At 43.8% G+C, this 59,269-nt stretch overlaps 8 protein-coding genes across 8 annotated transcripts; 4 read left to right on the top strand and 4 right to left on the bottom strand.

Annotated features, from left to right (window-relative positions):
* The first annotated feature begins 3,030 nt into the window (after positions 1-3,030).
* On the top strand, positions 3,031-5,861 carry zgc:55558 (GTPase KRas). Its single transcript, XM_067230853.1, has 5 exons — positions 3,031-3,318; positions 3,631-3,743; positions 4,013-4,191; positions 4,294-4,453; positions 4,661-5,861. Exons 2-5 carry the CDS (start codon positions 3,633-3,635, stop codon positions 4,772-4,774), a joined length of 564 nt encoding a protein of 187 aa, XP_067086954.1. The 5' UTR covers positions 3,031-3,318; positions 3,631-3,632; the 3' UTR covers positions 4,775-5,861.
* A 237-nt stretch (positions 5,862-6,098) lies between these two features.
* pold1 (polymerase (DNA directed), delta 1, catalytic subunit) lies at positions 6,099-19,250 on the bottom strand. Its single transcript, XM_067230852.1, has 27 exons — positions 19,189-19,250; positions 18,245-18,435; positions 18,020-18,133; positions 17,108-17,248; positions 16,550-16,675; positions 16,234-16,402; positions 15,953-16,067; positions 15,410-15,539; positions 14,976-15,142; positions 14,652-14,756; positions 14,421-14,561; positions 13,951-14,061; positions 12,900-13,091; positions 12,723-12,811; positions 12,514-12,630; positions 12,049-12,162; positions 11,474-11,621; positions 11,303-11,398; positions 11,053-11,190; positions 10,456-10,631; positions 9,759-9,911; positions 9,406-9,508; positions 9,169-9,301; positions 8,090-8,203; positions 7,917-7,969; positions 7,514-7,611; positions 6,099-6,497 (listed from the first exon to the last, which is right to left on the bottom strand). The coding sequence occupies exons 2-27, from the start codon at positions 18,429-18,431 to the stop codon at positions 6,410-6,412; spliced, it is 3,318 nt and encodes a 1,105-aa protein (XP_067086953.1). The 5' UTR covers positions 18,432-18,435; positions 19,189-19,250; the 3' UTR covers positions 6,099-6,409.
* A 682-nt stretch (positions 19,251-19,932) lies between these two features.
* gys1 (glycogen synthase 1 (muscle)) lies at positions 19,933-30,005 on the top strand. Its single transcript, XM_067232249.1, has 16 exons — positions 19,933-19,989; positions 22,411-22,529; positions 22,756-22,937; positions 23,708-23,899; positions 24,304-24,489; positions 24,721-24,865; positions 25,021-25,138; positions 25,421-25,541; positions 25,801-25,907; positions 26,786-26,845; positions 27,238-27,430; positions 27,686-27,812; positions 27,918-28,013; positions 28,242-28,405; positions 28,690-28,770; positions 28,859-30,005. Exons 2-16 carry the CDS (start codon positions 22,412-22,414, stop codon positions 29,117-29,119), a joined length of 2,151 nt encoding a protein of 716 aa, XP_067088350.1. The 5' UTR covers positions 19,933-19,989; position 22,411; the 3' UTR covers positions 29,120-30,005.
* Positions 30,006-30,014: 9 nt separating this feature from the next.
* aspdh (aspartate dehydrogenase domain containing) lies at positions 30,015-32,969 on the bottom strand. Its single transcript, XM_067232289.1, has 9 exons — positions 32,942-32,969; positions 32,767-32,839; positions 32,502-32,556; positions 32,005-32,149; positions 31,763-31,847; positions 31,504-31,653; positions 30,940-31,163; positions 30,581-30,720; positions 30,015-30,266 (listed from the first exon to the last, which is right to left on the bottom strand). The coding sequence occupies exons 3-9, from the start codon at positions 32,536-32,538 to the stop codon at positions 30,229-30,231; spliced, it is 819 nt and encodes a 272-aa protein (XP_067088390.1). The 5' UTR covers positions 32,539-32,556; positions 32,767-32,839; positions 32,942-32,969; the 3' UTR covers positions 30,015-30,228.
* Positions 32,970-34,377: 1,408 nt separating this feature from the next.
* Positions 34,378-37,054, top strand: tmem86b (transmembrane protein 86B). Its single transcript, XM_067232285.1, has 3 exons — positions 34,378-34,539; positions 34,786-35,029; positions 36,472-37,054. The coding sequence occupies exons 1-3, from the start codon at positions 34,489-34,491 to the stop codon at positions 36,924-36,926; spliced, it is 750 nt and encodes a 249-aa protein (XP_067088386.1). The 5' UTR covers positions 34,378-34,488; the 3' UTR covers positions 36,927-37,054.
* A 139-nt stretch (positions 37,055-37,193) lies between these two features.
* Positions 37,194-40,724, bottom strand: hspbp1 (HSPA (heat shock 70kDa) binding protein, cytoplasmic cochaperone 1). The gene is made up of 8 exons (XM_067232264.1): positions 40,527-40,724; positions 39,552-39,667; positions 39,107-39,320; positions 38,705-38,929; positions 38,143-38,298; positions 37,969-38,065; positions 37,770-37,881; positions 37,194-37,551 (listed from the first exon to the last, which is right to left on the bottom strand). Exons 2-8 carry the CDS (start codon positions 39,663-39,665, stop codon positions 37,471-37,473), a joined length of 999 nt encoding a protein of 332 aa, XP_067088365.1. The 5' UTR covers positions 39,666-39,667; positions 40,527-40,724; the 3' UTR covers positions 37,194-37,470.
* Positions 40,725-40,750: 26 nt separating this feature from the next.
* On the top strand, positions 40,751-45,906 carry tufm (Tu translation elongation factor, mitochondrial). The gene is made up of 10 exons (XM_067232250.1): positions 40,751-40,808; positions 41,245-41,291; positions 41,415-41,553; positions 42,159-42,325; positions 42,484-42,753; positions 43,083-43,215; positions 43,478-43,582; positions 44,127-44,278; positions 44,449-44,568; positions 45,705-45,906. Exons 1-10 carry the CDS (start codon positions 40,772-40,774, stop codon positions 45,873-45,875), a joined length of 1,341 nt encoding a protein of 446 aa, XP_067088351.1. The 5' UTR covers positions 40,751-40,771; the 3' UTR covers positions 45,876-45,906.
* Positions 45,907-47,691: 1,785 nt separating this feature from the next.
* Positions 47,692-55,728, bottom strand: kcnj12b (potassium inwardly rectifying channel subfamily J member 12b). Its single transcript, XM_067232252.1, has 2 exons — positions 55,303-55,728; positions 47,692-51,305 (listed from the first exon to the last, which is right to left on the bottom strand). The coding sequence occupies exon 2, from the start codon at positions 51,208-51,210 to the stop codon at positions 49,936-49,938; it is 1,275 nt and encodes a 424-aa protein (XP_067088353.1). The 5' UTR covers positions 51,211-51,305; positions 55,303-55,728; the 3' UTR covers positions 47,692-49,935.
* Between the last annotated feature and the right edge of the window lie 3,541 nt (positions 55,729-59,269).

The raw sequence follows: 59,269 nt of genomic DNA, 5'->3' as shown, positions 1-59,269 counted from the left end.
TAATCCCTGATTGTCAGTGATGTATGAGTTGGTTGGTCAGAGGTTAGAGATTGTGAGCATGTGTGTGATTATGTGTGTGGTTATGTGTGTGAATATATGTGTGTGTGTGATAGTATGTGTGCTAGTTGGGTGCAGGTGCAGAAATGCTAAGCAATGAGCATGGTGCAACGATTAGTCTGGGAGCACATGCAGTAAGCTCTACATCCTCCCTCTCTCTCTCTCTCTCTCTCTCTCTCTCTCTCTCTCTCAAACACACACTCATAAGACACACACACACAAACACACACACACTCATAAGACACATATCACTATCACAAAAAGTAGGTTTCCAATATGGGCCCATTGATCAGGGGAATAGCCATCTATATGTGTCTATGTGAAAAACAACTTTGACTGATTGCTGTACTATTTCATGAAAAAAAGGTGAATGTCCTGATATTGAATGAGTATGTACAATAACCTTTTGTGCACTGAAACATGTTCCATTGTATCCCAGTTTGTGAGATGTGTAAACAGAAACATCAACTTATCTTCCATATTTAGTTTTGCTGATAAATATATATTAAACCAGACAAAGGTATTTGTCACATGAAAACTAAGAGAACATTTTCATATACGGCTTAGAGTTAGCTAGGGTATACGTTTGACGTCTAAGGCAATTTTGAGCAACCATTTAACACCAGGATATAGTTTACTCATGTTGTATTGGTGTTGTTATTCCAATTTCTGTCTTAGTTTACTACAATCCTGTGTTACATTTTCCTGCTCTTCTGACTTTGTCTTGATGAATTATTCAATCACCTAAGGGTGAACCAAAATATGATAAAAACGATATATATACGTATATATATATATATTGTTTTTAATTACATGTATAACATATGTATATGTGTATAAGTGGACAATCCTTGTGTAAAATAAAATTCTGGAAAATGTGCACATACATTTTTTATCAGTACTTTTATCAATATATATCAGTTGGTTGTTATTGCCTAATCTTCATTACTCTGACTTTGATGTATCCTTATGAAAGGAGCCTGACTGATGGTGTTATGATATTCAGAATAGAGTAGCCATCACACGACCAATGGCAGAAAGAATAATCAATAGATTTTTATGTATTACACTTTCATATATGGAATTCAACTCTCTCACTTTGTCTCTCTCTCTACCATCCTCTCTCCGCCATGACAGATGGATGCGGGATTAACAGTGATTTTAGGCAAAGATTAGAGAGGAGAGCAGATGCACTCAGTGGGAGAGAGTGAAACGTCACAAATGCAGGAGGAGTAAACACAGGGAGAGGTCATAGGAGGAGGAGGCACTTCTGGTGGGAGACCCTAGTCTGCATGATTGTATTATCGACTTCTTAGTGTGTGTGTGCTTGTGTTTTATGCACTATTACTCAGGGTTAGGCTTAGGGTTAGGGCGGTGATGCTGACCTAGAAATCAAGACCAACAACATGATCAAATTTCCATATTTGAACTTTTTTGTTTTTACGGTTTCAATATTTTTCACACTTATTTTCATTAAATATTTGTATAGCCCAGGGAGGTTTGTGTTTCAAGGTGCTCACGTGCCTGACCACGGCCTCACAGGGTAGGGAGGGGTAGAGTTAGGGAGGGGTAGAGTTAGGGAGGGTTAGAGTTAGGGAGGGTTAGGGGGGGTTAGACTTATGGTTAGGGAGGGGAGAGACATCGTCCATGATGGCGAGTCTGCACAACATACATCTTTCCACTATCACCTTCACTGAGGACAGAGCCTGCCTTTCTGGCCAGCTTGTCTAACCTATTAAAATCCACTGCCCCAGCTTACAGACCATGACACAGTGACTACTGACAGAACACGGTCAGTAACTATCCTGCACACCTCACAGAACCGTGTTCTCCTGGGTCAGCTGTGTTGGGTTAGGGTGGGATGTGGCTGCTTGTGTGTGTGTTTGTAGCACAGAGAGAGAGAGAGAGAGAGAGAGAGAGAGAGAGAGAGAGAGAGAGAGAGAGAGAGAGAGAGAGAGATTGGGTTAGGGTGGGTTAGACCTGAGCAGACCTGGCCTCCTGCTGTGTGTAGTTAATACTGAAAACCTTTTAGGCTCTTCAGAATTCAGATCCTTAGACAGGTCACTTAAGATCACGTCTGTACCATCAGACAATTGCTTTATTTTCATTTTAAGTTTTTCTTTATTGCAGTTCCATCTAGTGGTTAAAACATGCCATCTCTGGATTACTCATATTCATTATCAGGGCTCTCAAGTATTTGGAATACTCACGTATTCCAACCATTTCTCACGCAACACCTTGTATTTCTCACGCTGAGAAAAGGGATAGCTTGTCCCGCTATTAATAGACGAGGCGCAGGGATACGGAGGTAAGTTTCATGGCTAATTGACAGCTGTCTCGAGTTATACAGTTAAACGCCACCCACCACCATCAGAAACACCCCCGGCTCCAGGATTTTAATACCCAAACGTTGACAGGTAGACTATGGTAATCTCACGCCCAAAAATATATACTTGAGAGCCATGTAATTAAATAACGTTAGGTAATGATTTTACATATGACACGACAGATAAAAACAGGAAATATAGTAGGGTATAACATTTGCTTTTTTATGGTTACCATGATATTTTAAAAGATAGGTAACGTCTCATTAGCACTATATATAGCGATGTTACTAGCCTTTAACGAAATTAAATATCGACAAAATGCATTAGTAAGCGCTCTCCTCCCGTCTAAAGACAGGTCTTGGTCTGCATATTTTGGGCGGAATGCAGACGTTCTAAAACGCTCGCCATGCCTCTGGATTTCCTGCTTCCTCTGTGAATCATTGGTTGCGTTAAGACACGCCCAACGAGGTTTAGTCAGTTTGTTATTGGAGAGTTTGGACCAAAGGATGGAATTAAATGGACGGATCTCTGAAAATCATTTCTGATTGCTTTACTGAGACGTCTGTTAAGTTTACAAGAACCGTATTGGCCGCTTAGTAAATACTGTGTTTTATTCTTAGCTATGAAAGCCCTGCCTTTTTGAACCACAATGGATTCCAAAGATTTAGCTATAGCCATATCCCTACTTCTTCCTTAAATAAATGTGGGAGTTTTGCAGTTATTTTATGAGTTTTAGTACATACTAATTTGGAAACGGTGTACATCAAATGCTCTCAGTAGTGCAAGTGCTGTCTCTCCATTCAAATATTTTTCTGAAGTAATTTCTATAAGGAAATAGACCATGGCTATATTGCCAGCTAGCTATTAATTTTGTCTCCAAAATCCTATTCCAAGCAACAATACTGTACATGAACAACAAACGACCCAAACAGAGGTAAGCTATTTTACTTCACCTCGTAAAATCTTTTTTTATGTTGGTCGAGACATGCTGTGGTATTTCTGGGGATCTACAGTCGTTTTTATGCTATTTTGTTAGCTCAAATCTGGGTCACATTAGCTCCTGCCTCTTCAGTGAACCCACAGCATAAGCTGCGTGCAATCTTGCCAACTAAGTGCGCAGCCTAATGCTTTTTGTTATGATACTCCTATAGATACTTAACGAGCAAAACAACGTATTAGTATGTCATTTACTTGTTATATGTAGTCTATAATTATTCATATGGACCATATATTCTCTCTCCCTCAGGCATGACAGAGTATAAACTTGTGGTAGTCGGGGCTGGTGGCGTGGGAAAGAGTGCTTTGACAATACAGCTCATCCAAAACCATTTTGTGGATGAATATGACCCCACTATTGAGGTGAGTTACAGTGATTGTATGTAGATAGTGTGTACACAAAAAGATGAGTGATTTCTTACTGTATACGCTCAGAAGATTTTTCTGCGTATCGAATTCATAATTAGTCATGGTAGCGCAGAAATGAACGCCCCACGTAAAAAAACCCATTGAATAATATTTTTTTTTTGAATGAATTCGCTTTCGTTTGGAAACTAATTATATATATATAATCTTTACACTGTGCAACTTAGAGGAAGCAGGTGGTGATTGACATGTCTGTCCTAATACAGGACTCCTACAGGAAGCAGGTGGTGATTGATGGGGAGACATGCCTGCTGGACATCCTGGACACGGCAGGCCAGGAGGAGTACAGCGCCATGAGGGACCAGTACATGAGGACAGGGGAGGGCTTCCTGTGTGTCTTCGCCATCAACAACAGCAAGTCTTTTGAGGACGTTCACCTCTACAGGTACATTCCTACTTACAGTAGCTACCTTACTAATCTGCTATTAAAAAATATTTAATGCCCTGCTGTACATTTTTACCACAAAAATATCCTGGAAATCCCTAGAGAGCAGATCAACCGTGTGAAGGACAGTGACAGCGTTCCCATGGTGCTGGTGGGAAACAAGAGCGACCTGGGTTCCCGGAGCGTGGAGAGCAGGCAGGCCCAGGAGCTGGCCAGGGGGTTAGGGGTCCCCTTTGTAGAGACCTCTGCCAAAACCAGACAGGTAGGAGGGCTGCTTCATCTAACTCAGGAACAGGTGTTGACCCTGGAGATTACACTGTACGCTTGAAAATGTAGGGTCTGCTTATGAATAAGAAGTGCACATTGATTTTCTCTTTACAATCTAGGCTCCTCTTGTGCTACTTAAAACATGGTTTCTGCCTGTCTCATTGTGTGATGCCTGTCTCACTGTGGGCTGTCTTCCTTTCAGGGGGTGGAGGAAGCCTTTTACTCTTTGGTGCGGGAAATCAGGCGATACAAGGAAACTAACCGCAGCAACAAGAAGAGCAAGAAAAGTACTCAGAGACGTTGCACTTTACTATAACACAGACCAAGCCTGTCCCCTTACTGCCCTATACTATAACACAGACCAAGCCTGTCCGCTCACTGCCCTATACTATAACACAGACCAAGCCTGTCCGCTCACTGCCCTATACTATAACACAGACCAAGCCTGTCCGCTCACTGCCCTATACTATAACACAGACCAAGCCTGTCCGCTCACTGCCCTATACTATAACACAGACCAAGCCTGTCCCCTTACTCTGCACTTCCTGTAATCCCATCAGAGATCCAAGCCCTTGTCTGACAGGAAGGGTGTACATACGCCCCATCAGATTCCTGTTCTGAAAGTTTATTGGTCACATTACTTACCAATGTTAATCATTGGCTGTCTGTCCATGTCATTACTTGTTCCATTTGGTTTTCGACAGTTGTACAATGAACAAAAGTTGTAGTGTATTGTTTTCTTTCATAAGGCAACAGTATTACATTACTAGGAATATTCATATATTAAGGTGTGTACCAAGAAAATACATGGTACAACTTAGACTAACACAGTATAGCATTTAAAGAACACAATGGTTTCATTAACATGTATGCATTGTTAGTTTACTTGCAAATACCAGGTAATCAGGTTTTGGCAACAATCTATACTTAACCTCATTATGTTCTTGAAACATTTTCATACAAGCGTGTCACCATTTATGTTCCATCCCTAACTATTGTCAGTTGTTACTGTGAATCTTTATACAGGACATTTGATCCACCTGCCTCCAGTCTTTAATGGCCAGTCAGTTGTAAGGCTGTGAGCATCTCCATGTTTGTCATGGTATCCTCAACCTGCCTTGGGGATTTGGAAACATTTTAGTAAAGATCACTGTGAGACCAGCACTTCAGATTAAATCTGTTCATTTCTTTGCTGTATCCTACAACAGGCTGAGAGAGCATGCAGCAGATGTACTTGCTGGGGTTAGGACAGGACTAGCATGCAGCAGGTGTACCTGCTGGGTTAGGACAGGACTAGCATGCAGCAGGTGTACCTGCTGGGTTAGGACAGGACTAGCATGCAGCAGGTGTACCTGCTGGGTTAGGACAGGACTAGCATGCAGCAGGTGTACCTGCTGGGTTAGGACAGGACTAGCATGCAGCAGGTGTACCTGCTGGGTTAGGACAGGACTAGCATGCAGCAGCTGTACCTGCTGGGTTAGGACAGGACTAGCATGCAGCAGGTGTACCTGCTGGGTTAGGACAGGACTAGCATGCAGCAGGTGTACCTGCTGGGTTAGGACAGGACTAGCATGCAGCAGGTGTACCTGCTGGGTTAGGACAGGACTAGCATGCAGCAGCTGTACCTGCTGGGTTAGGACAGGACTAGCATGCAGCAGGTGTACCTGCTGGGTTAGGACAGGACTAGCATGCAGCAGCTTTACAGGCTGAACTTTGTAACTGTCACAAGGTGCACTCATCCTCTAGTATATGAAGGAGAGTCGACGTCCTTTAAAAAAAAGATCAGACCCTGATTTACTTCATTCTTATTTCAAGTTCTGTACAAAAAGTTACCATTTATTATTCATTTATGTTTCCAAACACTAATGTGAGACGTGTTCATACATGTGCAGAACTGCCTCATGGAGACAGTCTAGCAGGGTGAGTGTGGAGCACCGTCGTCCTTCATGTTTCACCAACCAAACCGAGAAACCAGCTTCTCCTGGTCATCAAGGTCTTTCTGCACCTTCTTCCTCATGTAGAAGATGGGACAGTCTCGACTGCAGGGGGAGGAGCAAGTGTTAGTGGCTCCATATACATGTGTTTAGTGACAGTGGTTGTTAATGTGTGTGTATAGGTGTGTGTGTTCCACTGTGTTCACATGGAGCATGCCTGTATAGGTGTGTGTGTGTTCACATGGAGCATGCCTGTATAGGTGTGTGTGTTCACATGGAGCATGCCTGTATAGGTGTGTGTGTGTGTGTTCACATGGAGCATGCCTGTATAGGTGTGTGTGTGTGTTCACATGGAGCATGCCTGTATAGGTGTGTGTGTGTTCACATGGAGCATGCCTGTATAGGTGTGTGTGTGTTCACATGGAGCATGCCTGTATAGGTGTGTGTGTGTTCACATGGAGCATGCCTGTATAGGTGTGTGTGTGTGGGGTTAGTGTAAGCGCCAGGACGACATCTCATACGAAGCACATCAGCGTGCTGTGAGGAGATAAACAGTGTGTGTGTGTGTGTGTGTGTACCTGGTGCAGAGCAGGTCATCATGGCAGTGTGTGTGTGTGTGTGTGTGTACCTGGTGCAGAGCACGTCCTCGTGGAGGGTGTGTGTGTGTACCTGGTGCAGAGCAGGTCATCATGGCAGTGTGTGTGTGTGTGTGTACCTGGTGCAGAGCAGGTCATCATGGCAGTGTGTGTGTGTGTGTGTACCTGGTGCAGAGCAGGTCATCATGGCAGTGTGTGTGTGTGTACCTGGTGCAGAGCAGGTCATCATGGCAGTGTGTGTGTGTGTGTACCTGGTGCAGAGCAGGTCATCATGGCAGTGTGTGTGTGTGTGTGTGTGTGTACCTGGTGCAGAGCAGGTCATCATGGCAGTGTGTGTGTGTGTGTGTTTGTACCTGGTGCAGAGCAGGTCATCATGGCAGTGTGTGTGTGTGTGTGTGTGTGTACCTGGTGCAGAGCAGGTCATCATGGCTGTGTGTGTGTGTGTGTGTGTGTGTACCTGGTGCAGAGCAGGTCATCATGGCAGTGTGTGTGTGTGTGTGTGTGTGTGTGTGTGTGTGTGTGTACCTGGTGCAGAGCACATCCTCATGGAGGGAGCCTTGGCAGCGCTGGCACTGAGTCCACAGACGAGAGAAGCGCTCCTCCAGGGTGCTCAGGTGACAGATCTGGTGTCATGGAAACGTGTTAGTCCACAACACACATCACTGTCTACACGTGTTAGTCCACATCACTGTCTACACGTGTTAGTCCACATCACTGTGCATCATAACCTAATATTTCTTTGCCAGGTCCTAGATGTACCGTTTTTATGTCTTAACTATTATTCTACACTGCACAATAAATAAAAAATTATAAAGAAAAAACCTTGAATGATGTGTCCAAACTTTTGACTGGTACTGTATAAGAGAAGTATGAAGCATCAAAGAAACAATATTAGATAGATATCTAGTATATACTTTGTGTGAATTACCTCTTTCTGGTACAACTCTGACTCCTTCCTCTTACAGAAGTCACACACGGCCACTGGAGGAAGCAATTAGACAAACCTGACAACTTCAGGAACATAGACATGCCAATGGAGGTTAAGACCCAATATGTTTTGAAGGTTCAACAGTTGCTGCCCAGAGAAGCATCAGAGCCTACCGTCCGTCTTGAGCACGGCTCTGCAGCCAATACAGGTGCTCCGCTTCTGAGCGAACGCCATGAGCCCGCCCACCCTAGAGGTCAGCACAGTCTTGCAGCGGGTGTGGTCTCCCTCTGGAAACATCAGGTGAGAAGAACACAGCAGTGTCTCAGGATCAAGGCAACATGACTCACCTGTACCATGAGCAAAGGCCAAAACCCAGCATCAGCCGTTTCACGTTTTGGGGGCCAAAAAACATTGTGATTACACAAGTGATTTTGGAACACAATTGTGCAAAAATGATCACAATTCGGCTATGAGGTCTAAATATATATATATTTTTATAAGAACACCAATAATGAAAACATATTGCAGACTGACTGATTCTATCAAATTAGGGCCAATATGAAATGAAGACTCCAGATGAGATGTGAAGTGGTCTGACCATTGATGAGTTAACAACAATTAAAGATAATGATTACTTTATTACTTCTATACTGTTTGAAAAGTTCTGAATACAATAAACAATGTTTGATCTATACTTTGCAATATTAAGCTCATGAGCACATAACCCTTGGTTATGTCCAGGACAGAAATATGCCAAACTATTAATTATGTTTCTTGTATGATTGCTAAATTGTCATTATACTGTTTTATTATGCCTGTATAGCCCTAAGTTGGGTCTTTGTAAGAAGCGACTAGGAAATACCTGTAACACTACGGTAGATCAGAGGTCACAATATTACCAAAGTGTATAATGCCATGCAACTTTGAATGAGGAAAATAGAAGGAACGTCAAGGCCATTTCTATCCAAAGACCTAAACAAAAGCTATCTGGCATTCTGTGTCCTTTTTCAGTGCCTGCGAAGGCAATGTTAATCATATTGTATCCTCCCATATTGTGATACCATATACTCTCTTTTCCTGTATTCATTGTTCAGTCTTCTGTGATACTCAACTTGAGTGTACCAGACACCTGCATCACACATTTGTGTAATAAATACATTGAACTTGTCTTGAACTCATAATTCCTTTCATTGATTTGGAACTTTCAGAGCTATGATGTAATTGCGTGTTCAGACGTGATGTGAGTACTCACTGAGCAGGACGCTCTCAGCCTTGCTCTCTCCCAGGATCGGCTCAAAGATGCGGAGCAGCGGCTTGGACAGCTGTTGCTCCAGATAGTACTGGGAGTCGATAGGAATGTTGTTCTCCAGCACATAGATGGGGTCCTGCCAACACACACACACACACACACGGCTGAGAGAAGGCAACACACACACACACGGCTGAGTGTGTGTGGGGCAGGTAGGACCTCATGACAGCTTCTCCTCACCTCAGACTTCATGTAGGCCGCCACTCCTTTGGCAGCTTTGATGATGACGTAGGGAACTCTGTCTCCTAGGTTGGGGGCGCTGCCAGCGTCTCTCTTCCTCATTCTGCACAAGCACAAAGAGTTGAGAAGGCTCCTTAGCAAAACTATACAGAAACAACATAATATGTTGTATATATTTTACACTAGCAAGACATGTGCTGGGCTCAACAAGGCAGTAAAGACTATGTATGTCTCACCCCCTCTCCCTACCATACTCATCTATCCTCTTCACATCCTCAGTCTTTCCCACCCTCCCTCCATACCTTCTCTGCTCTCCCTGATGTTGTCCCTCTCCTCCCCTCTCCTGCCCCTACCTCTCAGCCAGCTCCACATGAGCCTGCTTGGCAGTGTATTCCTGGGCCGTGCGTGTCAGCTCCTTGGTGATGACCAGCTGGCTGATGTCGATGCGGTTACACAGCAGGTCTGAGATGATCTCTTTGGCGTGGGCAACAGCACCCTGGGGGTCCCTGGGTAGACAAAGCAGGGAGAGACTATCAAACAACAGGTACTGACTGAAAACCCCCCGTCCACCCTTCATCACCAGACCTCGTCCACCCTTCATCACCAGACCTCGTCCACCCTTCATCACCAGACCTCGTCCACCCTTCATCACCAGACCTCGTCCACCCTTCATCACCAGACCTCGTCCATCTAGCAGGGCGGAGACGGAGAGCAGCAGGCCACCAGGACTGATCTGTATCCTGCCGTCTCAGCCCTCCTGCTGTTAGCTTAACAGACAGCACCTGTCTGAGGATGCACCTGTCTGAGGATGCACCTGTCTGAGGATGCACCTGTCTGAGGATGCACCTGTCTGAGGATGCACCTGTCTGAGGATGCACCTGTCTGAGGATGCACCTGTCTGAGGATGCACCTGTCTGAGGATGCACCTGTCTGAGGATGCACCCGTCTATGAGGACGTACCCGTCTATGAGGACGTACCCGTCTATGAGGACGTACCCGTCTATGAGGACGTACCCGTCTATGAGGACGTACCTGTCTATGAGGACGTACCTGTCTATGAGGATGTTCTGCAGGCATGTGTTGATGAGGTTTGCCACTAGAGGACAGTTGTCTCGACGCACTGTCTCAATGCCCTTGCAGTCCATCTTGTCGTGCGTGTCACAGCTGGAGGAGAAGTAGAGGCCAGCGTAGCGTTTCTTGTTGATCAGCAGATATGGGTAGTAAACCTGAGGAGTTTGGAAGGATGGGTTCAACAAGTCCTTCTACTGAAGGAAGCCATTCATAGGAAACACAGCAGGTTAAGAGTACCAGCGTTTCCATGTAGGAATGGAATGAGTGTAAAGTCTAGAGGCCAAGACCGATTCTCTTTCACACATCCCAGCATGATACCTTGATCTCCTCGTTTCATCATCCTTGTGTAAACAGCTCCAATAGCAGGAATAGGGCGAACAATGATCACTTTTCTCAAATCTACAGAGATGGCCTCTCACTGTCTACAGGTAGTTAATAAAGAGATGGCCTCTCACTGTCTACAGGTAGTTAATAAAGAGATGGCCTCTCAGACTGTCACGTCTGGCCATGCCAGCATCCGTCCACAGAGAGCACTTGAAAGCTTTAAGGATCAAATGAGGAGCTGAAGTAGGGAACCTTTTCAAACTCCAGCTTGATGGGAGGAGTGAAGTGGGAGGAGACCCAGTGTGCTGCCTCCCTGCCAAGCTCCATGGCGTCTCGCACGGTCGGCACCCCCAGCTTCACCATCACAGAGTCTGTGTCCCCGTAGATCACCTCACACAAGCACAAACAACAACTCATTAACAACTATTTAAAACACACAGAGACATTTTACAATAGAGACGCATTGTTAGATGGTCTAACAATGGGACGCAACACCCCTCACCTTGGCATCAGCCTGGTAACCATTGGAGATGGTGTACTTAGACTCCACCAGCTGTTTGGTTTTCTCAATCATCTGCCTGCCAAAACCGGTGACGCTCTAAAGGAGAAAGACATTTAGTCAGATGTCCAAGCTGGCGGCGGGTGCGTGGATGTGTAGCTGGGCTGGGCTTACCTGAGAGATCTCCAGGCAGGGCAGCTTGCCCACCTGAGCCCCAGTGAAGCCGTACACAGAGTTGGCGCTGATCTTGAGAGCCAGCTGGCGTCCGTCCAACACCTGCTGCTTAAAAGGATCTGTCTCTTTCTTCAGCTCAGCCTTGGCTCTGCGCAAAAACATGGGGACAAATTAAGGTACAGGACATTTTAAAGATTATTTAAATGTACAGTACTGTGCAAAGGTCTTGGGATTACAATACTTTTTACATGAATATTGTCTTTTTTTTCCATTTGTGCAGCAGTATGAAAATGCAATGCTGTGAACATTTTTGTTTAGTGTTTTCATTTGATTATTTCTTAAAGCATTTTTTTTTACTTCCAAATGTTTTATTTGTGCTTAAGATGTATGTTATCTTTTTTGGAAAAGTTTTTGTCCACTGGTCCTGAGTTCACCAGACTGATCTCTGGCTAAACTGGGAGCTTTTTATCCCAAATCTCACCTCAAGCAACTAACCCTAATGACCTTAACATAACCAACAGCAACATCCCTAACATGAGCAGCCCAACCAGCAGGGGAATGTTCGCTGTCCCAACCTCTTCCTGGCAGATAGCAGGTTCTCCAGGATTTCAGGCAGAAGTCCCTTCCTCACAGAGCTCTTGACGAACAGGTCACCTGTGGGAGTCTTGATGAAGTCCTCTGCTGAAAGACTGAGAAAGGAAACACCATCACCTTATGGAACGAAAAAGCTAACTTTTTGGTTTTTAGAGATTTTGTTATTGAATTGATTAAATATGATTGTGTCAAGCAACCACTTTATTACATATGATTTGATTTGGTTGCTTGACACTTTCTACATTCCCATAACAATAAAGGGTTAACCCTAACCCTAACCCATAACAATAACCTGAAATGCTGTGCTTGGGGTCAGGACCTTTCTAGAAGGTCACTGTGATAAGAAGAAGTTCCTGTGACAGGTTGCTCAAATATGAAAAGTATTCTAAACATGTTGCTCTCCATGGAGAACGTTCCTTCACCTAGTGAGACCACAAGCATCTCACCCCAGTTTCTCTGCAGTGCCCTTCTGAAGCAAGGTTGTGTAGCACAGGTTATGGGCCATCATGATTGACGGGTACAAGGATGAGAAGTCCAGAGTAGCAATGGGAACACTGTAGTACCTTAGAAAACCAAAGGACGTCATACAGTTAGAAGGAGATGCAAACAGAGAGATGAACTTGACTCCATCATTCAAACAGGCACGAGTACAAACCCTTTCTCTGGCTCGATGACAGTGGCTCCAGTGTAGTCCTCCCCTCCCTCCGTCTTCACCACAGGCATGACCAGGCCCTGTCTCATGGCCTAATGCACACAAACACAGTGTTACAAACAACTCAATACTCTAAAAGGTCTGTACATTCTACATGTAGGTCCATGTAAGTGTGTTGACCTGCCGCAGGAGCTGAGACACCACTTTGATCTGCTGGCCCCTGGAGAGCAGGTAGGTGAGGGGCACACCTGTGACCCGGGCCATCTCCATGTAGTTGATGACACACATGAGCTTCTGCAGCAGCCGCAGGGGCAGGTAGGCATCCTTCAGACAGTATACCGCCAGGCGCCTCCGTGTCTGCTCATTACCATTCTGAACACAACAACCAGATAACATGGTTATCACACACCAGGGTTATCATATGGTTATCACACACCAGGGTTATATGGTTATCACACACCAGGGTTATCATATGGTTATCACACACCAGGGTTATCATATGGTTATCACACACCAGGGTTATCATATGGTTATCACACACGTTTGTTGCCTTTGTACAATCCATGCAGTTTGTGCCTTTCCCCTTCCTCCCTGTTGTGGAATCCTCTGACCTGCAGGTCAGTGATGATAGAATCCTCTCACCTGCAGGTCAGTGATGATAGAATCCTCTGACCTGCAGGTCAGTGATGATAGAATCCTCTGACCTGCAGGTCAGTGATGATAGAATCCTCTCACCTGCAGGTCAGTGATGATAGAATCCTCTGACCTGCAGGTCAGTGATGATAGAATCCTCTGACCTACAGGTCAGTGATGATAGAATCCTCTGACCTGCAGGTCAGTGATGATAGAATCCTCTCACCTACAGGTCAGTGATGATAGAATCCTCTCACCTGCAGGTCAGTGATGATAGAATCCTCTGACCTGCAGGTCAGTGATGATAGAATCCTCTGACCTGCAGGTCAGTGATGATAGAATCCTCTCACCTACAGGTCAGTGATGATAGAATCCTCTGACCTGCAGGTCAGTGATGATAGAATCCTCTCACCTACAGGTCAGTGATGATAGAATCCTCTGACCTGCAGGTCAGTGATGATAGAATGCTCTCACCTACAGGTCAGTGATGATAGAATCCTCTCACCTGCAGGTCAGTGTTGATAGAATGCTCTCACCTGCAGGTCAGTGATGATAGAATCCTCTGACCTGCAGGTCAGTGATGATAGAATCCTCTCACCTGCAGGTCAGTGATGATAGAATGCTGCACATCCTCCTTCTGCTCCTGCAGGAAGTGGAAGCTGACAGAGTTCAGTGTGTACGAGCGCAGCTTGTAGTCTCTCAGTAGCACCTGGGTTAGACAGGGAGACAGACTTCATTTAATATAGCTCTAGGGATGGGCGTAAACATCATTTTGTTAAACATTAAATATTTAAATGGATTTATTATTTGACTAGATATTAGCAATCATATGTTTGGATGGAAGTGCTGATCAAACCCTATGGAAACATTACACTGTTCATGACATTGTTTGGACTGAGCTGGCCAGAAATGACAAAGCATCAATATAACATAATTGAATAATTATTGGGAAAAAATCTAATGTAAACAGTGAAATGTTTTATATGTCTATCCGTAATAGCTTCATGAAACATGACTATGCAGTGAATGGGCAACATGCCTGGATGTGCAGGGTCAGTGTGTGCTCACCTGCAGCAGGTCAAACTGCACCCTGCCCTCCATGTTCATGGTCTTGTTCTCCCTGCGGCCCATCTGTTTGCTCTGGAAGCTCGACTCCTTCAGGACCGACTTAATGCCTCGAACTCGGCCCAAGTATGGAAACAAATGGACCTGTGGACACAAATATTGCAGTCGGAAAGGAAAATATGACACCCAGAGTTAAAGGTTTCAGTATCCAGAATGAGGTAAAACTCTCCACACCTTCAGAGCTGCTGCTCTGTTGAGCAGGTAGGGAAAGTCAAAGTTCTGGATGTTGTAGCCAGTGATGATGTCTGGGTCGACTGTCCTCACAAACTCTGCCCAGCTCTGAAAATCAGCATCCACAACATGTGGTCAAACTCTGCCCAGCTCTGAAAATCAGCATCCACAACATGTGTTTTACATTTAGTCCCAAGATCTGAAACAGCCAGACCAAGGTCTGAAAGTGCATACGAGTGTGAATGTGTGTGTTGGTACCTGAAGTAACTGCTTCTCCTGTGTGTGTGTGTGTGTGTGTGTGTGTGTGTGTGTGTGTGTGTGTGGTACCTGAAGTAACTGCTTCTCCTGTGTGAAACACAGGATCTGGGAGCCTACGATGCTGGCGCAGGCCTGCAGGGTGAACACTGTGCGGATGAAGGGCTCCAGCTCTCCCTGCCGCTGCACCATGGAGGCGATCTGGATGACAGGGTCCTTGTCTGCCTCGGGGAAAATGCCTGGGACCATACAACACAACTAAGTCAATACACACACATTGACATACAGTCAAACTATAGAGCTGTACACTCAACACACCAGCATGTCACAGAAAGACTGTTCGTACGACAAACTAAATGTGTGTAACACGGAAACTAAAACTAACTAAACTGACTGGTAAGTGGGTACCGAAAACATCATGCCTGACAATGTCTAAAAAGAAAATAGTTTTTACAAATGCACAGCTGATCTGGGCCATGAAGTCAGAAGAAACAAACAGTCTGTACCTTTCCTTCCAGCACACTCAATGTCAAAACTGAGAACCCTGAGTGGAGCAATGCTCTGCCAGTCCCCCTCAGCAGGGTGGGCGACCAGGTCTGACCAGCCCACATCCACCTCGTACTGACTCAGAGACACCTTGGACACACAGCAGGGACACACACACAGAATGAAAACAGAATGAGATCAAGTCTGGTATTCAGTTTTTTTCTTTTTTCTCAAAACCCAGTTGTGCTTGGTGATACAGGTGGGTGTCTCTCCCTCCTTCCTGTCTCACCTTGCCTGGGTAGGCAGTCTGTCTCCCCCTCCTTCCTGTCTCACCTTGCCTGGGTAGGCAGAGTCTGTCTCCCCCTCCTTCCTGTCTCACCTTGCCTGGGTAGGCAGTCTGTCTCCCCCCCCCCCTTCCTGTCTCACCTTGCCTGGGTAGGCAGAGTCTGTCTCCCCCTCCTTCCTGTCTCACCTTGCCTGGGTAGGCAGTCTGTCTCCCCCCCCCCCTTCCTGTTTCACCTTGCCTGGGTAGGCAGTCTGTCTCCCCCCCCTTCCTGTCTCACCTTGCCTGGGTAGGCAGAGTCTGTCTCCCCCTCCTTCCTCTCTTCTCTCAGGCGGTATTTTCCAGCAGGGAGCTCGATCCAGCAGCAGCCTACTACATCACAGTCCACCATAAACCTGGTGGAATGAAAGTTACAGTCAGTGGTTATGAGAGGGGCAGGAAGGGTTTCAGAAGCATTCAAGCCTTAATGATCCTGTAAGTTCATGTAGACTGTTACAGTTTTGTCCATCCCAAACCCACCTTTTCACATATACTACACACATTAAATCTCAGCACACACACCTGATCTCAAAGTCAATGTTGGCCTCGTAGGAAGGGTAGCTCTGGGTGGAAAAAGGGCCAAACTTAAACCCCTGCTCCAGGAGTCTCTTTGCTGGGGCAATCAGGCGGGGCATCGCCATGGTGATGCGCAGGAAGTCCCCAGGCTTGTTTCCATGGTAACTATACATGCCTGGAAGAGTAGGATGGTGGAAACTTCATCAGGAAGACTGATCATCATTATGATCAGACATATCAATGTCTGCTTCAAAAATAATACACACATGCAGCAAACACATGCAGCAAACACAAAGATTTACAGAAACTTCCTTCAACTCACTTTCTTTGCTTGTGATGTCAACTGCCAGCACTGTGACAGATATGTTGTCCTTGTTGGAGCGCATGTCTTTCAGCACAGCTGAGTTGAGTTCCCTTTTGAATTCACCTAAGTGTATGTTAGTAAACCCTAAAAAAGGAGTGATACATGGACAAATGGATTGATCATTTGTCAGAGTGAATTTTGAAGGCTTTGCATTGCAGACCTATAAACAGAATGAATGAAGCAATGTTGTTTGGCTTGTGAGTCAGTCACAACCGATCAAAAACAAGACCAGCATCAGTTTCACAGAATCACAGTGGCCGTTTAATAGAACCAACATACTATTAGTGATTTATACTCATATGCAACAGCTGAATTTGTTCATACTAGAGATGTGATTTGTTTGATTTTAGAAATGGCAGCAGTTTTGTATCTCTCTCCATTTGATCCACTGAAGCTCCAAGACAGTTTGTTGGCAAGTTGGAGATTCGTAAGTTCTGACTGTGAAGACATGTCTGAGTTTTTTGCTGTTGTGACATTGGCCATAAAACCAGAGGTACAGGGAGCCATGTTTCTCACCAGGGGGTGCAGGTGTGTAGAAGTAGGGGGCAAAGCCATGGATATGACAGCACACACTGTGTCCCTGGTCCGTCACTCCAAACATGCGTATGATGGGGACAGTGCTGTTTACCTGGCCCGGCATGCCAGCCACGGCAGGGCCTGAGGCAGAGAACACAAAAACCACTAACACAACTGCCCAGTACAGTCAAGTCTCTCAGCAATTACTCAAATTCAAGCCATTTTCAGTTCAAACTTAAATGAATCATCCTCCGATCATTCGCCCCACATATCTTTTAAGGTGTGCACCAAAATGATGACGCTGTTTTATAGAACTTTTATTGAGTCAGTGCTGACATTTTGTGTGGTGGTATGGTTTGGGAATCTGAATCTGGCTAATAAGAACAGGCTTGATCGGCTTGTCAGAGTGGCCAGTAAAATCATTGGGGTAAACCAAGTCCAGCTCTCTGAGCTTTATGTTCGGCAGGTCGCAAGGAAGACCCAGTCCATATTGGCTTGTACTGACCATCCCCTGAAGGGGGAGTTTGAGCTCTTGCCTTCAGGAAGAAGGTATAGAGCTCCCACCCACAGAACAAAACGATTTGGGGACTCTTTTGTTTGTTTTGCTATTGGGAGGCTAAATGTGCATAAATGAATGGCATGAAGTATTTATGGACGGAACTTATTCTGGGTTTTCAATATTAAGTGATCCTTGTGCTGTATTGTGTGTTGTCTTGTGTGGTGTCAGGTATGCTGTTGTATGTAGTATTTTATGATGGATTGAATGTGTTTTAATACCTGTCTACAAACAAATCGTGGGATCAATAAAATTGACTTGACACACTGTTCATTCATTACTTCAATAATTCAATAGTAATATATAGTTGATAACAAAGTTTTGTAGTAAGTTTCCTAAATGAATATGATCCATACCTAAGTAGTAGTCTAGGTCAATCTGCTGGAAGATTAGTTTTTCAAAGTTGGGGTCCAAACTAGCGGCATTAGGTCGGCGCCAGCGAGGGTTGAGGTCCGCAGAGAACAGATCACCTATAAAAAGTCGAAGATATGAAAGACAATATTTTGGTAAATACCTTTAAATTCAAAACAAAGACAAAAGAGGCCAAAGTCGCACCAGGCGTTGCCGTTTAGTTGCCTCACCTACGGGGATGACATCGTGGCCTGCCTGCCCCTCCCTCTCCTCTGCTTCCATCTCGGCTTCTTCGAAATGAGCCAGTTCTTCCTCAAACCCGGACGGGCCATCGTCCCAATCCCCGGTCTGTTTACCCCGCTTAGCTTGGGACGCTCCGCCCATCAAGGTGCCACCATTCCGTCTTTTACCTTCCATGTGTCTGCAGACAAACCAGAAATGCATTTCAGGGGGAAATGGGATGGAAGCATTTTGGTGTAATACATGGGGAACAGCGGGAAACTTAATGTCAAACAAAAGATTTTGGAGCGTCTGTTATTTCCTTTCTGCCATCTTGCCGTCTATTGACTAGAAAATAATGGGACCTATGCCGGCTATTACGTACCTCCGATTCAAGCCTAAATTTCACATGAGATAATACCCCCTCACTCATGATTATGAAAGTGGGTTAGACTTCTTGATCACCTTAAAGACAACATTGTAGTTATTTAGCTACATATTAGGCAATGTTGCTTATAGCTAGTTATCGACGATTCTTAAACAATGATTTCTATTTTCGTTAGCTAGCTAGTTAAGTAGTTTCCTGTGCAAGTTAGCAAATATGTCCACATGTATCCGACTATAAAATGACTGCTTTGCGTTTAATTTGAATCCGTGCGAACAATCGTGTCAGCTATATAGTTCATCTTTGCTAGCAATGTTAGCTAACTTTAACCAAAATACCTATTAACAATCGTTCAGGTTAGCTAGTGCTAGCTACGTTAACACAAGCTATGTTGAGTATCCAGCTCGTAGCTAGCTATAGTCACCTTAACCAAAACAATCAAGCAAACGCAAGCTGGCTTAATGTTACGACTTGGCTAAATAAACTTGTCAGAACTGGCTAGATGGATTGGCAGATCATTTAGCAATCACTTTTCTGTGAGTTAAATTACTATACAAATGATGTAGCTACCGTCGTTTACTTTTAGAACTTCAAGTTATTCCCCAGCTTGAAAATAACTCCCGCCACTCGCTTCTAATTTCGTGAAATTTCGCCGCGGCAAGCACGGGTGACTTCCGTTTTCCCGGTCAAATGACGTTTCCCTTCGAAGGCGCTGATTGGTTTAACAAAACGGTGGATTAGGTGGCCATATTTGTTGTGGCGACTGTGTTTCCTAAGGCTTCTGTCGGAAAAATGCTTAAGTAGTGTAGAATAAGTTTAATTTATGAATACCAACCATTATTATTGCATTGTTATGTTTTTTGCTTACTATTTGTCTATATCAATGTTTTGTTAATGTTTTTTCACACTATTCCCTTCTGACCCTACACAGGCATACATAACTTGTTTGCCCTTTCCTCTCTTCTTCTTCAAAAAAATATGTAGAGCAGCTCACGTTGCTCACGAGTCCTTCATGTATGATTGGCAAGAAAATTCACTAACCACACACATTTATTTTAAATAGTGAGCCAATCGTAGCTCTTTGCTGTGGAAAACGCCCTGTTGTTCTCCCGTTCTGCCCAAGAGGCGGGCTCATAAAGACGCCTTCATGAATAATGTTAGAAAGGCATTCAGGGCCTCGCCACCGTGCAGCTCTCAGCGTTGGTTGTCTTGTCCATCAAAATGTCATAAAGTGCATTCGCCAATGCGCTCACTAGCATCCAAATAAGGCCTCCGCCCTCTTCTCCAATCGCTTGAAAAAAAATCGATTGACAGTAACAGATGCCATGTTGCAATAGTTTGCCTTAACCAAGTTGGAAGAATAAGCCAAGGGTGAGTAAGATGCTTTGTAAACTAAATTGCGGTTAAACTGGATGTCTGGTTTGAATTTGAACGCTGTGTACCATAGCGTTTCCGCACTAGGAGGAGTGTCCAGCAGATTGCGATGCGTTTGCTGTCACGTTCGCCCAGTGTTCGTTCCTTTTCATTTCTGATATCAAACGCCTCAGAGTGAACAGTGAATCAGTTTTGATGTTACGTGTAACCGTAGGAACGTGCATGAAAGTGATGGTGTTACAGTCTTTAGAGTGCCTCTCTTGTTGGGAAAGCGCACCTGGGTCTGGCCAGCAGTAGGGACCAGGAGTTAGGAGAAGAAGCGCGTCTGAAAGCAGGCAGGCTAACATCTCACCGATAGACAGTCTAGACAAGTTTAATGGACCACATTGATCATACAAAAATATGGAATGCAGTGTGTGTCTGTGTTGAAGGTGCGTCCATGCACACACGTATAGCAGTCTCATTGTCCCTGCCCGGATGGCCGACTGCACTTCTATCCATGACACAGAACATCGTTGGCATTTTTTTTAATTTTTATTCACGTATATTACATGTCCTTTGCAAGTTGCATAGATCACATTTGAGCCTGATCACATCACCAACTTTGCAATGCTTCAACAATAAATACGTCAGTACCCTATGTAAGTTTATTGACTTCCTCATTCTAGCAGTACTACTACTTAAACCCTTTAAGCTGACCTCCACACTCTCTGGAAAACCTCCCTCACTTCTCTGCTCAAATTCCTTCAACAGCAGTTCAGTGCACATGCACCTCTGTCATATTTACAATTCTTCATGTTTTAGTTTTTATTAGACTGAAAGACACATAATTAACATACTTACTTGTACACTTCTGTTAAACACCTACCCTGCATTCTGGGAGTGCTTCCACAGTAAAACGTATTCACTTTTATTGTCTTTACAAAGTTATTTCCACATAAACGAGCATCCCCTTCTGACTGTAATACTGGGAAGGATCCAGTCTGTTTTCAAATAAGTGACAGCAGGTTGCAGGTGTGGGTACATGCTTTGACAGGACCATTCAGCCCTGTAGGCTCAATTTACAATTAAGCTGTAATTTCTGGACAACTTTTTAGAATCAGTAATAATTGCAACACAAACTGTTACAAAGCACTGTGATTTAGAACTAGAATCTTTTGTGTTACTTATGTGTTGCCCTTTTTGTTTGCGAGTGTAATAGCATCCGGCTGTGCCAAGCAGGTGGCTCCTTTATTTTTTAAACAGGGTTTAAAAAAACCTGCTGGGTTTGTCAATGTTTCTCAATCTGTTTTATCTCCTTCATAAATACATTTGAGCATGTTGTGTACCTTAGCTTGTCCTGCATTCCACTATTTGTTTGACACTAATATCCTTGAAATATAATACGGTTTGTACTAATAAAAAAAAAAAAAAAAAGTAAAGGACCTTCTCCAGTGTGCTGTATATTTTCTGAACAGGTGTGTCAGATCAGATACACCACAGCAGTGTGTGGTGGAGGTCAGTAGCAGTGTGTGGTGGAGGTCAGTAGCAGTGTGTGGTGGAGGTCAGTGGCAGTGTATGGTGGAGGTCAGTAGCAGTTTGTGGTGGAGGTCAGTAGCAGTGTGTGGTGGAGGTCAGTGGCAGTGTGTGGTGGAGGTCAGTAGCAGTGTGTGGTGGAGGTCAGTGGCAGTGTGTGGTGGAGGTCAGTAGCAGTTTGTGGTGGAGGTCAGTAGCAGTGTGTGGTGGAGGTCAGTAGCAGTGTGTGGTGGAGGTCAGTGGCAGTGTGTGGTGGAGGTCAGTAGCAGTGTGTGGTGGAGGTCAGTGGCAGTGTGTGGTGGAGGTCAGTGGGAGAGACAGGGAGGGGACACAGAGACGCTGCTGCACATTGGAAGTGTCTGTGTGCAGTTCACACAAGGTAGTTGTGTTTGTGTGGGAGGATAGCAAGGTAGCAGGGTTAGGGTTGGGTAGCAGGGTTAGGGTTAGGTAGCAGGGTTGCTCCCACACAAACACACACATACTCTCTTTTCCCTCTCTCCCCCTCATGTTTCATTCAAAACTGTTTCTTTAATCCAGTCATTTTCTCTGATCATGATTTTAAGTGTATGGTACAAGTTGTGGATTGTTGTGTGCGTATGGTACTAGTTCTTGACTGTTGTGTATGGTACTAGATGTGGACTGGTGTGTATGGTACTAGATGTGGACTGTTGTGTGTGTGTGTGATATTAGTTGTAGACTGCTGTGTGTGGTACTAGTTGTAGACTGCTGTGTATGGTACTAGATGTAGACTGTTGTGTATGGTACTAGATGTAGACTGGTGTGTATGGTACTAGATGTAGACTGTTGTGTATGGTATTAGTTGTAGACTGCTGTGTGTGATATTAGTTGTAGACTGCTGTGTGTGGTATTAGTTGTAGACTTCTGTGTGTGGGATCTTCCCAGCATGCCGCTTGCTCGCAGCCTGTCCGTCACCTCGCTCTCGGGGCTGGAGGAGTGGGATGAAGAGTTCGACCTGGAAGATGCCATTCTGTTCGAGATCGCATGGGAGGTGGCCAACAAAGGTACATTCTGTGTTTTAGCTAAATAGTATACATTTAGTCATTTACATTTTAGTCATTTATACAGCATGTATCATGTGTTCTGTGTACTCACTGGTAGGTGCAAAACATACTGTGAGGGATGTACAGTAAGAAATGTAAGCAATACTTGAAGAGTTTTCATTATTTGATAAGCTGCCTTAGTGTGCTTGTTGGAGTTGCTGCATGAGGCTGAACTCTGTGTCTGCAGTGGGTGGGATCTACACAGTGATCCAGACCAAAGCCCGCCTGACCTCAGAGGAGTGGGGGGAGAACTACTTCCTGGTGGGGCCGTACACCGAGAGCAACGTCCGCACGCAGGTGGAGCTGATCGAACCCACCAACCCGGCACTCAAGAGAACCATAGACAAGATGAACGCCAGCGGGTGTAAGGTACTGTCTCACACACTCACTCTCACTAGCCCTCACATGCAGACCCAGGTGTAAGGTACTGTCTCACACACTCACTCTCACTAGCCCTCACATGCAGACCCAGGTGTAAGGTACTGTCTCACACACTCACTCTCACTAGCCCTCACATGCAGACCCAGGCACATACACTTCATATAAGCACAAAATCACTTTTGCATTACCAATACTGTAGTTTATCTCTGTTTCCAGCAGCTCTTTCTCCATGTCTTCAACTGTGTCTGTAACCCCACTGGTATTCCACTGTAAAGGTTAGAGGCTGTATCAGTGTCACCCAAACACACACAGCCATCTATTTTAGTGTTCTGAGTAAAGGTGGGAGCCTCTTGACATTAAGGGTTACCACTGTGTCGGGTCTTACTGTTCCAGAGCAGGAGGTCAGCTGACTAGGAAAGAATGTACTACGGTGCCTTTCAGTTTTAACAGACATCGCGTTTCAAACATGTTGTTGTGTCAAAGACTTACCTTAAAATATATCATCTACCCACAGAACACCAATGACACAGCAACGAAGGACAAACAAACTCTTTTATTACATTAGATTTATTTATACTCTTTTTACGCTTGGGCAATTATAGATGTTTATTGTATGCACCTTCCTGCCACAGTAAATTTCGTGTTTGTGAAAACTTATATGGCAATAAAAACTAATTCTGATTTGAGTCTCGTTACTCATCGCAAATGAAATATTGACATTTTGTTCAGTTTGATGATGGCTCTGTCCCTCTCCCCAGGTGTACTTTGGGCGCTGGCTGATCGAGGGGAGCCCCTATGTGGTGCTGATAGATGTGGCCTTCACCGCCTGGTCTCTGGACCGCTGGAAGCTGGAGCTGTGGGAGAACTGTGCCATCGGAGTGCCCTGGTTCGACCGGGAGGCCAACGATGCGGTGCTGTTTGGCTTCCTGACGGCCTGGCTGCTGGGAGAGGTGGACCACAACAACAGCAACACTACAAATACACATGGAAGGATGCACAAAGATAGACTTGGGTTTCAATATTGATTTAATTGTGTTTATTTATTTTAAGACCAGGGTTACTTCATTGCCACTGATGTAGACCTGCTGGTTAATATCCTGCTCTTCTTCTTTTGATGATGACGTTGCATTAAGAAGGGTTGATGTAATTGCAAACTTATGTTGCAGTGGTGTGCAAGCTTAAACAGGGTGTTGACAAACTTAGACATTCATGTTACATAATGTCATACTGTCATACAGCTAGAAGGCAAAACAAACCTGCTGAAGATGAAAATCATTTATATACCTTTTGAATATTTATTTGGAAAATTATGAGGTGTTTGTGTTGTAATGTACGTCCCATGTCTCATACCCAGTATGCGGCGCAGTGTGATGACCCCCCACACATCCTGGCTCATTTCCATGAGTGGCTGGCTGGGCTGGGCCTGGTGTTGTGTCGACAGAGACAGCTACCGGTGGCAACCATATTCACCACTCATGCTACTCTTTTGGGACGCTATCTGTGTGCAGGAAGTGTGGACTTCTACAACAACCTTGCTGAGGTGTGTGTGTGTGCGCAGCATGTGCAGTGTTTGTTACATTGGGATATACTGTTCATCCATGCATTAGTTGAGTGGTATTTGGCTGGTGTTTTACGCGGTATTTGGCTGCTGTTTGCAGTCTTACCTTGTCAGAGGGTAGCCTGGATAGCCCTTCCAGTTAGGGCATTATTACTGAATGCAAATGTTACCCCCACACAAGTGCACATCTCTTTATTTAAATTGTCATCCCAGTTTAATGTAGACAAGGAGGCGGGTGATAGACAGATCTACCACCGCTACTGTATCGAGCGATCTGCAGCGCGCTGCGCCCATGTCTTCACCACCGTCTCCCAGATCACAGCCATCGAGGCAGAGCACCTGCTGAAACGGAAACCAGGTGTGTCTCCACCCCGGTCGCTTGACTTCTTGTTGCATTGACCCTCTGACCTGTTTATTTGTAGTGAATCTCTAGCTGACCATTCTCTCTTTTCCTCTCACACAACCTCTTCCTATTCCCCTCTTTCTCTCTATCTCCTCTTTTTCCAAACACAGACATTATTACTCCAAATGGGTTGAATGTGAAGAAGTTCTCGGCCATGCATGAGTTCCAGAACCTGCATGCTCAGAGCAAGAACCGCATTCAGGAGTTCATCAGAGGACATTTCTATGGGTCAGTCAGCATGGGAACACTGGGCAGCCTCCTGTCGTGCCAGTCATCCTGTGTTGAGCTATAGTCAGCTTCTTCTGCTTTCAAAACTAGTGTCATTGATTTTTTTTTTATAAAGAAAATCACAGTCTTGGACTCTTAACAGACAGATGATCAACATCTACTCTGTGTTAATGGAATGGAAACTTGGTTGCACATCAATTTTAGAAATCACTGGCTCATTTAATCTCCTGATTTAATGTAGTAAATGAACCTGTCAGATAGTCTTCTATTCTCTCCCTTTAGACACCTGGACTTCAACCTAGACAAGTCTTTGTTCCTCTTCATCGCTGGAAGATATGAGTTCTCTAACAAAGGAGCTGACATCTTCCTGGAGGCTCTAGCCAGACTCAACTATCTTCTGAGAGTGAGTGTGGGTGTTGAGGTGCGGGTGTTGAGGCGCGGGTGTTGAGGTGCGGGTGTTGAGGCGCGGGTGTTGAGGCGTGGGTGTTGAGGCATGGGTGTTGAGGCGCGGGGTGTTGAGGTGCGGGGTGTTGAGGTGCGGGTGTTGAGGTGCGAGTGTTGAGGCGTGGGTGTTGATTCGTGTCTGTCAGAATTGGGTAGGAGAGTGTAATATCTGGTTGTGTGTGTGATCCAGTAGACAGTAAATTCATTTTGTCTCTCAGGTCAACCATAGTGACGTGACTGTCATCGTATTCTTTATCATGCCTGCACGGACCAACAACTTCAACGTGGAGACTTTGAAAGGCCAGGCTGTAAGAAAGCAGCTGTGGTAAGGCCTGGATTGTGGTGCATGGAACATTAGATTTGGTACTAGTTGTCCAACATGGTCATACTCTGCAGATCTTTCTTTTCTTACCACTAACTTTGGACAGAGGAGTTAAAGGGGTCATTGACTGATTTTTTGTGGTATTTCACACTGTTCCTTAAGGTCTTCCAATAGGGTATGTAACATTTTCAGCACCCGGGCTGAAAATGGCCCGGGTGCTGTTCTATGCGCCCTAATGCAACCCTGTGAAATAGCCCTAGAAAAAAATAGGTTTTCTCCCTTTTGGTCTGCTCATAAATATTTAGAAGAGCTGCGCGCTGATTGGTTGGTTTACAACAAGCAAAGCTGCAGAGCAAAGACGTAACACGTCAAACGTGTCGTGAACTGTAGATTTACATGACAACACAGGTTATTTATTCGAATGAAACAGTCAGGAAAATGAAATAACGTTAGCCACGCCCCCATTGCCAATAAACTAAATCACACTGCATTTTACGACCGTGGTCCATTTTCAATATCATTGAAAAACTTCCAAACTTTTTTTTTGAGATTGGGGCGTGACAAAGATACAGACCAGAGCCAAATAGGGTGGAGCCCTATTTTTTTTAACCAACCGTTTTACAGCATCAGTTTCAAATTGTGAGATTTGCATAGGAAAGAGGTGTCAATGGACTTTGAGGTTCACTGTGTCCATTTTATCCACCGAACTGTCGTTATTCGACTATGACAAGGTAAACTCTGTTTTGCAGTCAATGACCCCTTTAAAGATTGTCATGGAAACCAGGCAGTGTGCTCATAAAATACCCTTTGTGGGTTGCATGAACTTTTAGGTAATTAATGTCTTGAGTATTGTTGACACAAGGTTGTCTAACGTTTTCCAGGGATACAGCTCAGACCGTGAAAGAACGATTCGGAAAGAAACTTTACGAATCACTGTTGGTGTGAGTAAATGTCTTTTCAGTCACTGATATAGTACAAGTATAATGATGTTATAAAAATCCACACAAAGTGTCTATGTAATACCCCTCCCACTCATTTGTGTGAATGACACAATGAATGACCCAATGACCGATGCACATAACAGAGGGAGTTACAACTTGTGACGATAAAGTGTAATAATGTTTTTAACTTCCCCCGAAAATTTTATGTAAGACATGCTTTTATTCATTATTTGTTGACTGTTTATTGTTCTCTATTATATTGTTATATTTCTGTTAAGGTTTTGTAAAAAATATTTATATTCAATTTGTATTTTCTATTTTATTTTGTATGACTGTAAAGCAAGACTTGTCATTCTGACAAGAGTCCCTAAACCTGTCTGTCTCACTTCTAGTGGGCAGCTACCAGATGTGTCAAAGATGCTGGAAAAAGACGATTTCACCATGATGAAACGAGCCATCTTTGCCACCCAGAGGCAGTGCCAGCCACCCATCTGCACTCACAACATGCTAGAGGACAGTAATGACCCCATCCTCACCTGCATCCGACGCATCGGCTTGTTCAACAGCTCTGCAGACCGCGTCAAGGTACGTCACAGCATGGACGTTTCTCTCAAACTTGAAGTGTGTATTCTGAATCAGTTTTAAGTTCAATCAAGGGAAACTTTAATTTATTAAATCTAGTAACAACATTAAATCTCTGCAAGAGTACTCTGTAATTAAATGCATCCATGTTATATCATGGCTTTGATGAACACATGTTAACGCATTTGAACAAAACCGTTTGGCAGGCTGAGCAGAACAGGCCGACACCGTCCCCATGATGATGTTTTCTGTTTTCAGGTGATTTTTCATCCAGAGTTTCTGTCCTCCACGTCTCCTCTCCTGCCCATGGACTATGAGGAGTTTGTGAGGGGCTGCCACCTGGGGGTGTTCCCCTCCTACTATGAGCCCTGGGGTTATACACCAGGTAGAATCACTGCAGCTCAACGCAAAACCTATAATGGGGCTTAACCGAAGGTGCTGTCTAATGATTAATGAATAAGTAAAGCCAAGGTATCTCTGTTCCTTCCAGCTGAGTGCACAGTCATGGGAATCCCCTCCATCTCTACTAATCTATCAGGCTTCGGGTGTTTCATGGAGGAACATATAGCCGACCCCTCGGCATACGGTGAGTGCATCTGTGCAGTGTATCTATTCTACCTTAGCAGTGTAAGACAGCCTGTTTGTATGTTTATATTATTCAAACGTGAGGAAAGAGTGGATGATATGGAAGAGTGCGGTAGAGCATCTATCAGTTGTCATTGTCAGTGTAGAACTGGCAAAATCATTGATTTATCTCAAAGTTGAGAAGGTACAGTACACTTGATTTGATTGATGGCATTTTCATCTTCTGAAGGAATCTACATACTGGACAGACGGTATCGGGGGGTTGACGAGTCGTGTAACCAGCTAACGTCGTTCCTGTTCCAGTTCTGCCAGCAGAGTCGCCGGCAACGCATCATCCAAAGGAACCGCACAGAGCGTCTGAGCGACCTTCTAGACTGGAGATACCTGGGGAGGGTGAGATACCTGGGGAGGGGGAGATACCTGGGGAGGGTGAGGTACCTGGGGAGGGTGAGGTACCTGGGGAGGGTGAGATACCTGGGGAGGAGGAGATACCTGGGGAGGAGGAGATACCTGGGGAGGAGGAGATACCTGGGGAGGGGGAGATACCTGGGGGGGAGGGGGAGATACCTGGGGAGGAGGAGATACCTGGGGAGGAGGGGGAGATGCCTGGAGATACATGATCTATAACTGTTCTCACCTGAGCCCTCACTGTGGCTCTCTCTCTCTCTCTGTGGCAGTATTACATATCTGCTCGTCACATGGCGCTGGCTAAAGCTTTCCCTGACACCTACCTGTACGAGCCTCATGATCCCACCTCTGTAAGTTGTGTGAACATCCTACCCCTAGCGGTGACCGTGTGATCTGCTCTCAGACTAAGGTTCTTAACCATTCTGTTTCCCCTTCCAGACTTCAGGCTTTCGCTACCCCCGGCCTGCCTCAGTGCCTCCATCTCCTGCCCTGTCACGCCACTCCTCCCCGCACCACAGCGAGGCAGAAGACAACGATGAAGATGAGCGCTATGACGAAGACCTGGAGGCGGAGAAAGACCGCCTGAATATCCGCCAGCCCTTCTCCCTGCCTTTTAAAAACAAGCCCACTCAGCCTTTCTCCTTGCCTGGGGCCGCTGGTGATTCTGCTGGTGACGGTGTCAGCAGAGAGAAAGACTGAGTCACATTTACACACACACACACACGCTTACTCACAACCGCACTAGTAAAGCTTTTCTACAGTGATCTATCCAGGCTCTCCATTATCACATTCACATTCTCTACTTACAAATCTGTGTAGGAAAATACAAACTTGAAATGTTATGACTTCAGATGGAAAGTCTGATCCTGCACCTCAAGTGTACAAACACAGTATAACGATCTTCCAAACATAGGAATACAACTACTATTTAAAAATTCTACCAACCAATTCAGGCAGTTACCCCAGGAACTAGATAGGGCCAACCAATCAATTGGGGGGTGAGGTTGTTATTAAAACCCCTGTGCTAAGTAAAGCTAATAACACTGCTAGCAATGTTAATAATAGTAAGGTAATATCAAAAAAGCAAACACAAAGTATTAACCGATTAGGTCTAACTTTTCTAACAAGGGGCACCAACATACATACTTTGTTTGACACTCTTCTAAACAGAGAAATCCATTAACAGTAGTACTCTGGGAACGCTCCTCTTACACTCCCAGACTCTCCTGCCTCCTGTTGGAGCTCCTCTTACACTCCCAGACTCTCCTGCCTCCTGTTGGAGCTCAGGATTTATACGTCTGTTTTTCCTTCATGCTGTATTTCAGCTGACTCGTGTGTGTGTGTGTGTGTGAGAGAGAATGTTTTCTTGTGTTTGTTTCAGTATTAATGTGTGAGGAACATCTAGTTCTGCACTCGTCTGTCCCCACCTGTAGAAGCTGAGAGAGCGTGCTCTGTGGTGTCGGTTAATTCAGCACTCAAATAAGAGATTATAAAACGAATTTATCAGGATTTATACATCTTCTCTGTGTTCTAGTCATGCAAGAGGTATGGAAAATAAAGAATATATATGAATTAGTAAAAACTACTCCTTCTGACTCCTTCTTTCGCTAAGTGGTTTGGTTTATTATTATTTTTGGAGGGTGTGGGGGGCAGGGGGGGGGGTCACTTTGACAATTCATACTATATTCCCAAATGAGTGAGTGTTTATGCCACACACACCTGACTTATCACAAACATTCCTGAGGGGCCTGAACCCTGGCCTGAGTGGATGTGTGTGTGTCTGCAGAGATCCAGTCCTGGAACCTTCTTTAGCACAGGTAAACTTGACCTCCATGCCCCTTGCAGACTAGGAGAGGGAGAAGACAGATCACATTGGTCTCATGCCTGGACTGCATGGCTCGTACACATGGCTTGCACACACACATGCATGTTGGACAGGTATAGACTACAAGGGGATATAGCTTGTCTCTTAAAACAGTGAACTCTACAGATATCCTGTATCATGCAACATCCAATCAATAAAACAGTGGAAATTAGGGGCCTGTGACCTATCTGACATGTTACTCTAGATGATCTAGATGTTACTCTGATCCAACATCAAGTCATTGCTTCCCAACACAGCTCCTACTACCATAGTAGAAATGTCAGTTAGGGACTTACCCAGTAAACTGCTCCAGAAAGAGTTAAAAGTCGCAGTCCCAGTAACAGCACCCAGTTTGGCTGGGTTTTTCCTTACAGTGTGCACGGAGAAACCATTCAAACCGATCACCTCCACTTCTACCACGTGATAGTCACTTAACCTGGGGAAAATGTTAGGCAACAGGGGTGCATTGATCATAGAACTCTCATGAGGTTGTATGTATTTATGAATGTTCCTGATTCTGGAAAACCCCCATCTCTGACTACATCTACAATGTATTGGTAGGCTATGGCATTCAGTGTAAAATACTTCACAGGAACACTTTTGACAGGTGTGTGGATTGACTGACAGGCCAATCGAGTGCTTTGGGCAGACTCACGCTGTGTCAGACACTATTTCTCCTCGGACGCCATCGAAGCCCAGCGTTCCTGCAGCAATCGCCGCCGCTGCCATTGTGTTTACGTTGTTAGGGGCAACAGGACATAGTTCAGCCACCGAACCACTGAATAAAACCCGCCTCCCTTCATTGCTGGTCCAGTCTGAGAGCACATCTCCAGTCAGACGGAAACAAGATGGATGTTTGGACATCCGGATGAACAGTGCCTTTTTGAGAGGAAGATAGGATTAGAAGGGCAGTGGGAGACTTAGAAGGAAGATCATTTTAAAACCGCCTACTGCCCTCTTTCCTAACCCTAACCTGACAACACAGTAGGCTGAGAAAGACAAGAATAGACCAGTGCACCACAAGACTACATTTTCACCCTCGCTTAAATTGTCCAGTTTTGCAATTTTCACATTCTTATTTATTTCACATACTGTAGACAAAAGTCTAGCAGCTCAAGTAGGCATTATGAAGAGGAGCAGAACCATCCCACTGTACCTGTACAAATGGCAATAAACTAGAATTTGAACATTTAAATACTTCCCTCCCTTCTCTTCTCACCTTCAATGCTCCACTATCATCCAGCCTCTGGATGTCCTGGCCTCCCCACAAGGCACCAGTGGGGAGGTAGAGAGTCCTCCCATGTTCCTCTGCTGCCTGGCGCAGCTGTGTGTTCAGGTGCTGGTCTGAGAGGGCAGACGGGGACCCTACCTGAGGTTCAGGGGGGAGGGCTCACGTTTGCTATTCTATTTTTTCAGTAAAAACAGTAATTACATCAAGAAAATATCATTTTTGTATCAAAGACAGATGCATCTCTTACCAAAAAATGTGTATGAGAGAGAAAAAGGACTCCAAATTCTTTGACTATTCTGGGATGACACACCTCCACGATCACATCCACGCCTCTACAACACACACACGCACACACACGCACACACAACACACACGCACACACAACACACACATCAAATAATACCATTAAGCAGATAGCAAATAATAATAATTTAGACAGATTGTATTTTGTGTGTGTTCGTGTTACACATATCCCATCTGGCAGTAAACCTGTCTTTAAAGTCTGAGAGGTCGTAAAGAATCAGTTCTTCAGGCACCGAGCCTCTGAGCTTGTCTGGGTTTCTGTTCCACACGAAGGCCAACGTCACACCCAGTCTGGCACCTGCTGTTGTGATCTTCTCCACCAGGAACTGCCCTACACGACAACACAATGACTTTACTGAAACTACCTCTATTTATCCAAGAACTACATGAAGATGTAAAGAGACTATGGTAAGGGGGGGGGGGGGGGGGGTGAATAAGGTTAGTGACTGAATGAGAAGCAGGGTTTAGGACCCTGCTAGAGACTGAACCTGACACAGCAGTATGATGTTTGATTGAACCTGACACAGCAGTATGATGTTTGATTGAACCTGACACAACAGCAGGATGTTTAGATTATATAATCTGTGGGCATGTAAGGGGAAGGAATTGGAATAAAATAGTTTTCATGGCGACATTATATAGATACAGTTCATTATGAGGGCACATTGGAGAGAATCGCTAACCTAAATGGCCATAACCCACAATTCCAATCCTCATCATTGCAGAAGAAGAAGAATCCTGTTAATGATACAAATACAAAACATTAAAGAATGTTCCTGTCTCTCAATCTTACACACACACACACACACACACACTAAATCATGCAGTGTTCCTGTCTCTCAATCTTACACACACACACACACACACTTCATCTGTTCAGATCAGATCTAACACAAACACACCTCTCTCAACGACTCTCGATGTCACAACATTTATTACTTTACTTACAGGCACGTTCCTCCACTCACTCTTGTCGTTTCTGCTACGAATGCCTTTTGAAGACTGAACACAGAATGACGCCCTATTCAAAGGATTATGGGATAACATGGGTCAAAGTATGACTCGAAAAAGACCTGTTAATTATTAGTTCTCATGTCAGAGAAATCCTTGTGGTTCGACTTACTCATTGGAGTTATTGCAAGGGTCTTGGTTGTAGTCTATCTAAATCTGAAAAAACGATTTCTAGATTAATAACAAGGTTAACCTCGTCTATTTACAGTTTCTATAGTTTAGACCAACCACACAGGGAGACACGAGCACACAGGGAGACACGAGCACACAGGGAGACACGAGCACACAGGGAGACACGAGCACACAGGGAGACACGAGCACACAGGGAGACACGAGCACACAGGGAGACACGAGCACACAGGGAGACACGAGCACACAGGGAGACACGAGCACACAGGGAGACACGAGCACACAGGGAGACACGAGCACACAGGGAGACACGAGCACACAGGGAGACACAAGCACACAGGGAGACACGAGCACACAGGGAGACACGAGCACACAGGGAGACACGAGCACACAGGGAGACACGAGCACACAGGGAGACACGAGCACACAGGGAGACACGAGCACACAGGGAGACACGAGCACACAGGGAGACACGAGCACACAGGGAGACACGAGCAGCAGGCAGCATGCGCTGCCTCCAGGGGCAGAGAGAGAACACTGTCTCATCACTGTCTCATCACTGTCTCATCACTGTCTCATCACTGTCTCATCACTGGGCTCCAATCATCTGTCGTATATATAATCATACTATTATATATGACATATATGTAATATATCAGGTACAGTACGGATGGGGCAGTAGTTGGTAAGCATTCCTGACAGAGAGAAAGTGGATGTTGAGAAGACAGCCCACTCAGCTGACCCACAAAGCAACAGACTGAAAACTTTAAACTGGTCTCAATGTTTTACAAACTTGTACAAAACTAAATGTAAACAACAAATATAAGATAAGAGCGTCTGCTAAATGACAATGAAGAGCTTTGCAGTCTCACAGTGTCCTTAATGCTACCAAGGGGAGTTTGTGTGTGAAGGGATATCGGGAGATCAAAGTAGAGAGATATGTCAAAACCAAAATATGTTTGGAAGAATTATGATTTTTTGGGGGGAAGAGTAATAATGACCAATTAATACAAATGATCCTCTCATAGTTATATGGCCTCCTCAGCCCCTCTGAACCTTGATTCAAGAGACGCAGATACAGATGTATAAACATTATCACATGAAAAACATGAACATGCTAGGGAAATGAATATGAAAATTAGCCATGTTTACGCTGTTAATCACACAAAAAAATCTAGACAATTGTCATATCCAGCTATAGTATGTCAACGTTGGACTTTGGCTGGTGATGTCAAAAATCTGGACTAGTTGGAAATGTCAATAGTCACCTTAAAAAATTAACACAGATGGGGGCTTGATTATGATAGTACAATCTGACAGATAACATGTCACTGAGGTTGGTCCAAAGTTCAGAGTGGTCAAACACAGAGAGAATGGAAGATAAGCTGACAGTCCCAGAAACAGACAGAGAGAGGAAGAGAAGGGAGTTACAGAGGATCTGTGGCAACAGGCTTGGAATCAGGAAGTATCATAGCAACACTGAAGAAATTAGTCATTTAGTCACTGAAAACGCTGATTTTAGTGTGTGAGATGGATATCCTGGAGACAGATGCCTATGACAGAAGACAACGCAGGAACACGGTACAGCCTTACCCTCCAACTCTTTCACTCACTCACATTGACATGCTCTCTGAAACTATTCAGTGCTCAACACAGCACTATACATCTTCTACACATAAATCTATGATCACCTGTCCATATTTTCAGCATCCTGTGGTCCTATTTTGGAGAACATCAAGGTCTTTTATATGTACATTGCACTCCAGTGCTTTATCACATGTTAATATGTCTCCCCCTCTTTGTTCTTCTGCCCCTTCACTATCTCAGTCCTGTGTTCTGTTTGTCTCTCTCCTTCCTTTCTTCCTGGCTGCTGCTGGCTACTTCTACCTGTGGATTCCTGACTCCTCCCCCTCCCTGCTGGCTGCAGGTGTGAAGGCGGCCCCCATCCTCCTGCTGGCGCTGCTGGTGATGAGCTACAACGGGGGCCAGAGTGTCCTGGGCGTGGCCGGGGGGCTGATGCTCTCTGCTGCTGGGGACTGTTGTCTCATATGGCCTGAGATGTTCCTCCATGGTAATTAAGGAGACTCATGTTTACATTTACATTTAGTCATTTAGCAGACGCTCTTATCCAGAGCGACTTACAGTAAGTACAGCGACATTCCCCCCGAGGCAAGTAGGGTGAAGTGCCTTGCCCAAGGACACAACATCATTTGACACAGCAGGGAATCGAACTGGCAACCTTCAGATTACTAGCCCGATTCCCTAACCGCTCAGCCACCTGTTCTTACGTGTCTTCAGGCATGTGTTTGTTAATGACAGAACAAAGCAGCAGGATTTGGTGAGCTTGGATTCAGTTTTCTCTTAACATGAACACAGCAGTCAGTTTGGTTGATGTGGCTGTCTAGCTGTAGACCAAAGTTGGTTAAAGAATCTTAATGCTTGTCACAAAGGAATTTGTAGCTTTGGTTACATGGCACCTACAAAAAAATAAGGATAAATGTTTTTATTCGAAAATTCCAAGCATTAGAATGAATCTACCAGTCTTTTAAACGTCTTGTTCAGTAGTCCAGTTGAGGTTCCTTCCATAGGGAGGGTGCTTCTGAATATCCTGATCCAGGGGGCATCAAGGGGCAGTTAGGGTTAGTTATATGGGTTAGGGTTAGTTATATGGGTTAGGGTTAGTTATATGGGTTAGGGTTGGTTAGGGTTAGTTAGGGTTAGTTATATGGGTTAGGGTTAGTTATATGGGTTAGGGGCAGTTAGGGTTAGTTATATGGGTTAGGGTTAGTTATATGGGTTAGGGGCAGTTAGGGTTAGTTATATGGGTTAGGGTTAGTTAGGGTTAGTTATATGGGTTAGGGTTAGTTATATGCTAGAGGTGTTTGTGGTCACTTTTGGTTTGTGAAAAGCCTCAATATAAAGGACTGTCAAATGACCACCACAGCCCCATCTCCAGGTGAAGAAATCATGTTTCACCCTGGGAAGTAAACCATCAAGAAACGTATATATCTAGGAGGCAAGAAGCATCCAATTGATATACATTATATTTTGAGGTTGAGTAAAAACAATCCAAGGGTAGGTATTTTTTGGTCAGCACTTGCATTCATTGTACAAACACCATATTGAATGAAACCCGTCAAAGAATTCTACATATCATTATTGAATTTGGAGAATCAACTTGCAGTAGAATAGTACAACAGCCTCATCGGTCACTGGGACATTCACCACTTCATCAACATAAGGAAGCAACAGTAATCAACATTCAACCCTACATTGTTCATGTGTTCACCCTTCTTGTTCAGTTGGATCAGTTTCGAAACAAATATATGCAGCCTGATCCAGACAAATAAATACGTCTTTTAATGATTAATTGGTGAGTTACTTGTAAACATTTGGAAGTGTCCCACTTCACTAGTTGTATACATTCATCTGGTTGAGTGGCACATAATGAACATTTAGTTTGTCACACGGTACCACAAAGACACACATCTCACTGTTTGTGTTCTTCCTCAGGAATGGCCTCCTTTGCACTGGCCCACCTGTTGTACTCACTCACCTTCCTCTCTGCTCGCTACTCTACGGCCTCCACCTCCTCCAGCTGCTCTGTGGTCCTGTACGTGTTGCTCTGGCTGGTGGGAGGTGGTATGTACACATACCTCTTCCCCTTCATTCAGGAAGCACCAGACTCAGCCGTCCTGACTCCTGGCGTGGGAGTGTACGTCATCCTGATTGTCTTAATGGCAACATTAGCCTTCCGCACCCGTCACCCGCTGACTGTCCTTGGTAGTTTGATCTTCATGACATCTGACCTGACACTCGCCCTACAGTTGTTCAATGTGATCGAACCAACAAACCAAGGAAAGGCAACTGTAATGACAACATACTACCTGGCACAGCTTCTCATAGCCATGGGTGACATCAGAGCTGGTGAAAGCACTGACAACTTTGCCAAATGGAAGAGGTCTTGATAAGAATCCCTGATGTAACCCTTAAATAATAAAACATAGAATTGAACATTTGAACGGTAGGACTTCTACAATAGCAGTTTCTGATTAAAAGTACTACTTTTAAAAGAAGACCACAGAGGAAATTCATATATTGTTTTATAGAAAGTTATTGAGATTTAAGCAACACAGTGCATTAAAGGATTAATAATCTGATAAGTAAATAGCTGAAAAACACTTGGACTTGTGAATCTTGTGTAAATATTACCATGCACTGTCAGACAAAATAAAAATACATCAAAACATTAAGAAGAAATGAAGATGCCTATTTGTTATGCTGTCCATAACTCATCATCTGAACTACAGAACATGTGAATTTGAGCACATCCAAATCCAGTTTGACAATCACTTCATAAAAGCAAGTTCACTTCCTCAAGGATCCTGTGCACTTAGATGAAAGCGTCCAATAACAGGTATCATTTGCTGATATTACATTTCTGTTGCAGAAAAAAAAAAGCTGTCAACTTTCAAAAGTCCTTGTTATATCAAGACACAAGAGTGTCTGACTTCAGCGATCCATTCCATTGTCATCATGTTGCCGCCCATGGAAACAAGCTGCCCTCAGACTCATACAGAAGTCCAACTCTTCCTGTGAGAGAAGGTGAAAAAAACATCAACACAATAGTGCAGAGGATCAGTAGCATGTAGCACACCACACCAGACTACTGTTGCAGACAGGATCAGTAGCATGTAGCATGTAGCACACCACACCAGACTACAGGATCAGTAGCATGTAGCATGTAGCACACCACACCAGACTACAGGATCAGTAGCATGTAGCATGTAGCACACCACACGTAGCAGCACCTGACACTCGTCTCGGTCCTGGAGGTCTGAGGCTCGCTGGGTGAGCAGCTCGTCCAGGCCCAGCTCACGACTCCTGCAGTCCTGCAGGCCCCGAGGACACTGCTGCACCAGACTACACAAACACAACAAGGGCTTTTAGTTCAGGTTTCCTTCATGGAGGATGTGTGATGTGTGTGAAGCGTGTGTGTGTATCTCTTACCAGCAGAGGGCCCCAAGCACATGTTCATGGAAAGAGGAGTGAGGAGAGCGGAGGACAGCCACCAGCTGCTGCACCATGCCCATAGAGACAACCGTGTCTGAGGGAGGAAGAGCTACTGTCAGCTGAGATGGGGCCCTCATGTTAACATGAACATGATGTAGGTGCCAACACTACCTGTCTGCTCTGGGTGGGCTCTGAGCAGGTTCAGCAGTAAGAAAGCAGACTTGGTTCTCAATTTCTCATTGTCACTTTGCATTCCTCGCATGAGCACCGAGAAGCCGTCCTCCGACAGGAAGGCCTGCAGGCCGGCCTCCTGCTCCCGAACCAGACCTGAGAACACAAACTGGAGGTAAGACTGAGAGAATTCTCCACTCTCAAGTTCTGTCACACGCATTTACAGTAAATGCTAACAAATTATTCATCTTTGTATGCCTGGAACAATTAAACCAAAGACAAGTGACTGACTAAATGACAAAAGCCACTGTATCTTGATTTGCTGCTTTTGTAAACATATCAAATCAGCCTAAGCAATACACGCCTGCCACCTTAACTACGTTGTTTTCTCCCTTCCATTCCAAACCGTGACCAACACCAGTCTCGCTTCTCTGCAGAACACATTAGTGTATCACACAAACTACCCCCCCCCCCCTCTACTGTGGCAAACCCCACCCTACCCCCTTAACTAACCAATTTTTTGCAGGATGTTCAGCTTTTGAATAAGTGATGACACACTTACATGAAACGGCGTAGAGGGCCTTGACTCTGACAGTGGGATGAGGATCAGAGTCAGTCAGTTGCAGCAGTGTTGATAGCGCCCCCTTGCTGAGCAAGTGGCACTGCACCTCAGGCATGTTCTGGGCGCAGCAGGCGATGAGCTGGGCAGAGCGCCACCTCACACCGCTCTGGGCGTCGCACAAACACTGGGACACACACAGGTCCAGCCCCCCCAGGGTCATGAGGTCTAAGAGACAACGTGTCAAACGTACTTAGTTATCTAATCAATATTTGAATCTGAAATTTCAGAAACAAATCAGATTTTTCTTCTAATTCTATACTGTGTTATGATTTCCTTTTGGAAGTGGGAACAATGCTCATTGGGAAGATGGCATCCACCTTCAAATACGGTGAACGCTCTCACCTCTCGCATTGTCCAGGTTCTCACACAACTCAGAGAGCAGCTCCAATGCTGCTTCCCTCTCATCCTCTTCCTCCTCTCCCTCGTCCCCCTCTCCTCTCCCCCGTGCACACACCTCGGTCCTGCTCAGGACCACCAAACACTCCTTCATCTGCTCCACCTCATTCATCTGTCCTTTACTCATTTCAGCAAGAACACCTCTTAAAAAGTCCTTTCTCTTAAGTAGAGAGAGAGGGAGAAAGAGAGAGAGAGAGCGAGGACAAGTCAGATAATAAAGTGAATACTCACTACTCACTGAGGTATACTCAGTATATATATTTGCACAGTCTATGGATGATGCATGTGCAGGGTTAAGTTACAGTATGTGCCTTAGATCTAACTTGAACAAACTAACTTACAATCTATTAGGACACTATTAAAACACCTGCTGACAGAAACAGCTGTTTACCTCCTCTGTCATGGGCACTGCTGGGGCATGTCCATCAGCCGAGGTGCCTGCCTCCACTGCTAGCCGCAGCACCCCCTGCAGGTTGGGAGGATACCTCCTGTTCCCTTCTGCCATTGCTGAATGGGTGAGGAAGAGGCATCAGCAAGTTTTAAATTTGTATTGGGTGTCATGGTAACTATGGTAACTGAATGCTGGTTGTATTGTGTGTAACTGGATGCTGAAAACATGTTTTAGACAGTGTGAACGTCTTCATTCAGAACACCTAGTGGCACTAGTAAGTAAGTAAGTAAGACTATTTATATTGCACATTTCATACAAGAATTGTAGCTCAAGGTGCTTTACATAAAATCAATAAAAACAATAATACAAGTGATAAACAATTCAAACAAAAATAAAATCCTTGAGGGTTAGACCATAAGCCTTTAACACTCCTAAACATAAGTGGCTACAAGCTAGACTAGATAGTCAGCTACTTTCCAATAGGTTAGCTAGTTAACTTCGACATGCTAACCGTGTGCCTACAGAACGTGTAGCCTACGTGATGACGCGTACAAGGCATGGGTGACCCACTACATTTACATTTACATGTAGTCATTTAGCGACTTACAGTGAGTACAGGGACATTCCCCCGAGGCAAGTAGGGTGAAGTGCCTTGCCCAAGGACACATCGTCAGTTGGCACGGCTGGGAATCGAACTGGCAACCTTCGGATTACTAGCCCGATTCCCTCACCGCTCAGCCACCTGACTCCCTAACTATAACCATGCTCACGAAAGTCTTAGACTTTAACATAACACTATTACGTTAACACCAGTACTGTAAGGGTTTTAACTCGTACTGGATATCGCTTTCCAAAGGCCAGCCAAATCGTGACACTTGCTCATTTAACTGTGCTACCGTAGCACGCTTGTTCGGCTAGTTGTACATAGAAAGGTTCACGTTTACTCCAGCTAGTGGTGTTAACTACTCAACTCACCCTCTTCTTTTTGTAGCTAGCTCCCACGTCCTTGATGCGAAATGTTAATGTATCCGAGTAGTGCGTCTTCATTCAAGAAACCACATTTCAGTGTTTCTGCAAGTCACTTCTCCCGTAATATATATATAGCTTTCTTTGGATTGACTGGAACACGCTAGAACATTCTAGCTTGCTAGCTACTCGGTTGTGGAATGGTGCTTACATTAAATGATCACGTCACGACAAATCCGGTTGTCTAATCCAAGATGGCGGCGCTCGTGGGGCTTCGTGCATGTCTCTCCGGTATGTTACCAAAGAAATTCAACCATGCTTATTTAATGTCGTATGTGATAAACTGTTTCGAAGACTCGACATGCTGTGCCAATATGATAATTTCATCAGATATGAACGTTTTCACAAAAGCTATAAATAAAGCCGGAAAGGATGCTGTAAAGCTAGCTAGCTGCTCCAGAACCAACAAGGTCACGTTACACATGCGATAGTAATAGTAGCTAATGCACAACGGACGTCTCTAACAAACCCTTCTTCTACATGTATATTTCTGAGCTATAAGATTGAGTAAATAAGTTAAATCAACGTTTTAATTGCCAGCCTTGAATGTCAGTCAAAGATAGCCAGGAAACGATGATCATTATTGAAGCGCTGCTGTGTCAGGATCCCTCGTCACTTAAAGATCTGAGCTGCAACAGAGGCCTGTTAAACATCTCTCTCTCCACAGCCTTTCAGCTCTCCTCACCAGGTCTACTAAACAGCTCTTTTAAACTGGTGAGTGTTTTAATATGAAGAGATCACAATGTTGTGCCCTGAAATATTTAGAGGAAATAGCCTTGAAGTAAATTTGAAAATCAATCATTGATCTAATTTCTTCTGTTATTTCATCCTTTTCAGTGTACTGTGCCACTGAGTAGACGAACCTTTGCAGCAGAAGCCAAGAAAACCTATGCAAGAGACAAGCCTCATGTGAACATTGGCACTATCGGTCATGTTGACCACGGCAAGACCACACTAACGGCTGCCATTACCAAAGGTACTTAATGACCTCGTCTGTGGTCTCTTTATTTATACTGGTGGATGTATGCAGTAAAGCTCCCGACACACTGTATGATCACGTTTAACAAATTAGTTAGTGTCCATCCTTGCTCTCCCAATCAAAAGAATAATCTTAATATATTTTTTACCCACTACTGCACCACCAATCATCAAATCACTTTTTGATGGTTCATGTAGTAAATAGCATATCTTCTAACCTACCAATCTCACCTTCGATGATCTCCTGAGACATATGGAGGATGATGGTTGATAAAATAACTACAATGACTTGTATCAGCTTGTATGCACCATTTTATTTGTGATGCACTGGTGCCCTATATTATTCATAGTTGATCCTTACCCATGTTATTAATTAATAAGAGCCAAACCACTTAGAAAGTATCAAACAGACTTGTAAAGTTGTTGTTGTTATTTAACTGTACAATTAGTTGATCTATGTCAGGTGCAAAATAGATTTTCAAAAATTGAATTGTCTAACCCCACTCAATGAACACACCTTAATCCATCCTTCATTCAAGTCATGTAAGTGGATGTACGAGGCCTTCCTGATGACCCCTTGTTGTACCTCGCATGCTTCCTCAGTGCTGGCGGAGGCTGGAGGAGCTCGCTACAAGAAGTATGAGGACATTGACAATGCTCCTGAGGAGAAGGCTCGTGGCATCACTATCAATGCTTCCCATGTGGAGTATACCACGGCCAACAGACACTACGCACACACTGACTGCCCTGGCCATGCTGACTATGTCAAGGTACACACCTGCCCCCCCTCGACTACAACATCCTTCTTGTATACAGTGCGGTGTAGTAAGATAAATACGTTTTTATAAAAAATTATAATGAACAAAACATGGTTTCAGTTGCTTGGCCTTGATTTGCGATTCACACGTGAATGTCCCATTTTGTGCAGAACATGATCACAGGCACCTCTCAGCTGGATGGGTGTATCTTGGTGGTAGCTGCCACAGATGGCCAGATGCCACAGACACGAGAGCACCTCCTGCTGGCCAGGCAGATTGGCGTGGAGCATGTGGTGGTGTTTGTGAACAAGGCCGATGCTGTGGAGGACAAGGAGATGCTGGAGTTGGTGGAGCTGGAGATCCGGGAGCTGCTCACTGAGTTTGGCTACGATGGTGAAAACACGCCGGTCATCATCGGCTCCGCCCTGTGTGCTCTTGAGGTGAGAGACAAGGCTCCAGTACTGTCAACGTGACGTTGTCATGTTGAGTAACAGCCAAGTCATGTACAACTGTCCATGGATTTTATCTGACAACTCTTGATAAGGTATACTGTTGCTTCCATGTGTGTGAGAAGTCCAGTTCCAGAGCCTGAGCCTGCCTCACCTTGAAGGCAGCAGGATGGTCCTCATCCTGGTTTATTGCTCACACACAGCAAACTTATTTTATGTGGAAAAACAAGCTCTGCAGCTGTATACGTCACATGTGATGCCAGGCTGTGTTGTGGCTAGCTTGGTGAGGAATCTGTAACCAGGTCTCTCTGGTTCCACAGAGCAGGCAACCTGACCTGGGGGTGAATGCTGTGATGCAGCTGCTGGATGTGGTGGATAACTATGTCCCTCTGCCTAAAAGAGAGCTGGATAAACCGTTCCTGCTGCCTATAGAGGGAGTCTACTCTATCCCAGGTGAGCTATAGAGGGCGTCTACTCTATCCCAGGTGAGCTACAGACACGATGATCATGGAGAGCTGTGAGGAGTCTCTATGTGACCGATCAGGAATATGGGCCCAGGTTCCACCTGTGACTGTAACTACAACATTTGTGTTCTTCAGTTTGGGCTAATTTATCTGTACACTATTTAATGGATGTAATGTAAAGACATGCCTATAGAACAACAGGTGACAGATCAGTTGTTATTCGTTACCACGGTGATGGTTTCTCCCCACAGGCAGAGGCACTGTGGTGTCAGGCACTTTGGAGAGAGGGGTCATCAAGAAGGGGGATGAGTGTGAGTTTGTTGGACACAATCGAGTCTTCAAGTCTGTGGTAACAGGTATGTGAAAGCCTCACCGAAGGGTCAGATATTTATCTTCCAGCTTTGGGTTGTTCTGCAGCGTAACTCAGGCATGAATCCATCACAGCCTCGGTAGCTTCACCCATACCACGAGGCTCTGACAGAAACTAGTATCAAGGCAGGAAGGCAAGAACAGCCTTCTCTGCCTTTCATACCTTCCCAATAAAGACCTCTCTCTTCCCCTGCACTCCTGTCTCTCTGCTCTGGCCTGTCTCTGCTCTGGCCTGTGTCTCTGCTCTGGCCTGTCTCTCTGCTCTGGCCTGTCTCTCTGCTCTGGCCTGTCTCTCTGCTCTGGCCTGTCTCTCTGCTCTGGCCTGTCTCTCTGCTCGGGCCTGTCTCTCTGCTCGGGCCTGTCTCTCTGCTCGGGCCTGTCTCTCTGCTCGGGCCTGTCTCTCTGCTCGGGCCTGTCTCTCTGCTCTGGCCTGTCTCTCTGCTCTGGCCTGTCTCTCTGCTCTGGCCTGTCTCTGCTCTGGCCTGTCTCTCTGCTCTGGCCTGTCTCTCTTCTGTGACCTGTCTCTCTCAGGTATTGAGATGTTCCACCAATCCCTTGACCGGGCCGAGGCCGGGGACAACCTGGGTGCTCTAGTCCGGGGCGTCAAGAGAGAGGACATGAGGAGGGGCATGGTCATGAGCAAACCTGGCTCTATTCAGCCCCACCAGAAAGTCAAGGCCCAGGTGTGACCCTGGAACCTGCAGGCATTACACTATGTCTGTCCACAATGTTTACATTGGCCACCAGTCTGACACATTTACACAGTTTTATATATTTAAATTTTATGGACATGGTTTACCCTGAAGGCCATCTGAACCTGGTTCACAAGTGGATCTCCACCTCTTCTTCCCAGGTGTATGTTTTAAGTAAGGAGGAAGGAGGGAGACACAAGCCGTTTGTCACCAACTTCATGCCTGTCATGTTCTCTCTGACCTGGGACATGACTTGCAGGGTGACCCTACCAGGAGACAAGGTATGAACACTTCTATATGTTTGTGGTTTACAAGTCATTTTTGTCCAAGTCAAGTTGCAGGTCTCTAGTCCCTTGTGCCGAAAGCACCGTCTCCTGTGGGTCACTCTGGGTTCATTCTCGGGGAATTCTTCACTATCAAATATGTGCATCGGGCGGTGCTTGAATCGAAAGATTATAGAAAAAAACTGAAAGTATGTTGTTAACATGCTTCTTTCATGTGGACAATAACTTCTTTGAAGCTAACAATAATGAGCATGTATTGTTCAGGAGCATATATGGAGATTTATATTCACATCGAAACACATTGGTTATACCATTCGTCGTAAAACATTTCCACAACTTCAAAAAAACTCCCCTGAAGCCCTTACACATCATCAACAACACTGTAGTTTGGTGCTGCATTGTCACTGGTTGGGATGGGTACTGAAACTGTCCCCGGTGCTGAATTATGAAAGCCTGTAGTATTGATAAGCCCTTACGCTATCGGTTCTGCTCTCTCTACTGGAGAAATTAAGAAAATATATTTCCTATTGTTGTTAAATAAATGTTACCCTCCGCATTTGATCTCACCAGCCCCTTCTAATTTGCGATAATATAAAGACATTCGTCTGCATTTTCGTTATTCGCTCTGTCTCACGCAACAACGAGCACAAAAATGAAAGAATTGCTGTTATTTTACAAAAGGTGGGTTTATGCAGGATGTTCAGAGTTTCGATTAATGGCACTTAGCTTTGAGAAAATAGTAATAATAAAAGCCTTTATTGTCATTGGAGTGCTTCTCCTGTTGATGCAACGAGGGTCAACATCAACAACAACATATAACACAATAATATTACAACTATCTAAAAACAGTATGACTAGATAAAAAAAATATATATATTAAGTTAGTGCCACATTGATGATCACCTGTGCATCACCTGTGTTTCTGCAGCAGCAGTTGACCTGTGTTTCTGCAGCAGCAGTTGACTTCTGTTTCTGCAGCAGCAGTTGACCTGTGTTTCTGCAGCAGCAGTTGACCTGTGTTTCTGCAGCAGCAGCTGACCTGTGTTTCTGCAGCAGCAGTTGACCTGTGTTTCTGCAGCAACAGTTGACCTGTGTTTCTGCAGCAACAGTTGACCTGTGTTTCTGCGTCTCAGGAGATGGTGATGCCTGGGGAAGACACCTCTCTCACCCTCACTCTTCGCCAGCCGATGGTTCTGGAAAAGGGTCAAAGATTCACTCTGAGAGATGGAAACAAAACCATCGGCACAGGTCTGGTCACAGACATACTGACGAAAACAGACGATGATAATGCCAACTGGGGATGAGAGAAGAGAGGGAAAGGGTTGGCTGTGGTGTGGGGTGTGGTGGGTGGGTGGGTGGGTGGGTGGAGGTTATAGTAGGGAAGGGGGGAATATATCTGTGTAATTACTCTTCAGGCAAACACACACAAATTCAAACATATTGCAGATTAGAGCTTGTAAGACGTCCTGGCTCTGCTGTAATTACTTACCAAAAGGAAAGACCTAGGATTAGATGTTCAGCATTAGTCTTTCTGTGAAAAGGCCTGAATTGCTGTCCTGACCTGCTTGCATTGTCAATTGTGTAATAAAATGTGTTGAATAATAAGTTTTATGTTTCTATTGTCTTATGTATATTAGTATATGTTCTAAGTATATTAGAACTTATTGGAGGAGTGTGAGGAGTTTTACATTTGAACATTTAATTTGTTTGTATAAATGAAAGTCTTAAGTTTCTACACCTCATGGTTAGATTTTTATGCTCTTTGCTAAGATGTCAGTTTACATTTGGATCTTTCACTTTCCGTTCATTATTTCCATCCATTAACATTTGTATTTAAACTTTTCTAACAGCTATGACAAACATTTTAAATGGTGTTGCTAAACATTGATATAATGTTATAAAGAAAACATAAAACAGTGCAACAATAACAGCTTAAGTGGAACACCGCAAAACAATTTGTAAGTGCATTTTCTGTCCACAAGACAACAGGATGTCAAAAACAACATGCAGGCCACGTGCCTGGGCTGATGTCTTAATATAGTTGATCTTTATGAGGTCACCTTCTGTCGCCATGGGAACCCAGTGCGGAGTGGAGTCTGCATGGTTCTGCAGTGCTAGTCTGGTCCTGTGGCAGTGCTAGTCTGGTCTTGTGTCAGTGCAGTGCTAGTCTGGTCCTGTGGCAGTGCAGTGCTAGTCTGGTCCTGTGTCAGTGCAGTGCTAGTCTGGTCCTGTGTCAGTGCAGTGCTAGTCTGGTCCTGTGTCAGTGCAGTGCTAGTCTGGTACTGTGGCAGTGCAGTGCTAGTCTGGTCCTGTGTCAGTGCAGTGCTAGCCCTCTCTCCCCTCCTCTCTCTCCCTCTCCCCCTCTCTCAGTTCCAGGACTGGCCCTTTCCTCTCTCTCAGGACTGTTTTTACATTACATTTACATTTAGTCATTTAGCAGACACTCTTATCCAGAGCGACTTACAGTAAGTACAGGGACATTTCCCCGAAGCAAGTAGGGTGAAGTGCCTTGCTCAAGGACACAACGTCATTTGGCACGGCTGGGAATCGAACTGGCAACCTTCAGATTACTAGCCCGACTCCCTCACCGCTCAGCCATCTGACTCCCTTTTTAGATATAATTTTCTTGGATGTAATTTTGAGTAACAGAATAAGAGTAGAGAAATGTTTTACACCTTTCCCATGTGAGCAGAAATGTGTTTGTGGCCCAGCCTGTGGGGCCCCAGCCATGCATACCTAAACGCAATGACGCAGTCCACAGATTGCATAACAGAAAGAAGAGATGTCCAAATGTTCATGCAACACCATTCCTTGTAACTCATAAGATATATGACACTGTCGTCTCCCACATCTTACCCTTCAGTTCAAGCCAACATAGAGTAGACTCAAAATAAGACGATTTAAATTTTATTAAGTTTTCATAATTCATTAAAATAAATAAAATAAAATAAATTGACGTGTAAAGGAGACAACAAATCACAAGTTGTTCATTGGAAGACAAATCCTGAAGAGGTCAAAGTGTGTCTACTCATCCCATTAAAGATGCTCTGTCTCCTTTGATTGCTTTTATTGGTCTGAGATATGTGGCAGTGCATCCTCCAGCTGCTCCATGTGCTAAACTGCTCTGTGGACCTTCTCCCCTCACTGAGATTTACAAAAACTCAGTGCAGCAAGGTATAAAAATAGATGTGTTGATTTGTTAAACTGGTAAGGGAGTTTCTGCTGTGCATACTTTTCTATGGATGCTTCTGGACGTGTTAAAGATCTAAAAGAAACTAAGGGTTATGGTGGCTCATTTGGCATCTTGTTATTCATTGTCACCACTTACATACAGTAGATATAATACCAGATGTTCCTAAATACTTCACATACCTTCCTAGAAGGTCACAGAGTGATGCTAGAGTATAGAATATACAGCCTCTTGTTCGTCAGTCCATCTCACACAAACACCGTAGATGCGTTTGTGAAACACAATGTTCATATCTGCAATGTTGATCTTTGCTTTTCATTCTTGATCTTTTCACACACTAACCCGCATCTTCATGTCTCTTCTCAAATCATACATGTTCTCGCTCGTTCACTCTAGTTGGTTGTTCACCCACCAGCTCACATTCTCAGTCATTTGTCTGTTTTAATATTTGTTTTTCATTGGCTTAGCCATTCCTCTTCACAAGAATCATTTATTGCTCAGAATGGGTCCAAGGAGATGTTAGATTGGTAACTAGACTATTATAGGTATTTTAATAAACATGGAAGGTAAAATATGGGTGTGGTATGGACAGTGAGCTTGTTCACATGCACACAATCACAACTAAATTGATGTCAGTAGACAAACGTCCACATGGTTTATGTTTGTTCCAGTTCCAGATTTTAGCCCATGTTGTGTTCTAAGCACTGTCAAAACTTGACGGGTTCTTAAATACAGATGCTAATATATTTGTGGTTGAATCTCACTTTTTAGAATATTGTGTTATTATTTTATTGTTTTTATCAATGTCATTTATTTGTTGATATACCGGCAATAGTAAAAAATAAATGTTTGTAAAAAATCTAAATCTAAATTCCAAGTATTATTCACGCATTCATTTGTCCTGTACACTGCAGCAAGCATCCATATTTTACATAAGTCAAATCCAGTCTTCTCTCCTCCTTGATCTCAATTGTTACAGTCATCTCTGTTCAGCATATGTAATGTATTTAGATTACATTCAATAATCCACTCCCATTGTGATTAGAGAAACTAAATGTATCTGAGTGTAGTTTCCAAGAGCATGCCTGTGTGAACAGGTCATCTATTTCTCTCTGTAATTCCAGTTTTATGTCTGTGTAGTGATTGAAGTCCAGTGCTATGTACCTTTGCAATAGCGCACAACACTGCCCACTCAGGAACGATGGTTAGAGAGTACAAATAACATACTGAATTGTATCAAACTATATTTCGGATGACTGGGCTAACCAATCTTTCACTCACCATCCCTACATTTCATTTCATTATTTTCATGTTGGAAAATTTAGCTGTTAGTTCTGTAAACTGTTTGAAAGGGTGTAACTATTTGTTTGGCCAAAGTCACCCAGTTTCTATTATACATCTGCTGGAAAGTAGCGCTTGCAGATACCAGGGTTTTCATCATTATCAAATGTAACCCCTTATATTGTGCTTTTAGTTACTCTAGTAAAATACGATTAATAATGTGTTTTGGTGCTTTCTGTGGCTTTTCTGCCAGTAGGCCTTGTGACGTTTTCTACAGCTTTGTAGAATCTGGAAAACCTTCCATTTACCCTTATTTGAGGTGTGTTGACATTGACATCTCTTATTATTTACTAACTAAATATGTTAGTATAACATGTTTTACTCTAACATTCTCTACATTTTTAAGCAGCTTACCACCACATTATCATTGTCCAGCCTGTTTCTAATGATGGTCGAAATGTTCATATTGGGATCATGTTGCAAAGGTTTGCATAAGCTACTGCTCAAAAACACCTATAATCACCTCTTGAACGCTGCTCCAAATCAGGATCACAGAACAAAAGATTGACCAGATAATCGTCACAACATTTTGATGATGCACACAACTAAGAAATCTACAGTATGTATTCATTCAAACTAAGATAAGTGTCTCCTAATTTACAATTACTAATATTGCATAATATAAAGTTAATGTAGTGCCAACCACCTTCCAATCTCATAAGACATTTAGTTTGATGAAAGAGTTTTTTCCCCAAAAACTTCCCTTATACAGCCTCATCCATCACATGTTCAGAACACAACCATGATTCTACGGTCATATGGCAGCTGTGCATCTATTCATGGAAAATAACCCAACCTAACTGAAAAAGACAACCTAAGAATCAAGTTAAAAGTCATATTTCAGATTCTCTACGAAACAACCTCTGGTCATGTTCTGAGTTAGCCTGTAGTCTCTCCAGCTCTGGTACCATGTTCCCATCCTCCACTTCAACCTGTCCCTCTTGCTCCTCATCCCTGCTAATGAAAGCTAGCTCATTCTCATAACAGAAGGAGTTGGCACTGGGTGTTAGAGACTTGCTCTCCATCATGTCCTTGGCACTGCACTGGGGGGTTGATGGCACCTCGAAGGTCTTGTGGAAATGAGCATAATCCACTTTGTAGCGGTTCTTCTCTTCAAAGACGACCGGCTCAAAGCGATGACCCCACAGGATCTCTGAAGACAAGTAGGAAGTGCGAGCCTGCGCCGTCATAGCTGTGGCTTCAACCATCCCTTCCATTATCACCACAATCTCAAAGTCTGAGGTCTCCAAGTCCTGTTTGCTGATGCCAAATAGAGGGCTTTCTTCGTCAATCTCATGCAGTATTGTAAGGGGCGAGACCAAGAAGATGCGGTCAATGCCTTTGTCATATCCTACGTTGACATCAATTTGGTCCAGAGGGATGTACTCTCCTTCTTCTGTGACTCGAGGCTGGATGAACTGGGCCCGGACGTGAGCCTCTACCACGTGACTCTTCCTGAGGTTCCCCACTCTCCACATCAGGCACAGCTTCCCATCCCGCATGGCCACGACGGCGTTGTGGCTGAACAGCAGCGTCTCAGCCCTCTTCTTGGGCCGCGCCATTTTAGCCATGATGGCGCCAATCATGAAGGAGTCAATAATGCAGCCCATGATGGACTGGAAGACCACCATGAATACGGCAGCTGGGCACTCCTCGGTCACACAGCGGAAACCATAGCCGATGGTGGTCTGGGTCTCAACCGAGAACAGGAAAGCAGCCACAAAACTATTGACTTGTAAGACACAAGGAATAAAGCCATCACCACCCCCGGGATTTTCCATATCACCGTGCAGCAGGGCAATTACCCAGAAGGCCAGACCAAAGACTAGCCAGGACACCACAAAGACGAGGCTGAACACTACAAACATGTAGCGCCAGCGAATGTCCACGCACGTGGTGAAGATGTCAGATATGTAGCGCTGGGATTTTTCATTCATGTGTGAGAAGCGGACATTGCACTGCCCGTTCTTGTTGACGAAGCGACTGCGGCACTTGCTGCGAGTGTGAATCTTCCCGAAGCCGTTCCCCACAGCGGGCATGGTGCCGAGGCGCAGACCTTCTTCTTCAGTGGACACGATGCTGTAGCGAGGCGCCCTGCCCACGCTCATGCCTGTATCAGGCAGAGTTCCTGTGTGGACCACCAGGTAAACTGCCCCTCCCTCTGTCCAGGTGGAGAGGGGGAGTGCCAGGCACCAGTAGGTTCCTGAGGAGAGAAGAAAAGAGACCAGAAGTTAGGCTACAACAGCAAAGCTACAGTAAGACCCTTCTCTGCCAAGGACTCATCTAATTCTAGTAATAAAAGAAAAATTACACATTTTGTTCAGCCTTCCAGTTTAGAACTCTGACTTTGGCTCATTACGTCTCTGTAGCAGCAGATGTTGCTAATTAAACCAGCTTCACATGTCTTGTTTAAAATGAGCATTTAGTTTGGGGTTCTCAAATCCTCAGAACCATAAAAAAAGATCATTTATATCAGCCAATTAAATTTGATTGTGCAAACACAACACGCTTTTGACTTAAGTTTGGCTCTACAATGTGAACACACATTCCTAAACAGCATTTAAATATATTTATATTTAGTCATTTAGCAGACACTCTTATCCAGAGCGACTTAAAGTAAGTACAGGGACATTTCCCCCGAGGCAAGTAGGGTGAAGTGCTTGCCCAAGGACACAGCGTAATTTCGCACAGCCGGGAATCGAACCGGCAAACTAGCTCGATTCCCTAACCACTCACCCATCTGACGTCATCACTAAATAACTACACAATGCTATCCCCATAATGCCTATAATACATGTGCTATTTTAATGCCTAAATCAATTGCTGTTTTATGAAATTGCTGTGATAAAAGCTGTAATAATTACTGTAATAATAACGATAACATAAATGCCACCATTGGCCAATTTTCTGACACAATTACTGGGTTTGGAAGCATGAATGAAATGTTTTGGGTGAGTTTTTACATTTTGCAGACACGCAATAGAATAATAATGTCCCATAAAACAGTTGTGACAATGCACTTACTGTTTAGAGAATGTTAAGACTGTTTAAAAAATGAGCCAAAAAAACTGTCATATTATACCAGCAGCTTTTTACAAGAAAATAGTTCTGCCGTTCCTCAAGTCTTCAACCTTTCAAATACTCCTCATCTCATCTTTCAGTGTACGATGAGTAAAATGCAGTGAACGTGTCACATGTGGCTAAATACAGACCTTCCAGTACTGCCAGATGACTGCAGGGTCATGTGAGGGTCATTAATAGAACGTACGTCAGCCAGCAGCAGGGCCCACTGCTGCTGGAATGGCCAAGAAAATAGAGTACACACAGGTTTGAACCTGGCGGAGCTTGAAAAACTATTAATTGGCTAAACAATTCAAATGTTTCTGTCTGAATCTTTTTCTTAGAAAAATTGACATTGAAATTGATTGATTGAATTTGAGACTACCTTCAATGGGCTCGGCCACACAGAACCACACAGACGCCAAGTACGTCTCAGTGGAATGTTCACAGCAAGACGATGAACGCAGTTTGTTGTGACATGACCGTTACCCTCACCCACTGCTGACTGACATGATCACTGGTTTTCACATCCATTACACACACCCATCGTGTTGAAATGTTACAAAGCATGAAGCTTCTTTAATCATACAGAGCACTTCACAAATCAAGCATGTTTAGGTGCTACTGTGCATACTACATCATAAAACACCTAGTTTGTGCATTGGTATAATTAGGGTTGTGGTGGTAATTGGTGGCACTGCACTGGATGATAAATTGTACGATTGTATCCAGTGATCATTTTGATCCCCATCATCAAGTCTAGGACAATGACAGAAAGTGAAGCATGTGGGGCAGGTATGGCAGACCTCATTTGACAAAAGGTGATAAAATATTAACAGTAAAGATGCTCTCATAATTTAATATGCAGCACTTATGATACATTAAATTGTTTTTCTGATGCCCCACGATAAAATGTCTACAGCCTTAAATCCCTAATCCTTATGTGGATGGATTCTGGGTAATATAAAACATGGGTCCCACTGACAGAGACACACTTACATAGTTAATAAAACAGGATGCAAAACAAAGATGAAAGAGAAAAATGTAATGAATTTAGGGAGATAGGCCACCTGTATTGACAAAGACATACACTAGCTATTTCCAGACTATTTAGAAATGTTGTCATCTTAAATTTACTTGTGATCAATTAGATGTGACAGCTGTCATTTGGATGTTAAAACCCCTCGACAACAAGAGGACACACAGGGGCCACATGGGGGATGTATGCATAGGATTAGGGTTAGGGTTAGGGTTAGGCCCTAACCCTATGCAAATGATGATGGGTCAAAAGCAGACATGCCCATCCTCAAAACGGCTGCTAACCCTAACCCTAACCCTTACCTCTCTCAAATCAACCCTCTCTCAAAAACCACAAATAATCTGTGTGCTTGGTCAATTGCATGACCAACATTGAGAGAACATCGTAGGGGCAAATGCTTAAATCACCATGGTAGTCATAGTGCTCAGTCACAGTGCGAGAGTACTTATTTCATAACAGCTTTGTCATTAAGATCAAATTAATCAGAATAAGAACACAGAAGTAGTTTTAGCTTGATGGTAAAATTACCCCACAATGTATGTGTGATAAAACCACAGGTATCTGCAGCCCTTTATCATGCCCAGTTCAGAAGATGCTCAATACTCCTACTTCAGTTTGTAAACATAATGTAATTGATTGCTTTCCCACCATGAGCTCTGAAACGTGATTGGTTCATTTAAAGGTGTTTTTCTCCAAGGCTTGTGATTTTACAGTTCTAAAAATGGCTGAATGGTGTTAGAAACTGGCAGCTTTGGGACCAAGTTTGCACATGAGGGCTGTGTGCTTCTGATTACAGGACATACCATTTTTTAGGTGTTACAATGATATTATTGTATGCATAATAGTTAGGGTTATTTCCATGTCTCACCATTGCGATTACGTTGTATGCAATCTTGAATGACAAGAGGGATTCTGGAGCTAAGTGAAACGTTTTTGGAATCAACTCTCATGTATAGGTAATGTTTAGTCATTAAAAAATGAATTGTAAATGTCAGGGTTAGGATTAGCAAACAGAACAACATACTGTTCTGTTGTGATACAAGCGCCACTCTTGGTAGAAAGCAACCTTGTGTCACCTACTACAAAACCTTTGGATATCTTTTGATATATTTGTACACTTTCTGAATAAATATATAAATATAATACAGGGGAACACTAATAGTTAATACATATTTTACACATATTGTTTAATCAACATTCCAAAACCCCTTTTCACATTTAGTTTGAAAGAAACTTTCTTTAAAGTTGCTTTTGAAATAAATAATAACAAAATTTATATTGACTAAAACTGCAAACATACATGTTATTATTTCCCTAATGGTCAAATATAGATGGAAAAAATCATATGTATAAATGAAAGATTATTTTATTGCATTTATAAGTATAACATATGATGGTGACACTGTTACATACATAAAAAAGATCTTAATTGTCCTACAAAGCCTAAATACATGTAAGTATTTGAAGTATGATCAAAACATGGTATTTTTATGTTTCTTATACTTGTTCTTGTCACCAATAAAATTAAATAAGACTTGTAAACTCAAGGATCTAATACTGAAATATAATTATATCTCTAAATAAAAAATTAAAAAACTGTGCCTTTCTTTAAATTCTTTACCACTACAAGCTTTTGAGGAACCTCTTCCTCTGTGAGATATGACAATTCACTAAACATTTAACAATGTATATGCTTAAATATACAGTATATCCCAGAGACTATAACATTTATATAATTAGCAAATTGGAACTACTTGACAACCCTAATATTTGGATTAGTTGTTGAATCTGCTGTTGGAGGAAAATACCTTAGACCGAATGCCTCAGCATGTAAAAAACAGCTCCTGGTTTCTAACACCCAGAGCTCTAGTTGCTAGGATGCCAGCCGGCAGCAAATTGTACAAGAGATATTAATATCTTTCACTCTGCAAGACTGCCATTCAATCCTCTCAGGAAAACGTTATGAAACATGTGACACAGCCACATTCTATAAGGTGCATGACTTTTGTACAAAATCAGTTTGTTACATTCATGTGAAATTCTGTAGGCAGCATCTGGGTGTTAATTCAGATATTGGGATTAACACCTCCCCACCTCTTACCTTGTGCCGTCTGTGTTAATGCCAGCAAACTGTGCTTTTCTGAGTTAACTTTCTCCAGCTGCTATGAAAAAGAACCAGATCTCATGTTTATCTGCTGGGTCTGGCGTAGTCCTCTTATGGGTAGAACCATTCCACCCGAGTGAGACAGAACTGTGAAGACACACTGAGATTCTTCATCTTCATTGCCTTTACAGCTTTAAATGGTCTTTTACGCTCTCATAGTAGGAAATACCAATCACCTTATGTGTCCTCTTTTTCAAGGTTTTTGAGGTTTTCCAAAAATCTAGACCAAAAGATGGCACACTGAAGATATCTGTCCAAATATGGGAACTGTATCCTGATCCAAGGCAGATATTACCCTTTTCAAAGCAATGTCGCCATCGGAAGCTCGCTGTCTTTCAATCCGACGGATCCACACAGATAGAAATAGATGTGCACCTCAGAGAATAAGAGCCTTGGCCGCTCTGCAAGTCTCACTCACCCTTTCTCAGATCCAGTTATGCTGCAGTTGTCTCTCTCCCTTTCTCCCTGTTGCTCATTACCCCCTCCAATCTGCTCCTGTCCCTTCCTCTCCTCTTCATTGGCATAGAAAGACGTCATCGTGATATGTGCACACAGATTAGCAAATTCTCCATTCTCATTGTAGTAAACTCTAGAATTACAAATCCTCCATTTTCATTGTGGTAAAACCTAGGTTTACAAATCCTCCATTCTCACCATAGTGAAACCTGGGTTTACAGGGTTAATATAGGTGTGACCGTGTAATCTTGTGACCTACGACCATTGAGAGAAACAGCTTAGTAAAAGTTGACATTTAACCAATTATTTTTGCAATTACACCCATATAGACTAGCCCGTGTTCTGTCATCATGTAAAAGAAACAGAAAATGCCCTAGATAATGTTTCAGTAATATGAACACTGACAGGACATGTGTTACAGTCCTGAAATTAAGTTTTGCTCCAACTATGTGACAGCTAATCTACAGATGGCAGTACAGTGGTACTTGCGTTGGCTAGCTGGCCTATTTGCATCCTAATGAGCCATGAGGACTTGTCATCTTACTCCGCCAGTTTGTCTATTCCACAAACTGACCCTTATTTCCCTCTTGTATGTGAAACATAGTATAATTACAGTAAACCAATTTACAGAGTAAAATAGAATTACACAAAACAGCATTGATCACTATCAACAGTGCTTAATTTTGTCCCACTGTCCTGCTAATGAATGACTGTGTAGCTCAGTTCTTGGTTCTGCCTGGCCCACTTTATCCTGGCACATTGGCTAGTCTTTAAATAACTCACTGGGATGGTGGCAGCAGCAGGGCTCCAGGCCCTGTTGGTCCCAATAGAAAACGTGACGCCTCCATCTGCCAGCCGTCCTCTGACCCGCCGGCACTGATGTTTTCCTGAGGTCAGACACCCTTTGTCAATTCATTCACACAAATTCATACAGCAGAACTCAAGAATATTCACAACCTCACTAACGAAAAAATCAACACCCAGACTCTCACAGGAATACCCTTGGTACGTCCCCCATCGCACTAACTCATGATGTTTGTAGAGAGTAACTGATGGTAAGCTGAAAGTGCACCACATTCAGCACCACAGACTTCAGCCTGTGTGATAATAATCTACGTATACTACACGTTCTCTGTCGCAGTGTTTCTGGGCTGGTTGCGCACGCTGGAGAACTGGAGCCATGCCTTCTCCCCACAGCTTAATCCAATAAATTATGGATGATTGGGGTATGACTTGTCAAAAATGGCTATGCATAGCTGCCATTGTATGACCAAAAGTATGTGGACACCTGGTCAGTATCTGCCTCTGAGAAGACTTAGCGCTTTGCCTCGCTTCTTTATCAAGCCAAAACAGGAAAGCACAGAATTGTCTACAATGTAATTCTATATTTTAGCATTAAGATTGACTTCAGTGGAATTGAGGGGCATAGGACCATGAGCAACAGCTCCCATTGATAATGATAAACTGTCCATGAAACTGCAGTGCATACAGAGAGTTGAGTGTGGAATAACCTGAGAAGTCAGCCTCACCTCACCTGAATGGAAGCAGATTCTGCATCAATGGTACATTTTGTGTATTTATTTAACTATAATATTTAAATTTGAATCCAAAGCAATTTACAGTGCACAGAATCTGCACGGAGTGTGTAACCCAAACCCATGATACGATGTTTAGCCTGTACAGCATTGCAGGATGGAACCGTGGTTACTTGGGATTTAAACCTATAATGCAGTGAGTACATGCACACTACAGGGTTAGTGATGGCACACTACAGGGTTAGGGTTTGAGAACCAGCATGCATGAAGGTCACAAGAGACGCAGTTTAATGTACACAATACATCACATATTTATAGAAATGTGTGGATATTTAGAAATGCTGGGTGCAAAGTCTTTCTGAACTAGTAGGCAACAAAGTGAAAATAAAGTGAGTGACCTGGAATGTGCAGCGATGGAGTTTTTCCACAGAGAAACTAGTTTTCCAGCCTGGGCTTTATCCATCATAATAAAAGGACAGGACTAACCTAGTTATTAAGTAAAAAAGAGCAGAATAAGAGCTGAAATGCACATTAGTTCTAACCCTGAAGTTACATTAAAATGTATTGATAAAGTTGTGGAAAAGAGGTACACATAAGCACTTTATTCAATTATTATCAATTATTCAATGTGAATAATTGTTTCTGATTCCAGAACAACAGACACACACCAATACAATGATTACGGTGTATTATTTGTTTTACTATTATTACATTTTTCATAATTATTTAATAATTTAACTTTTTAACTTAAAATGTAGTATACTCTTTTAACAATCAGTGCATTTCTCAGTGTTGTTACTCTAACATAAATGAGCAGCGACTTGACACATTACACACCTTGCTCTCACCCACACAACTGAACAAGGAAAACAGAGGAAACTAAATATGACAACATCAGGTTCCAATTCTGGTTGTTTACACACAAACTCTCCCAGTCAACAGCAGGCAGCTCTCCTTGCATCTACAACCAGCAGTAATTGATCTCTGCATGGCTTAAGTGTGCCATTTATTTTTACTTCCAGAGCAGGTGCACCTGGTAGCCAGTGGTCCAACACTGCAGTGCTTATCAAGGGTGATGAATGTGAAAGTTAGTGGAGAAGCACTACAGAAACTCTCAAACCCACCTAGTGCACAGAGCGAGGAGACACACACACAGGGAGGAGACACACACACAGGGAGGAGACACACACACAGCGAGGAGACACACACACAGGGAGGAGACACACACACAGGGAGGAGACACACACACAGGGAGGAGACACACACACAGGGAGGAGACACACACACAGGGAGGAGACACACACACAGGGAGGCTGAGAACATGGATAGTATGGGGTCATGGACACGCCTACTCCACATAATTTAGCCTACTAATGTAGCCTACTTTGTAGCGGTTGAGTGACAAGGGGCTCCCTAAACCAAAATTGTAAAATCCCACAGCGCAGGACATCTTTTGGTACATCAGCCTTTTCTTACAGGGCTTGTAAACTGTGGAACTCACTGCCCACAGAGATTAAGATCATTTCTGAGTTTAAAATGTTCACCTTTAGGCTTAAGGCATGGCTGAAAGCAAACCAAAATTGTACCCATGTAAATGTCTGAGCGTGAATGAGTTTTCAATTAGTACAATTGCATTGTGTACCCTTCGAATTAGTTCCTAGAATGCGTGTGTTCTGAATGTGAATTTTTTTATTCTGTATTTTAAAAATTGTATATTGTTTTTATTATGTGCTATTGTAGAAAGGCTCATCCAGGGACGGGAGTTGAAAATTAGCTCTTGCTAGAAACTCTATGTGCATCACATCAGCTGCAAACTTTGCTCTGTAGCTATGTTTAACTGCATTGTCCCTGTCAAATAAACTACTAAATAAATAAAATAAACCTCCTGGTAAAACCTGCCATTCTGGTTTACG

This window comes from Osmerus mordax, chromosome 3 (assembly GCF_038355195.1).
Source record: "Osmerus mordax isolate fOsmMor3 chromosome 3, fOsmMor3.pri, whole genome shotgun sequence".
Classification (NCBI taxonomy): Eukaryota; Metazoa; Chordata; class Actinopteri; order Osmeriformes; family Osmeridae; genus Osmerus; species Osmerus mordax.
The sequence above is the reverse complement of the archived record's forward strand: the minus strand, read 5'-3'. Positions and strand labels throughout refer to the sequence as shown.

What these genes read in the sequence shown, in the direction of transcription:
- zgc:55558 (XM_067230853.1), top strand. Translation starts at nt 3,633, where the DNA reads ATGACAGAGTATAAACTTGTGGTAGTCGGGGCTGGTGGCGTGGGAAAG. An exon ending in AATATGACCCCACTATTGAG is followed by an intron (nt 3,744 to 4,012) that starts GTGAGTTACAGT and finishes GTCCTAATACAG; the next exon opens with GACTCCTACAGGAAGCAGGT. An exon ending in CCTCTGCCAAAACCAGACAG is followed by an intron (nt 4,454 to 4,660) that starts GTAGGAGGGCTG and finishes TCTTCCTTTCAG; the next exon opens with GGGGTGGAGGAAGCCTTTTA.
- pold1 (XM_067230852.1), bottom strand. Translation starts at nt 18,431, where the DNA reads ATGGAAGGTAAAAGACGGAATGGTGGCACCTTGATGGGCGGAGCGTCC. An exon ending in CTACACACCTGCACCCCCTG is followed by an intron (nt 16,676 to 17,107) that starts GTGAGAAACATG and finishes CTCCTTTTTTAG; the next exon opens with GGTTTACTAACATACACTTA. An exon ending in TGACATCACAAGCAAAGAAA is followed by an intron (nt 16,403 to 16,549) that starts GTGAGTTGAAGG and finishes CTACTCTTCCAG; the next exon opens with GCATGTATAGTTACCATGGA.
- gys1 (XM_067232249.1), top strand. Translation starts at nt 22,412, where the DNA reads ATGCCGCTTGCTCGCAGCCTGTCCGTCACCTCGCTCTCGGGGCTGGAG. An exon ending in TGAACGCCAGCGGGTGTAAG is followed by an intron (nt 22,938 to 23,707) that starts GTACTGTCTCAC and finishes CCCTCTCCCCAG; the next exon opens with GTGTACTTTGGGCGCTGGCT. An exon ending in GACTCAACTATCTTCTGAGA is followed by an intron (nt 25,542 to 25,800) that starts GTGAGTGTGGGT and finishes TTTGTCTCTCAG; the next exon opens with GTCAACCATAGTGACGTGAC.
- aspdh (XM_067232289.1), bottom strand. Translation starts at nt 32,538, where the DNA reads ATGATGAGGATTGGAATTGTGGGTTATGGCCATTTAG. An exon ending in TCTCTCATACACATTTTTTG is followed by an intron (nt 31,654 to 31,762) that starts GTAAGAGATGCA and finishes CCTGAACCTCAG; the next exon opens with GTAGGGTCCCCGTCTGCCCT. An exon ending in GAAATAGTGTCTGACACAGC is followed by an intron (nt 30,721 to 30,939) that starts GTGAGTCTGCCC and finishes CATTTTCCCCAG; the next exon opens with GTTAAGTGACTATCACGTGG.
- tmem86b (XM_067232285.1), top strand. Translation starts at nt 34,489, where the DNA reads ATGGATATCCTGGAGACAGATGCCTATGACAGAAGACAACGCAGGAAC. An exon ending in GAAGACAACGCAGGAACACG is followed by an intron (nt 34,540 to 34,785) that starts GTACAGCCTTAC and finishes TCACTATCTCAG; the next exon opens with TCCTGTGTTCTGTTTGTCTC. An exon ending in GCCTGAGATGTTCCTCCATG is followed by an intron (nt 35,030 to 36,471) that starts GTAATTAAGGAG and finishes GTTCTTCCTCAG; the next exon opens with GAATGGCCTCCTTTGCACTG.
- hspbp1 (XM_067232264.1), bottom strand. Translation starts at nt 39,665, where the DNA reads ATGGCAGAAGGGAACAGGAGGTATCCTCCCAACCTGCAGGGGGTGCTG. An exon ending in GAACCTGGACAATGCGAGAG is followed by an intron (nt 38,930 to 39,106) that starts GTGAGAGCGTTC and finishes GTTGTCTCTTAG; the next exon opens with ACCTCATGACCCTGGGGGGG. An exon ending in AGCCCACCCAGAGCAGACAG is followed by an intron (nt 38,066 to 38,142) that starts GTAGTGTTGGCA and finishes TTCCTCCCTCAG; the next exon opens with ACACGGTTGTCTCTATGGGC.
- tufm (XM_067232250.1), top strand. Translation starts at nt 40,772, where the DNA reads ATGGCGGCGCTCGTGGGGCTTCGTGCATGTCTCTCCG. An exon ending in GCTTCGTGCATGTCTCTCCG is followed by an intron (nt 40,809 to 41,244) that starts GTATGTTACCAA and finishes CTCTCTCCACAG; the next exon opens with CCTTTCAGCTCTCCTCACCA. An exon ending in TAAACAGCTCTTTTAAACTG is followed by an intron (nt 41,292 to 41,414) that starts GTGAGTGTTTTA and finishes CATCCTTTTCAG; the next exon opens with TGTACTGTGCCACTGAGTAG.
- kcnj12b (XM_067232252.1), bottom strand. Translation starts at nt 51,210, where the DNA reads ATGAGCGTGGGCAGGGCGCCTCGCTACAGCATCGTGTCCACTGAAGAA.